The 72,089-nt window shown below is 39.9% G+C and overlaps 2 pseudogenes; both read right to left on the bottom strand.

The window, feature by feature from the left end:
* Positions 1 to 20,072: 20,072 nt before the first annotated feature.
* LOC127119267 (heat shock 70 kDa protein 16-like) lies at positions 20,073 to 22,540 on the bottom strand (annotated as a pseudogene).
* A 22,792-nt stretch (positions 22,541 to 45,332) lies between these two features.
* Positions 45,333 to 49,435, bottom strand: LOC127119266 (heat shock 70 kDa protein 16-like; annotated as a pseudogene).
* Positions 49,436 to 72,089: the final 22,654 nt, after the last annotated feature.

Below are 72,089 nucleotides of genomic sequence, written 5' to 3'. Positions count from 1 at the left end.
GCTTTGCTTGATCCTTGAGTGTGATTGTTGCATTCATGCATTCACGCATTCATCCGCATTCATGTCATCAGAAAAAAGAAAATTTTCAAGGAACTTAAAAGGGTTTATTTGCAAAATTTTCAGACATGGAAAGACCAAAAAGGCATACAAAGAAGTACAGCTTTAAACAGCCCGATGTAAAAGAGCTAAGGAATCTGACATCGTATGTATTAGATCCCTTGGGTTTCAAAGCTCGCTATGGGAAGCTCCTACCTCTGCTCACTACTCAGGTTGACGAAGGGCTGATGAGCACTCTGGTTCAGTTTTATGATCCGCTGTATCATTGCTTCTCATTTCCGGACTTCCAGCTATTGCCGACTTTGGAGGAGTATTCTCATCTCATTGGGATTCCTATTCTGGATCAAGTGTCGTTCGGTGGCCTAGAGAGTATTCCGACTGCTCGAGAGATTGCCAGTTTGTTGCACATAGATGAAGATTTGATTAGAGCTAATCTGACTACCAAAGGCGGAATTCAGGGTTTTCCTTCTGAGTTCCTCATTGCCCAAGCTACCTTTTATGGGAAGGCCATGAGTGAGGATGCCTTTGAGGCTCTCTTTGTATTACTCATCTATGGATTAGTGCTGTTTCCCAACTTCGACAATGAACGCTATTAGGATCTTCTCAGTTCTTAATCCAGTTCCGACTTTGTTGGGCGATGCTTATGTCTCTTTGCACCTGAGGAACGCAAAGGGTGGAGGAGTCATTGTCTGCTGTTTACCCCTGCTGTACAAGTGGTTTATTTCGCACTTGCCGCAGACAGTTGCTTTCAAGGAGAACAAGGGATGTCTACGGTGGTCTCAGAGACTCATGTCTCTCACCAATGATGATATCACCTGGTATGATCGCGTGTATGATACCGTCCAGATCATTGACTATTGTGGTGAATTCCCTAATGTGCCTCTTCTTGGCACACGTGGTGGGATCACCTACAATCCCATTCTTGCACGACGTCAGCTTGGGTTCCCCCTAAAGGATAAACCTAATAGCATTCTGTTAGAAGGTGTGTTCTTCCAGGAGGGTAAAGATCCCCAAGGCCTGAAAGCCAGATTTGTCCGTGCATGGCGCAGTATTCACAAGAAGGGTAGGAACGAGTTGGGTCCAAAGAACTGCATTGCTTTGGAGCCATACACCTCTTGGGTCAGACAGAGAGCTGCCACTTACCTGATGCCATATGATCATCCAAGACCTACACCGTTGGATGTGGCTGGGCCTTCAACCCTCCCTACCCAACGTGTAGAGGAGTTGAGAGAAGAAGACCTTTCGCGTGCTTGGATCCGTGAAAGAGAAGAATTGCTGCAGCAGCTCAAGGAGAAGGACGCTATGATTGAGTTCCTCGAGCATCGAGTGATCGACGACCCGAACGACACTTGGACTTCTCTGCTTCCTCAGTCATCCAAATTCTGGAAGAGGAGGTATGATCGACTTGCAAAGGAGAAAGCTGATATGGAAGCTGCCTATGAGAGAGAGATCAAGAAGTTATGCACTTCTCGTCTTCCAGCATCCCGAGCTTCTAGGGATCCGTAGGATGTCATTTGCCTTTTCTCTTTGTAATGATTTAAAAATGATGTACTTCTTTGTCTCAATATATTGAATGAAATATTTTCCATGAGCAATTAAAATGTTTAAATATTCAAAATATTGCAAATAATACCCTAAGGGTTCCTTGAAAACAAAGCATTTGCACAAGCATTTCATGCATCATTTTTGCATAAACAGGTACTCCTTTTCTGGTCTTCTTGTCCTAACTGTGCTCTTCATTTATTTTGAAGACAAGCTGACTCACCGGTATTATACGCGAGTCAATTCTGCGAGAGTCATGGAGCAACTAGAACAAGAGAACAGAGAATTGAAGGAAGAGGTCGCCAGACTTGGCGCTTTGATGGAGCAACTTCTCGCTGCTCAGAATCAGCCTGCTCAACAGCCAGCAACTCCTGCTCAGAGGACAGTCATCTCCGAAGTAGCCACTTCGATTGTGCCAGTCAGCGCCCATGCCCCAATGCTATGCCACCCAGTTTCCCTTGGGGAATGCCTCCAGGTTTTATGCCTGATCTGCCAGCTCCAACCTTTGCTCATATGCCGGCATCTAGCCCGGTCCTTGTTCCCGCTCCTCCTGTCGTGCATACCATGCCCAGGGTAGACGACACCATCTATCACTCTGAGCCATCTGAGGGCTCAGACGTTCATGAAAAGATGGATGCCATGAATGACCAGTTCCTCAAGCTGAGAAAGGAATTGAGGACCCTCCGTGGTAAAGATCTCTTCGGCAAGTCTGTTGCCGAGTTGTGCTTAGTTCCCGGTATGAAGATACCGATCAAATTCAAAGTGCCTGACTTTGAAAAGTACAAGGGGAACACCTGTCCACTTGCTCACCTGGTCATGTACGCCAGGAAGATGTCGACTCAGACAGATAATGATCAACTCCTGATTCATTATTTTCAAGACAGTCTATCCGGTGCAGCGCTCATATGGTACATGAGCTTGGACAGTGCCAACATCAGATCCTTCAATGACCTTGGCGAAGCTTTCGTCAAGCAGTATAAGTACAACGTCGATATGGCGCCTGACCGAGATCAACTCAGGTCCATGTCGCAGAAGGACAAGGAATCTTTCAAAGAGTACGCCCAGAGATGGCGAGAGCTGGCAGCTCAAATCACTCCACCGCTTGAGGAGAAGGAAATGACCAAGATCTTTCTGAAGACTCTTGGCTCATTCTATTATGAGCGGATGGTAGCAAGCGCTCCCTCTGATTTCACCGAGATGGTGAACATGGGGATGCGTCTCGAAGAAGGTGTCCGTGAAGGACGGTTGGCAAAGGATGATGGTTCTTCTTCTAAACGATATGGGGCGTTTAAGAGGAAAGAAGGGGAAGCACACGCTGTGCAGTCTCAGCCTAAGCATAGGAGACCCTCTGTTCAGAGGAAGCCTGCACGACATGCCAGTCATCAGCACCAGATGGCTCACCTAGCACCTGTCTTTAAGGACAATGCTCAGCAACATCAGCAATACCAACATCAACAGTATCAGCATCAGCAACAGTATTAGCAACCTCAATATCAACAACAGTCTCGTCCACAGCAACAGGCTTACCAGCCTCGTGGTAGCACAAGTAATCAAGCGAATGTGAGTTATGATAGGAAGAAGATCAGTTTTGATCTGATTCCCATGTCTTACGCAGAGTTATATCCCTCTCTAATAGAGCGGAAGCTGATTACTCCAAGAGATCCTCCGGCTATACCGATCAACCCTCAGTGGTGGTATAAGCCTGACTTGCACTGTGTCTATCATTCTGGCGCTCCGGGCCATGATATAGAGAACTGTTTTCAACTGAAGACCAAGGTTCAGGACCTTGTGAGATGTGGTATTCTGAGTTTTGAAGATTCAAGCCCAAACGTCACCAAGAACCCATTGCCTGCGCATGGGAAGTCTGTCAATATGATTCAGGAGTGCCTTGGGAAGTACAACGTCAGATACGTGAGCCATATCAGGCAGTCGTTGGTTGAATTACATCGGATGCTGTGTCAGTACAGCTACTTGGAGCATAACCACGACAAGTGCCGCGTCTGCTTGGTTAACCATTGGGGTTGCGATCAAGTACGCAAAGAGCTTCAACAGTTGTTGAATGAGGGTACCATTGAGATTCTGCAGAATCGCAATGTTGATAGAGCTGAACCTGAAGTAAACGTCATCTCACCAGTGTTCAAGCTGCCTGAGCCCGTTGTTATTCGTTACAATAGCAACAAGCCGAAGGCTTCCCCTTCTTTGATCATTAAACCTGCAGGCCCTGTGCCTTATTCATCTGATAAAGCTGTGCCATTCAGATACAATCCTGTTGCTGTGCAAGATGGGGTCGAAGTACCTTTGCCTTCAACTTCCGTAACCACTGTCGCTGATGTAAGTGGGTTGACTCGGAGTGATCGTGTGTTTTCTGCACCTGCCAAAGCTCTTGTTGCTTCTGATACTGTTGAGCGCCCGGTTGGGACCGCTGTGAATGTTCAGAATCCGGCACTTGATATTGCCAAACCCTCCTCCTCCGTACAAAAGACTCCAGTTTCTTCAGTTGGCCCAAGTGGTATTGTAGATGAAGAATCTGATGAGATGCTGAGGCTCATCAGAAAGAGTGAGTACAACATTGTAGACCAGCTTCTACAAACACCATCCAAGATTTCCATTCTTTCTCTGCTGCTGAATTCAGAACCCCATAGGGAGGCTCTGCAGAAAGTCTTGGATCTGGCGTATGTTGATCACGACGTCACCCTTGAGCAATTTGATAGTATTGTTGCAAACATTACCGCTTGCAACACTTTGAGCTTTTGTGACGCTGATCTCCCTGAGGAGGGAAGAGACCACAGCATGGCTTTACATATCTCCATGAATTGCAAATCTGATGCAATGTCCAATGTGCTGGTGGACACTGGATCTTCTTTAAATGTATTGCCAAAGACCACACTCTCCAGATTGTCATATCAAGGTCCTCCTATGAGGCAGAGTGGGGTTGTTGTGAAAGCATTCGATGGGTCGCGCAAGACCGTGATTGGGGAAGTTGATCTCCCAATCAAGATAGGACCAAGTGATTTCCAGGTTACTTTCCAAGTAATGGATATCCACCCATCTTATAGCTGTCTCTTAGGCAGACCATGGATTCACGAGGCTGGCGCCGTGACATCCACCCTACACCAGAAGCTGAAATTCGTCAAGAACAAGAAATTGGTTGTAGTAGGGGGAGAAAAGGCTCTCCTGGTTAGCCATCTGTCTTCTTTCTCGTACATTGACGCAGAGGATGAAGTTGGAACCCAGTTCCAAGCTTTATCTATTGATGAACCAATCGAGAAGAAGTCTCATTCATTCACTTCCTACCGAGATGCTAAGCTGGCCATTGAATGTGGTGCAGTTGCTGGATTAGGGAAGGTGCTCGAACTTGAAGACAATAGATCCCGGGCTGGCGTTAGCTACTGTTCTGGGGCATGTAACGAGCAAGGTTTGTTCACAAGTGGAGGATTCATCCATGCTGATCAACCTGAAGAGGAAGCTGCTGCTATCTTGGAAGAAGACGCAGAGGACGTGAACAATTTTGTTATTCCTGGTGGTGTCTGCCACAATTGGGTCGCTGTAGATGTTCCTACAGTCATCCATAGATCAGAGTAATGGTTCACTTTGTTTAAAACCCTTCTCCCATGCCAAAAGGAGAAGTGATGACATTGTTGGCAAAGCATATATACAATGATGTTTTCATTCAATTAATGCATTGTTAAACATTTGTTTTTCCTTTGTTTTCACTTTTTGCTTTTTGCATGAAATCAGTGATCAGAAAAAACCCATAAAAACAAGAATAAAAGCAATCTTTTTTCATCTGCATAATGGTTTGCTTGTTTAAATGCTAAAAGTTTTTCATTAACCAAAATCATTATGCAGGTTGATCCTAAAACCCATTGAACATAATGATCCAACGCCATCTCCCAATTTTGAATTCCCTGTATTTGAGGCAGAGGAAGATGATGTTGAGGGGGATTCCTGATGAGATTACCCGTCTCCTTGAGCACGAAGAGAAGATCATTCAGACGCATCTCGAAGACTTGGAAACAGTCAACTTGGGGTCTGAGGATTGTGTTCGTCTGGTGAAGATTGGGGCACTTCTTGAAGAGTCTGTCAAGGAAGATTTGATCAGCTTGCTAGGAGAATATTCAGATATCTTTGCTTGGTCCTATGAAGACATGCCGGGTTTAGATACAGATATTGTGCAACATTTCCTGCCTTTTAAAGCCTGAGTGCGTGCCTGTGAAGCAGAAGCTCAGAAGAACTCATCCAGATATGGCAGTGAAGATCATAGAGGAAGTTCAGAAGCAAATTGATGCGGGGTTTCTGGTGACTTCTACATATCCTCAATGGGTGGCCAATATTGTGCCTGTTCCTAAGAAGGATGGAAAAGTCCGTATGTGCGTCGATTATAGAGATTTGAACAAGGCTAGTCCGAAAGATGATTTTCCTCTACCACACATTGACATGTTGGTAGACAATACAGCCAAATTCAAAGTCTTTTCCTTTATGGACGGATTTTCCGGATATAATCAAATCAAGATGGCACCAGAGGATATGGAGAAGATAACATTCATCACACCTTGGGGAACATTCTGTTATCGAGTGATGCCCTTCGGTTTGAAGAACGCCGGAGCCACGTATCAACGAGCTATGACTACCTTGTTTCATGATATGATGCACAAGGAGATAGAAGTCTATGTTGATGATATGATTGCCAAGTCCCGAACGGAAGTTGAGCATATTGAGCATTTGTTGAAGCTTTTTCAGCGTTTGAGAAAGTTCAAACTTCGCCTGAATCCGAACAAATGTACATTTGGAGTCCGTTCCGGCAAGTTGTTGGGTTTTGTGGTAAGTGAAAGAGGTATTGAGGTTGATCCTGCAAAGGTCAAAGCAATACAAGAGATGCCCGCACCCAAAACTGAGAAGCAAGTCCGAGGTTTTCTTGGCCGCTTGAACTACATTTCCAGATTTATATCCCACATGACTGCCACATGTGCGCCGATATTCAAGCTCCTCCAGAAAGATCAGTCTCATGATTGGACCGAGGATTGCCAGAAAGCTTTCGACAGTATCAAAGATTATCTGTCTGAACCTCCGATCTTGTCTCCGCCTGTGGAAGGAAGACCTCTGATCATGTACTTGACAGTTCTTGAAGACTCGATGGGTTGTGTACTCGGTCAACAAGATGAATCAGGGAAGAAGGATTTTGATATATACTACCTCAGTAAGAAGTTTACCGATTGTGAGTCTCGGTACTCTATGCTTGAGAAGACGTGCTGTGCTTTGGCTTGGGCTGCTAAGCGTTTGCGCCAGTACATGATAAATCATACAACTTGGTTGATATCCAGAATGGATCCAATTAAGTATATCTTCGAGAAGCCTGCTTTAACTGGGAGGATTGCCCGTTGGCAGATGTTGTTGTCTGAGTATGATATTGAGTATCGAGCTCAGAAAGCTATCAAAGGTAGTATCTTGGCTGACCATCTAGCGCACCAGCCGATTAAAGATCATCAGTCTGTTCAGTATGACTTCCCTGACGAGGAAATTTTGTATTTGAAGATGAAAGATTGCGATGAGCCTACACTTGATGAAGGTCCAGAACCTGGTTCCAGATGGACGATGGTGTTTGATGGCGCTGTTAATCAATATGGGAATGGAATTAGGGCAGTGATCATTACTCCTCAAGGTTCACATATTCCGTTTACAGCAAGGCTAACTTTCAAATGCACGAATAATATGGCGGAGTATGAAGCCTGTATTATGGGACTTGAAGAATGCATTGACTTAAGAATCAAGTATCTTGATGTCTATGGTGATTCGGCCCTGGTTGTCAATCAGATCAAGGGTGAATGGGAGACGAATCAGCCAGGTCTCATCCCGTACAGAGATTATGCAAGGAGAATTTCAACTTTCTTCACAGAGGTTGAATTTTATCATATTCCTCAAGAGGATAATCGGATGGCAGATGCTCTTGCTACGCTTGCCTCCATGATTGTAGTCAGGTGGTGGAATGATGTCCCCAATATTACTGTGATGCGCTTGGACAGACCAGCTCACGTATTTGCAATCGAAGAAGTGAAAGATGACAAGCCTTGGTATTTTGATATCAAGAATTTCCTCCAGAACCAGGTCTACCCGCCTGGGGCATCTGTGAAAGATAGAAAACTTTGAGAAGGTTGTCAGGCAGTTTCTACCTCAGTGGTGAAGTGCTGTATAAGAGAAATTTCGATATGGTTTTGCTCAGATGCGTGGATAGACACGAAGCAAACCTATTGATGACTGAGGTCCATGAGGGTTCATTTGGTACTCATTCCAATGGACATGCCATGGCTAAGAAGATGTTGAGAGCAGGCTACTATTGGCTGACAATGGAGTCTGACTGTTGCAAGTATGTGAAGAAATGTCACAAGTGTCAAATTTATGCGGATAAGATTCATATTCCTCCGACACTTCTGAATGTGATTTCATCACCATGGCCTTTCTCTATGTGGGGAATCGACATGATCGGCATGATTGAGCCGAAGGCGTCCAACGGACATCAGTTTATTCTCGTAGCAATTGATTACTTCACCAAATGGGTTGAAGCCGCTTCGTATGCGAGTGTAACCAGGCAGGTGGTTGTGAAGTTTATCAAGAACCAGTTGATTTGCCGTTATGGTGTGCCAGAGAGGATCATTACTGATAATGGATCTAATCTGAACAACAAAATGATGGATGAGTTGTGCGCTGAATTCAAGATTGCACACCATAATTCCTCTCCCTACAGACCTAAGATGAATGGGGCTGTTGAAGCTGCTAACAAAAATATCAAGAGGATTATCCAGAAGATGACTGTCACGTACAAAGATTGGCATGAGATGCTGCCATTCGCTTTGCATGGATATCGTACGTCTGTACGCACTTCAACAGGGGCAACCCCTTTCTCTCTTGTTTACGGCATGGAAGTTGTTCTCCCAGTAGAGGTGGAGATCCCATCAATGCGAGTCTTGATGGAAGCCAAGTTGACTGATGCTGAATGGATTCAGAGTCGTTACGACCAATTGAATTTGATTGAAGAGAAGCGTTTAACTACCATGTGCCATGGTCAGTTATATCAGCAGAGAATGAAGAAAGCATTCGATAAGAAGGTCAAGCCTCGGGTGTTCCGAGAAGGTGACCTCGTGCTCAAGAAAGTTTTGTCTTTCGCGCCCGATTCCAGGGGCAAGTGGACTCCAAACTACGAGGGTCCATACGTTGTTAAGAGAGCCTTTTCAGGCGGAGCTTTGATGCTTACAACAATGGATGGGGAGGATTTCACTCGTCCTGTGAATTCAGATGCAGTCAAGAGATACTTTGCCTAAAAAAAAAAAAAATAAAAAACAAGTATATGCAAATGAAAAAACAGAATAGCTCGCTAAGTTGAAAACCCGAAAGGGCGACTTAGGCAAAAATGAGCGTCTCGGTGGAGAACCCGCAAGGGTAATTCAGGCAAAAATTAGAGACTTGAAAAAAAAAGAGAAAAAAAGAGAATATTTGCATCCCGCTAGATTGAGTACCTCACCCTGGGGCAATCTAGGCAAAAATTAGGGATTTGGCAAGTAACTGCATCCTGACAAGACTTTCTGGTTTATCAGTCGTCATTTCGTCAGAAGATTCTCGATTCATCGTCAAACCGAAGCTTCGGATACATCGAGATTCAAATTGGTAGAGAAAGGATCATTATGTTCAATGTAGCCCTCTTCCAATATATATCACTGATTTCAAATTTGTACAGATCTATGGAGTCTTGCCATTTGCAGGCTACCATTCTATCAAATCAATTTGAGCTTTTTATCCAATTATTTGCACTCTTATTTGTTTCGATTCAACAAATGTTTTGCATGTTTTAAATTGATAAAATATCATTGTTTTAAACAAATCAGATTTTTCAAAATATTGTTTTAAACGAAGTGAACATTCACAAGATTGAAAGGATACTCAAGAATATCTCAGTGCTTTCCTGAGGGTGGCATGATTTCCAACAGGTAAGACATTTGTTCATATTCCTGGTTTGGTTGTATCTTCTTTCTTCAGATCTTTGTTGGGGTTGTTCCTCAAACAAAGTTGTTGTTGGGGTTGTTCCCCAGTATAGTCGCAAGCAGAGTGTTGTTGAAGACTTCGTTTTCTCCAGCGACAGTTTTTCCCAGCATGGGTGTTTCCTTGTGAGTTTTGGCGGTTGATGGTTTGTCATCTTGGTGCCCCGTCACTTTCTCCAGTGGGTCGCCTGCCCCAGACTTTATTTGTCTCCTCAGCACAGTCACGAGTAGAGCTGTTATTGATATCCCTATCGGAGTCGCGAGCAGAGTTGTTGTCACTCTTCCCAGTGCAGTTGCCAGCGGAATTGTCTGTTTCCTCAGCACGATCGCTTTCTTTTTAAAGACTCGGTAAGTCAGCGGTTTGATACCCGGTACTTTACCTTTTCCCCGGCGAAGTCGTCTGCGGAATTGTTGTTATCTCTCCATCAGAGTTTTTCTCTTCAGCAGAGCAGGAATTATTTTCCTATTCAGTGGTTGATTTGGGTTGATATCCCAGTATTGCATCCATCTTTTCCTCAGCGTAGTCTGCAGAGCGTTTGTTGTGGCAGTTTTGCCTGTTGAATACTCCTTCAATCCCCAGTATGGTCGGATGATGGCTCTAGCATCCAGAGAACGGATTGATTTCCTGACTGCTTGTGATCCCCAGTAGAGTGGCTTATATTGCAGAATCTACTTGTTGTGATCAGTTTGCTATGTGTATTCTCCCCAAGTAGAGTGGTTCGTTGCAGAATCTACTTGTATGGTACATTCTCCCTCAGTGGGTTGTTCCCCAGCAGAGTTATGTGGAGTTTGCTTCTACAGCAGTTCGTGCTTGTGCAATGCACCTTTTGTTTCTCAGTTAACACTGGGATCCCCGACAGATACTTTGGGAGTTCTCTTGTTCCCCAACAGATTCGTCTTGGTGGCTGCTTTGCCCGTTGTGACTTTCTGTACCTGGATTTGGTTGTTTCCTGATGTCTCTGATCCTCTGCTTCTCCAGCAGTACCCGCAGATCTTTGCTTTACAGCATGTAGGTCTCCGCAGATTGGCTCTCCAGCTGATTTTTCCCCTGGAAGTATAATACCGGGCGTTTAGTTCCTGGACCTGTTTGTGTTAGAACTGTCTGTTTTGTCAGCATTCATCAAACATAAATCACGCATACTCATGCATACTCATAAACATTCAGATATTCATGTTGCATTTTTTGCCATATATCTTTTGTCTGTCTTGTCTCCTGCAACGGGTGATATAGATCTTCTCTATAGATCTCCCCTAGCAGATGTCGGGTGTTATAAATCTCTCCATATAGAGTCAGCCCCATAAGCAGAAAGTGTTGGTCTTTCCTTCTGCAGTTCCCCACCGAGATATATCCTCGTGGATGACGGTTTCTTCCGTTTCCTCCCAACACATATATTGGGATGGATTTTCCTATTTGAGTTACATCCTCATTAGGACATGTCTTGATTCAGTCCGTCTTTTCGGATTATTCCCGAACTGGCTGTTTGTCAAATGTCTTGTGCTTCCCAGTGGGTTGTTCCCCAGCGGAGTAGTTTTGGGCCTCTACCCTCATACCGGTAGTTATAAGTCCTATTTTTCCTGGCTTTCTTGACAGAATTTGTGGTTATACACCTTTTATTCCCCAACCAGAGTTGTTGGTTTTCTACCTCATACCGGTAGTTGTAAATCCTATTTTCCTGCTCTCCAGCAGTTTGTGGTTTGTTATAAACCCTATTTTGGTTTCTCGTGCGGATTTGTGATTTGTTCTATCCCCACGCGGAGTTGTTGGTCTTCTACCCCGTATTCGGTAGATGTAAACCCTAATTTTGTGGTTATCCCCACCAGAGCTTGGCCCTCTGCCTACAAACCAGCAGTCGTAAGTCCTATCTTTGCGATTTTTTCTACCTACAAATCGGTAGTTATAAACCCTGTTTTCTCCATTTGCAGAGTTAACTTTGTTGCTCATCCCAACCGATGACAGTTACTCTTCTGTGGTTTTCTATCCAATTTCTTTTGGTAGATGTAATCCCCTCTTTGTGGTTTATCTTCATCTAATGTTTGATGTTGATTTTTTTCCTTCGCTTGGATAAGTTGCTCAGATAAGCACTTATATCCCTAGCAAGTCTTTTGTGGATAATTGCCGTATGCTAGCAATTTTATCCCCAGCGGGTCCTTTCACCTTTTTTCAGTGATTGTGTTCCCCGGATCATTGATTGTCATCAATGCATCCCAGCGAGTCTTCTTTCATTTACCCCTTTGTTGGTAATGTCTGTTGCTCCCTTTGACTGGTCATCATTATATACCTAGTTTGGTATCCCGATGCCTTTCTTTTCGGTTGATTTATCCTTTATTAACCCAGTAACCGATTGTGGATAATCTTCCATGCGAGTGTATTATTCACGGTCTGCCGGTAATGAATAATATATCTCATGCACTCTTCAGTCGAAGCCTTTTGTGTTTTCTTTGATGAGTAAGATTCGTTATTTCCCTTTGCGGAATCGAATATTTCTTTGTTATCGGATAATTGCCAGATGCTTGCAATTTATCCCTTTGAGTTGTCTTTCGTTTACCCGGATGCTTGGTATCGATTGTCTCTCTTTTTGGTTAGTCACCTATTATATACTTCGGTATCTCTGGTGTCTTTTCCTTTCGAGTATATTATTCACGGTCTGCCGGTAATGAATAATATGTCTCATGCGCTCTTTGGTTGGAGTCCTTTGTTGATCTTCCCCAGTCGAGTAAGATTCGTATTCTTTGTAGAATCGAATGTCCATCCTTTAACCAGTTTGTGTTTTGGATGATGTGTGTTTTGGCATATATACCAACTCACGTTTTCGGTAGATCACCTATTATATACCTCGGTATCTCTGGTGTTTCTTACCATGCGAGTTTATTATCTACGTTCTGACGGTAATAAATAATAAATCTCATGCGAGTATTCTTATCCACGGTCTGCCGGTAATGGATATTGTATCTCATGCACTCTTTGGGTTTGTGTCCCCAGTTGAGTAAGATTCGTTTTCCCGTTGTGGATTCGAATGTCCATCCTGTAAGTCGATTTGCTTTTTCAAGCCCTCCTTTCGGATGATGTGTGTTTTGGCATATATACCAATTCACGTCTTTGGTTAGTCACCTATTATATACTTCGGTATCTCTGGTGTCTTTTCCTTTCGAGTATATTATTCACGGTCTGCCGGTAATGAACAATATGTCTCATGCGCTCTTTGGTTGGAGTCCTTTGTTGATCTTCCCCAGTCGAGTAAGATTCGCATTCCCTGTGGAATCGAATATCCGTCCTATAAACAAGTCTGCTGTTCTAGCTTTCTTCAGGATGATGAGTGTTTTGGAACACAAACCAATTCACGTCTTCGGATTTTATCCTATAAACAACCTACAACCCGGTTCAGGATAATCTTCCATGTGAGTATTCTATCCACGTTCTGACGGCAATGGATATTATATCTCGTTCACTCTTGGGTCAATCTTTTGATTGTTTTCTCCGCAGAGTAAGTTTCGTATTCCTTGTGGAATCGAACGTCCGTCCTATAAACAAGTCTGCTGTTCTAGCTTTCTTCAGGATGATGAGTGTTTTGGAACACAAACCAATTCACGATTTCGGATCTTATCCTATAAACAACCTACAACCCGGTTCAGGATAATCTTCCATGTGAGTATTCTATCCACGTTCTGACGGCAATGGATATTATATCTCGTTCACTCTTGGGTCAATCTTTTGATTGTTTTCTCCGCAGAGTAAGCTTCGTATTCCTTGTGGAATCGAACGACCATCCTATAAACAAGTCTGCTGTTCTAGCTTTCTTCAGGATGATGAGTGTTTTGGAACACAAACCAATTCACGATTTCGGATTTTATCCTATAAACAACCTACAACCCGGTTCAGGATAATTTTCCATGCGAGTACATTATCTACGTTTTGACGGCTATAGATGATATATCTCATGCACTCTCTTGTCGAACACTTTGTTTGTTTCCCCAACTGAGTAAGATTTGCATTCTTTATAGAATCAAATATCCATCCTATAAACAAGTTTGCTTTCGCTCTCTTCAGGATGATGAGTGTTTTGGAACACACACCAATTCACGTCTTTGGTCGGTCACCTGTTACATACCTACAACCCGGTATCCCTGGTGTTCCTTCCTTTCTGCTCCCTATTTTGACCTCGGCCCCCCTGCGTAGTCAGATTTTCCTGAGGTTATGTACCTTTTTCAGGTCTTTCTCAGATGCTTGGTTGATTGATATCTCTCACCCTTATACCGGTCTTAGATATTCATTCTTCCTGAGTTTGTTACCCTTATACCGGTAACACCTCATTCTTTGGTGCTTCCTCAGTGAAGTTTTCCTGTTGCTTCTCTCTAGGAGTCAGCTTGTGTCTCTCCAATGGATTTATTTTCCTTTGGAATTTTCTTTTCCCCAGTGTGAGTCCTTCACTCCCCAGTGAGGTCTCCAGTCTGATTTCTATTACCCTAATCAGAGTCGTGTCTTGTTCACGCTGTGTCAGTTTTGTTTATCCCCAACAAGAGTTTTGTTAGAGTCTCTGTTCCTGGTGAGTGTATTACTCCGATGGATCGTCTTTTCTTCTGTGTGAATTATATTCCCTACAGAATTTGTGTCTTTTGCATGCATACATTTGCATCATGAGGTCTCTTAGGGACCAAAATTTGTCTCATTACTATTATTTAAGCCCATTCTACCGCGTCGAGATGAAGAGTTCTAAACTTCACTTCTCCGGCTAGAATGACCTTAAATAGGGGCATCTGTAAGACCCCAATTTTGGCCCTAAGATCCCTCATGGCCCATATCATACCATATCATGGCCTCAAGGATCATTGCATGCCCTAGTTTCCCTCCTAGTGAGTGGGGTACCTTGTGAGTGTGGTTCTTGATCACCAAGCATGTTTTGCATTTGTATATCATTGCTTTTCATTTGTTTACTAACCAAAAGTACAAAAATATTGTCATCTAACCATGTTACTTGCAGCTGAAGCAATCTACAGTCAAACAGCCAAATCAGTCATTAAAAAGTGGATGGTGGCCATTCTTGAAGAATTTGGGCACCATGATCAATCATCAAGAGTTCATATGAGTTGAGACATCATGTTGGATCAAGATATCAAGTGGTAGGGGCTTGGAATTCATCAGAACATGGTTCAGTCAAGCAAAACCCTAGCAAAGTCAACTGAAGTCAACCTTGGTCAACTGTGCATTTAATCAGTGATTTGATGATGGGAATTGGTCTGAGAGGTCTCATTCATGTCCCTATAAGCCTCATATAACATGTCAAGCATCCACATGGAAGAATTTGAAGTCAGACAAGAAATTTCCAAAAATAGAAAGTTGACCTGTAATTGGAATTTGCCAAAAATGGAAACTTCTTGATCCTCAACTTACATCATCATACAAGCTTCAAATGAATTTTTGCCCAACATGAAAGTTGAAGATCTTGTTCTCCCATTTCCAAAAAGTCCAAGAACACTCAATTCCCATGTATGGTTGGCAAGTTATGATCAAATCATTCTCAAATATTTTTGAACTTCAAAAGGCCATATCTTCCAAACCATTTGGCCAAATTGGTTGGGGTTTTTTGCTACAAGTCACATTTGATGCCCTCTTTCCAAATATGTCATCATAATTCACCAAAGGTTCACCAAGCAAAATGGCATTTTTGAACTAGCATGAATTAATTCAAGTGAAGTAAAAAAGTGACTTTGTAAATTAAACAATTCCACCACATTCCACCAATTGAGATGGTTCAGAAAACACATTTTGGTTATGTTAGAGGCCCAATTCGCAGATTTTGGCTCATGCACATGCAACTTGAAGTGAAATGCACAAATTAGCAAAAACATCCAATTAGCAAATTCTGTTTACACTTCCATTAACCATGATTAGAAATCACTAAACAGCATATATATTCATCAGTTTCTCTCAGAAAACCCTAGCACACAATAGGCAAACAGATCAAAAAACTCTTTTCTCTCAAAAACCTCTTTTCCTCATTTTGAATTTTCTGCTGAAAACTGCAAAGGACTCGAGCTTGGCTTGGTTTTGTCATCATATTCCATCATTTTTGGAGCTGTAGCAAACACCATTTCTCCACTGTAAGCAAGGAATCCTCAGCTTCTACTCAAGAGCATTTCCATGGCAGATGTTGTTTAGAGCTGTTTTGAACCTTCTTGAGCTGAAATCCTTCGACCATTCATCATCTAAAGCATTAGTGCGCATCTGTTTCAACAGTTCGAGGCCAAAGAATCACGAAAGCATCACTGCACTTCAGATTTGGTGAGTTTTCGAATTTCTTCATTTGCAAAACCATGATATGCTTTAGCTAGATCTCCTTGCCATGAGCATTTTAAACTTTGAATCAATGAAAATGGTTGTGTACTTTGGAAGATATGCTGACATGAAGTTTGATGTTTAAACATGTTTCTGCTTTGTTCTTTCATGATTGCTCGATTCAATGAAAATGATGGTTGGATTTTTGATGCATGATGTTTGCTGGTTCTAATGATGTATTCGATTTCCAAAACTGTAACAAAAAGAATTTCACGATTTCATGGAGAAGATGAATGTCACTGTAGCTAACATAAACCCTAATCCATGCCCAGAATTTTGTCTGATTCGCGTTTGGCTTTTTGTCTTGCATGGGCGCACTGTTCTATTGCCATGAGACCAACCCCTGGCCGCCACATCACTAAGTGAAACGCAGAGTTTCACTTAGTGACCTCCAAAATTACAACAATGCCACCGGTCCCTTATTAATTCAATTAAATCATTTTATGTTTCAATATTTATTTCATTTTGATGCTCAATCTTTGAAAATTCATAAGTCATCCAATTTTAATCCAAAATTAATGAGACTTTTTGCATAATGTTCATCTCAATCTCTAGTTTTTAATCATGATTTTTCCAGATTTTTTGAATGACTGGATTTTTAATTGTGCTAGGGTTTTGTTCATGTACTCATTTTATGTACACTTTTCCAAATCAATTGTGAAATGATGATGCATTATCCAATGACTCTCAAATTTTTTGTGCTCAAACTAGACACATTCATGGTGATTTTGGTGTAGAGTTTGTGAATTTATCATTGCTGGTTTGTGAGTTATGATTTTTTGAATTAGGGTGTGACAATTTGTGTAACACCATTGATGTGCAACTTCATGATTTTCATTACCATGCTTCTTGAACTCAAATTGGCTTGAATGTTTGCATGAATGTACTCTTGGATGTCTAGTTTACATGTGATTTGTTGTGGAATTATTGATGACATTTCCTAATTGTTTGAGATTTTCTCCCCTGTTTGGTCATATGTTGACTTTTTGTGATACATGTTCTCATTTGATTTGTGAAATTCTCATACATTATTGGATGAACTTGAAATTTGACATGTGATTAGTAGACATCTTAAGGTTTCTCATGGTTTTGATCCCATTCATATCTCATATGTCATCACTGATTTATGATTTATTGAAGTAGGTACATGTTTGGTTGACTTCTTTGAGCATGCTTGAACTTGCCTTGCCTTTCTGATTTTCATTGACCAACTTCCCTTGATCCAAATGAGCTGAAATTTGATATGCTTATCATGATATGGATTATGTTTGATCATGAATTATTTGATGATTTATTGAATTTTTTATGGTTGGTTTTGAGCTAAGTCTTGCTGTTGACTTCTATGAGCTTCCATATGCCATTCTTTGACCTAATTTGTTCATGAAATGATGATGATGATTGATATGAATGTGGAACCAATTGAGTTTGTTTCTTAATTGTTTAAACTTGATTTTGGTTGAATTTCATTTGCTGTTTTGACTTTCTCATCCCTTTTTGACCCTAGGCTTGTCCTAGTGGTCTTGTTGCTCATGTTTGAGTTCATGTTTTCAGGTTAAGCAACAAATTACCCAAAAAGACCAATACAAATTGATTGAGTTGATTTGTTTATCATGACTAACTTGTTTGTTTTGTAGGTTTCTTAGCTCACATGCTTTGAGCCTTGTGCATTGCACACTTAACTGATTGTGTTGACTATTGATCTTTATCTCATTTTGATTTAAACTTTGAGTTGTGTACTGATTCTGTTTGACTGGTTTCAGGTACCTTTAGTTGCTTAGTTCTTTAAGAACTTGCTTTGCTTTGCTTTAATAGCAATTTGCATTGAGGTATAATTCCTTATCTTCATGTAGTCTGGAAGACCTGGCCTGTTATTTGGCCAGGCAACTGTCTGAAGTCCTCCTTAAGAGGCAATGCTTGTGTGTGTTTACATTTGTCCCAAGCAGGAAAAGTCCTTTAAATAAGGCAATTGGTAGAATCAAAGAGATATGTAACCTATCTCCTACTATTCTGTGAGTCTTCTCCTTGCTCCCATTACATGGTTGTAGCATAGAGATCCAAACCCAAGATCTATCGCGTCAATAATCTGTGGAGAGAGTTCCTACTTTCTGAACTCCCACACCTTCTGATATTCAAATGCTCTCCCTGACCAGGGATAAGAGCAATGAGGCACACCCCTCATATCCTCTCATCTGCTTCACCTTAGCCCCTCAATGGCAAGGTTAAGAGCACCATTAACCCTATTCCAGTTGGCTTCAATGCCTAACCCTTTGTGTGAGCCTGACTGTTTGGTTATAGTGTGTGCTGAATGACTTCATTGATTGATTGCTTATTTCATATGCACATGTTTGCTTGTATGATTTATGCATTTATCATCATTAATTGCTCATTAGTGCATGATCATTTCATTTGTCTCTGTGACATATCTTTGTTGTTTGCCCATTGAGGACAATTGTAAGACCATCCATTGGCCATTGTTCCTGTGATATGGAAGTGAGTATAAGACCATCTCATTGGCCACTCATCTTCTCTTTGCTTGATGCATTTGTTTGTTGTATGTGAGGATGCAACTGTAAGTCCCTGCAAGTTGGCATTTGCTTTCCTATGACCATAATGATGGATTTGTTTGTTGTATGTGAGGATGCAATTGTAAGTCCCTGCAAGTTGGCATTTGCTTCCCTATGATCATATGTTGGAGATTAGTATAAGTCCATTGAGTGGCCTCTGATATCCAGTTCTGTTTTAGGATATTGGTGTAAATCCATCTATTGGTATCCGGTATCCGCTTTTGTTCGTGAGATTGGAGTAAGACCATTGAGTGGCATCCGGTATCATTTGCTTGCTTACATTATTATTGCTCATTGCCTATTCCAAAGGACACACTTGAATCATCTCCTATATGATCTCAAGAGGTGAACCTTCTAAGAAGTTTTACAATCCATCTCCATCATTCATCCCCATTGTGTCCTAAACCTTTTCACACCTTGATTACAAACTTGACATTGATATTGTGCAAACATCTTCATGCTTTTAAATTAAAAAACCTGGACCCAAGTCCTTGACTTTTTTTCAAACCCCATTTCATAACACTTCTTTTGAATCAATCTTAATCATACTTTGACTCCACTTTCATAATCACAATCAATTAACTTCACCCATTCAATTGTTTTGGCTTTGTCCATTGTTAATCTTTTCATGCATTAGCCATAGGTTTCAATTATCTTTGTGGTTGATGTAAACCTCACCTTATCCTTAGTGAGTCGACTATAAGACTTCCGTACTGAAAACAGGGTTAACCCCTCTAGTACGTCGAAGCTATCCTCGCATGGTGGATGTTGGTCTTGGTCGAGTTTTCTCCCATTGATAATGAAGAGCCTCAGTGCTATTGTTTAAAATTGAATCCACAAACTTTTTTTGGAAATCTTTTAGCCGAACTACGGCGTTTTGATCCTTACCTTTGATGGAAGGTACGTAGGCAACGGGTTCATCCGTTCGAACACAAAAATAATAAAATTGTACATTCTTTTCTCATCATCCCATTCATGTTTGCACAATAAATATTTCATAACAAATAACATTTTATACAACAAGTGTGAAAAGGGCTCCCTAGGAGTACCTAGGACGTGATGGGTGCCTAACACCTTCCCATTGCGTAATTTACACCTTACCCAGACTCTCTGATCTTTTTATTAGTTTTCTACGTGTAAAACTTCTTAGGCTTTTGTTCGCTTTTTAGCCAGTCCTTTGGATAAATAAAAGTGCGGTGGCGACTCAAATTCATTGTATGCTTTGCTTATGGTTTAATCAATAAATCATATAGCGACGAATACACCGCTACAGGATGGTAACAGGAATCCTTTGGTCTTCAGGAAAAAGTCCCATATCCATGAAGTACTCCTTCTGATTGATATCCTCCAATATATCCAAGCACTTCTCAAAAGGCTGCTGACAAAGTGATCCAGGGATGACCTGAAGCACCAGCGGCGAACCCTTACAACCTTTCACTATCTCGCGAACAAGATTTTTATCAGGCATGTATGAGCTGTCGTGATTCAATTGCGCGAAATGATGGAAAAGGGCCATTGTAGGATCATGATCGAGCGGATCCAACTGGAATGCTGTTTGAGGTCTAGGAATTTTTCCTCATGCAAATCTGATGTCTTCACATATTTTATACTATCCCGGATTTTTCACTAGATCTTGTACAGAATTTAGCAAATCATTTGCAATGCTGCTTAAAGTTCTGGCAATGCAACTTCCCACCAACAACTGACCATTGAAGATAAGTGGATTTCTTGCAGAGAGTAATGATCTGAGATTTCCAAGAGAAACTTCGCTGAGTGCACGATTACAAGTAATAGAAAGCAGCCTGCCGTTGAAATTCCAATCAGAAAGGCAAGCAGATACAGTATGGCTGATAGCAGAGGCAGAATCAGAGCATGGTTCCATCACAACGTTGAGAATTCTCTTCTGCAACTTCCAATCACTATCAACAAAATTTCCGGTGTCAGACAGAAACGTCCTGGTACTAGGGCCGCACAATAATCCTTCCATATGTTAACCGAAGGGTCGGAACCAGAACTGCTTATGCTATTGTATCCATTCAGAAACGTTGAATTTGTGTTATGAGACAGGCAATCATCCATTGTGAGTCTCTTAGAATTCTGCGAAGAGCTCCTTAAAGCTTTGAGTTTAGCCTTAGTTGATTCTGTCAGACTCATGTAGCTTGGTACATCTTTTTCCTCTCTTGCTTCCGCCATAACAGTAGTATTGCTGAATGGCATAATAGATGGAGATCCAGATGTACATGAAGATGATATCACGCTATCGTTATTCATGTATTCGGAGTTTATAGTGGAAGAGGATGGAGTTTGCTGACAAATTTTAAAAGATGAAATCCTAGTTGTCATGCCACTCCGTTTTGTTTGAAAAATAGGAACAAGCTCTTCACTCTTCCTGTTTGACATTGGAATCTCCCACGGCTTGTTCGCCATCCAGCGTTCTAACAAACCATTTCCTAAGCTCTTGTTGTCGCGATTGTGATGATGCTTGAGAGGAGTAGCTGATTTTGAGTTCGGACCAACACTCATTCTCGAATGTGCGAAAGAGAGTATGCCATTGCTCTATCCTGTTGGGCTAACTGGAGTTCTTTTTCATGGGCTTCACAAATCTCTGCCATTGTCATTCCACCATAGATACTCTCATTCACCGGAATAGGAAGCTTTCTGTTAGCTTTATCTTTTTTTGAACAATCAGCAGAACTTTATGGAGAATCGGACTGATTGTTACTATCTTCAGCGCCATTGGCAACAAAATTGGTACTATCTGATGTTTCAGACTCGGGATCAACATCCATTGCATCATAATTTGAATGATCATCATTCGCGTGATCTGTGATCAATGTGGCTGATTCAATACTGAAAATGCCGTGCAGATTTAGTTGAACTCGAACTTTAACTCTTGTCTTACTGCCATGAGATTCTGGCAAAGGAACAATCATGAAGGAACTAATTTTGGGACTTATTCCAGGTGGTAGTTCATTATGATTCGGATAGAAAGCTTCCAAATGGAAAAAACTAGTCCGTTGGAGTTGTAGAACTGCAGTACTTGGAATCAATTGGCCTTTTGGGAAAATTACACCATTTGATCCTACAGAAATTGGACCTTCATCGGATGAAAGTCCATATGAAAAAGAACTAATATCCTGGACCTCATAGTCTCTCACACGGTATACGAGACTGAGCATAGCATACTGTAGAGCACAACCACGAGCTACACACTCACTTGCATTCAGCTTTCGACGAGGCTCTCTTTTGAATAGAGAGGTTAATAATGTACTTACAGCTGGAATCCTAGAACCTGAACCAACTAGTTCTACAGAAACAATCTTCTCTGCATTCAAGCCTGCTTCAAGTAATGCTTGGCTGCAAGGTTTAGAAATTCTCTCCAATAATCCCGATGCGAGACTCTCAAATTCTTCCCGTGTGATAAAGCCCTTAACATCTTTCTCATCCATCAAACACTCAATATTTAGCGGTGCCTCTGGATTTGCACTCAAAACTTTCTTCAATTTCTCACATGCTGCACGCAGCCTAATGCATGCCTTGGCATTAGAATACACATCAATGTTGTATTGTTCCTTGAATTTTTCCGCAAAAATGAGTAAATAGAACCTCGTTAAAGACCCTCCCACCTAAACTCCTGTCAAAAGTATGGGAAAGTATCTTCATTTGCCCGAACTGAAACGCTGCAATGCAGACCTGAGTATCACATTGACCAATGTCGATAAATGCAACATATGTTGAACCCTCGCTTTGAAAATTCGTTTTGTAAATTCCATAACTAAGGGCAGTTGCAGTACAATCATGGATCAATCTCAAAGGCTTTAAACCAGCAATTTTTGCCGTATCAAGATAAGCTCGTCTCTGCAAGTCGGTGAAGTATGACGGGATACCAATAACACAATCCCAAACAGGTGCCTCCAAATCTTTTTCTGTCATAGCAAGTGTTCTTGTGTTGCAGGTTTGAGGTCTGTTTAGATGCCGGCTATCAAAGGGTGAAGGTCCTTTATCTAAAGAGATGCAAGTAACAATAACAAGCTGAATCATCCATGGCTTATCTTTTGGAAATGGAAGGTTAGAAGGATCCTATCGAGTGCTTCAGTGAGAGGTGAAAAGTCATAATGAGCATTGACTTTAAGCATCCATTGAATAGTTTCACGACGAGGTTGAGAGAGAGAGAAGCGAAATCCACGGCCTTTTCTCAAATCCTCGTAGTCACCAAGTTCCTCTATTATAGCCCTCATGTGCTGTCATAGAAGAAACTCTTTTTGAGAATTTTGACAATTGACCTTCAACCTTCTGTGTAATTTTCTCAGTTGCACGTATTGACTATAAATGCCTATCAACTAACTCAGTTGCTTTTGAAAGCCTTAATTTAGGGCCAACTGAATCCAGCATAGATAGTTGTTCTTCAAAACTCATCTTAAAACTTGCAACCAATATATCAGCTAACTTGTGAACAGGAACGTTGTCCAAAAGGACTTTGGTTCTTCCACCGGTTTTTTGTTTCAGCTCCAGAACAGAAATAAGCTTCGTTGCCGTTGCTTTGAATTGGAGAGACAACATTATGTAATATGGGGAATTGATCTTTGAGAAGAATCTGCATGCAACCTGTTATGCTGTTCCTGTGCAGTATCAACACTTGGCTGATGAAATCCAGGAAGACCGTAATAGTTTACAGTGGAATTAGGCCTGCTAAGTTCATCTTGACGAGTTATAGGCCTTGAGTTTATATGGGGGACTGACTGCAAATTATCATCAGGCCAAACTGATTGTTGTTTGCTGCTATCATTGGGTAAAGGTCCTTCGTTTGGCAATGAACGTTCAGTATTCCGGGAACTTAGACCACTTCATTCCTCTTGAATACCAACTTCACTACTAGAAGTTTCAGCCACAGCAGACTGCATAAGTGCACTCCGGCTCCCACTTTGAAGAGATGGAAATCCACTAAAACTATCTGAACCATCTAGCATATTGAGACCAGAATTCCTCGCATGAAAATCTTCCATTGGTACATCTCTTTACTCAGAATTCATTTGCTGCAAGTTCTCCATATTTAGTCCACTATTAATACCAGGAACAATTGAACCAAACATATTTTCCTTGAATATCTTGTCTAGAAACTGAATTTGCATCATTTAGGTTAGTTTGATCTAACATTGCAGCATAGTGATGAGCTGGAAATGCATTAACGTTGGTTGATATGGATGATAATGATTGTTTGAATGAACGAAGGAATCGAACTATGAATGAGTATGTGGAAATTATTGAATATGAATGAATTTTTTTTTCAATGTGAATGAAGACAATATGAATGTAAATTTGGAATGTGAAAAACGTAAAAAAAATATGAAATAGTAAACATGAACATGAATGAATGATATGAAGGTGAATGAAGAAAGAATGCAAACGAGTGATTGATGGGGAAAAATTTTCAGGGCCAAAATTGGGGTATGACAGTTGCCCCTATTTAAACATCCCCCACTAGAGGAAAATGAAATAGCATTTTTCATCGGATCGCAGTAGGGGATGGTTAAATACCATGGAGACCCAGATTTTGAACCTGAAAAATGAAAATTGTATGATATGATATGCATGGATGCAGGACTCTTTATTTTTTTGAATTTATCTGTTAGGGACACAGTGAATCCTTTAACAGGAGATGCTACTAGACAGACCCATCTGTGGGGAATACTGATGATCCACAGGGAGACAGACAAATAGGGTAAAACCAAACTCGCTGGGGATAACAATCCTGGTGGAGAATCAGACACACACTAGAGAGTACTCAAAGTGAAATTCGATGAGCGACACTTAGAATACAAGAGATTTCGCCAATAAGTTCACACATGACTCACTAAACCCGAATAAGAAAAATTTCTACAACATGTTCATACATGACCTGATAACACTGAAACAATCATAGAGAAAGATTCTTCAAAACAGGTTCATACATGACCTGGTAATACTAGAATAAAGGCTCAACAACAACGGGTTCATACATGACCTGACAATTCTGGGGAATACCACGAAGTTCTGACAGCAAGTTCAAACATGACTTGACAACAAATAGAAAACTCAAAAAGAGTGTATCAACAAGTTCATACATGACCTGATGACAAACTGGAACATTTAGAGAAAATTTCCACAACAAGTTCATACATGACTTGACAACATTGGAACAAAAAGTTCAGCAACAGGTTCATACATGACCTGACAACACTGAAATAAAGGCTCAACAGCAACGGGTTCATACATGACCTAACAATGCTGGAGAATATCAAGAAGTTCTGACAGCAGGTTCAGACATGACCTAACAAACTCAGAAAAATTCCAAAAGAGTATATTAACAGGTTCATACATGACCTGATGACAAACTTGAACATTTTGAGAAAATTTCCACAACAAGTTCATACATGACTTGACAACATTGGAACAAAAGGTTCAGCAACAGGTTCATACATGACCTGATAATACTGGAATAAAGGCTCAACATCAACGGGTTCATACATGACCTGACAATGCTGGAGAATATCAAGAAGTTCTGACAGCAAGTTCAAACATGACTTGACAAACTCAGAAAAATTCAAAAAGAGTATATCAACAGGTTCATACATGACTTGATGACCAACTTGAACATTTTGAGAAAATTTCCACAACAAGTTCATACATGACTTGACAACAGTGGAACAAAAGGTTCAGCAACAGGTTCATACATGACCTGATAACACTTGACTATTCAAAGAATTTTCAACAGTAGGTTCATACATGACCTGACAACACTTGACTATTCAAAGAGTGCTCAATTAACAGGTTCATACATGACCTGCCATCGCTTGGGAAAAACCAAAGGGAGTTTTATCAATAGGTTCATACATGACCTGAGAATATTGAAAAACATAGAAAGCAAGTTTCATCAATAGGTTCATACATGACCTGACATCCCTTGGGAAAAACTCAAAGGGAGTTTTACCAATAGGTTCATACATGACCTGAGAATATTGGAAAACACACAAAGCAAGTTTCAACAATAGGTTCATACATGACCTGACACTTTAGAATACATCTGATGGTTCTGGAGATTTCTCACAAGAAATTCATCCAATCACAGATTTCGGAGATTCCTAACAGGGAATTTATGCTGAAATTCTGGTATAGTCAGAGTTCAGATGTTCTACACGAAGTCATGACATTTGATCCAACAATGCTACTAATACAAAAAGACAGTTAAAAAATAAATAAAACCCAGTACTCATATGCACCTAGTCACAGATGTCACGACATTTGCTACTATACCACCATGGAAAGAAGAACATCCAGTTCTTTCCATCTAGTGCAAAGACACAGTAGAGATCAAACATAGCCCTTATGTTTATTGATCCTGCCCAGTTATCAGCATGATGTCTCAATATTGATTTGAACATCACCTGTCTCAACATTACAGATGGGTGAACTGTAACAGACCAATCAGTATCAGCAGTCAATGATGAATGTCATAATATTCTGTTTTGTATTCAGACTGCAGGCTATGTGTCAGGTCTGTTATTCCCTTCATAAACAGACTAGAAACAGACTTAGTTATCACAGACAAAATATAGTGTGCAGAAGGTAAAAACACCAATCATTGTTAACCCAGTTCGGTACAACATTACCTACTCTGGGGGCATACAAAGCCAGGAAGAAGATCCACTATTAGCAGTATTAATTCAGAGTTAAACTCCCCCGTTTACAACTCTTCACTTAATCCCTACCCAATGCAATCTATACCTAGGCACTCCTAGATAGAAACCTCCAGTTTCCATTCCTATCACTACAATTACAATGTAATGTTTAAAAACTTGAACATGCTTCACAACTTCGTTCAAGAACATAACAACTCTTGCCTACAGGATTTGAGTTACAAATAATCTCCTGCTTTCAAGCACTGAGAAACACCTGGTAACCTTCCCACAGGTTGGGAGGTTTACCTCACACACACCTCTAATTTTTACATTATTTGAGGCTTACAAAACCTAGGTTACAATCTGCTATTTATAACCTAACCACCCAACTGGATTTGGGCCTTCAGAAATTGCAGCAAGCTTCTCCTTTGCTGTTACAAAGCTGGCAGAATTCTTCTGCTACAATCAAGGTCTTCAATCTTTTATTTCCTAAAAGATCTCCATATATATCTCCATATTTAGAAACTGTATATTCACCAAATATTCTGATTGAGTCTTCAAGACCTCCACAAATAAAATCACATAGGATTCTAACTAATCCCAGACTATTAAATCAGTCCAATTTAATCATCAATGGATGACTTGAATGACCTACAAGTCTTACGACTAGACATAAGCCCTAAATCTATTTTCCAATCAAATATTTTTATAACAGCTGTATAGATCTCCTTGGAAAATAAGTGAATCTGGTTGTAATCCATGATTGGATGCGCCAGCTAGCCATATCTTCAATCATCCAAAGATTTCCGTTAATTGTGCAATCACAAAACACCAGACATTCATACTGAATGTTTTGTGTACAGGATGTCATGACATCGGGTCTGACATCCTAGAAAAGTCCTGCATAATCCAATTTCCTTTTATAGCAGGTACAGCCATATCAGATACCATGACATTGTGTATGTCATCTGAAACAATCCTGCATGAACATGTCTTCCATTTAAGCTCCAGCAGGTACAACCAATATCAGAAGCCTTGTCATTGTATGTGGCATTCTGAAGCAATCCTGCTTGCATATGTTCTTTAACTCCAGCAGGTACATAGGATATCTTATGTTAAGACATCACACAAGACATCTTGTGAACACTCTTTGTTTTACCAAAATTGTTGCCAACACTTAGAATCAACAAACTCCCCCTTTGGCAAATTTTAGCTAAAACATATATCTGTCCTTTTTGTTCACAAGACAAACTATCAGCAGTTTAAACCACATAACAGTAGTTTAATCAGCAGCAGAAGCAAAATAATTACTAGTTATGGCTACTAGTAATACACATATGCACAAGGGTACTTCTCCTCCCCCTAACTCTGTGCAACAATCAGAATTACTAGTTATGGATGCAACTAGTAAGACACACAAATACACAATGCACAAGGGTTCTCCCCCTAAATCTGTGCATACAACAATCATAACAGCTACTGAACTCCAGTACATGTACCAGCCAGAATTTCATATTGACATCTGCTTCAACATCAACACCTGTGCACCATATCAGACATCCTCTTTGACATCTACAAACAGAACAACATTCTGTTTTAACACCTGTGCACTTTCTTTCAATAATAGCTGTCCTTCTGTCCAGCCACATACAACTTCCACATCAGCACTTCTCCCCCTTTTTAGTTAAAATTGGCCAAAGGTGACCAATTAGACAAAATAAATGTCTATTAGCCTAGCAGAGAACACAAAATATTCAGGAAGTACACACCACATCCATATTTCCTTATGACTGTAAGTTTCATAAGAAAATACCAATATTGTCCAAGGCAATGTCATGACATCCGGTCAGACATTCTTCTGCTCACTCAGCCTTGACACACACCACAACATCCCACTAACTAACAAGGTTCCATACCTTGTTATCTGAGAACACATAGACCACAAGCTTGATGATTACTTGCAGTGCAAAGACAGAACTCCCCTTGTCATGAACAACCAACTCTCCTCTTGAAATATGGAGATCACACATGAACATATCCAACACCCCAAGGTTGGACCTTCACTAACTTCCTGATTCAAAGAGAACCCAGACCACTTGATGAATGGAAAACATAAGACGCATCTTCATGTCTTCAAGAGCACACCCTCTGTTCAACCCTCTTGGCTGAACACATCCACACTCTATGTCAATCTCTCTTCCAACCAGAACAGAAAACCACTTCACAAAATGTTCTAACATGAGTTAGAACATCCTTCACAACATAACACCATCTGATAATCTTCAGCTATCACTGAGTCATTAGCTTAACCCACAAGAAACTAGACACACATTGGGACATAAACATTCTCATCCCATTACAAGAGATAGTCTTCCATATATAGCTCAAAACTCCTTCCACAAGCTCCAAGAGAAGACTAGAAAACACCTCCTTTTGTCTTCAACTTACTACTTTTCTGCTCAAAAGTAACTTGTCTCAGACTATCTTCAAGAATAATCAGTTGCCATATGTAGATTATCTTGATTCTTCGAACTCACTTCTGAGATAGACCAAGTGCCACTAGTTGATTACCTCCTTCATGAATCCTCATATGAAAAAGTCAAATGCCATTCTTTTGACCTCTCCACGTTTATCAGACTTCTTCCAAAGATATTCTGACCTTCCAAGTGAGACTTGAACTTCAAGCTACATATTGAACAAAACTTAGATTTTCTAAGACATGAACATGTAACATCCTCTCTATCCAGCAACTCCAAAGAACTGCAACGAAAACGACCTTTTTGAAGTATCCAATCTACAACCCTGTAGACCCTTCTATCTCAAGTTGATGTGCCACTTCACCAACTGATGTTGAACCAAATGTCATAACATTGTGTTTTGACATCTAGCTGTTGAATTCAGCTCCTTCTTCTGCCACTTGAAAGAACTTCCTCCCTTCACAGAACAAGAGTTCAATGTTCTCATAGACTTGATTGTGGAACCAAGTTTGAGTAAACATCCTCCATCCTGCAGGTCTGCAGTTAAGTCATCCAAGCTCACACATTGATGAATCCCTACTTCTTCTCCAAAGACATCAGACGCTCTGATGCATGAGTCTTCAGAAGGACCAGTTAGAAACTCTCCCTACAGCTATACCAAGGATTCCACTTCCTAAGGCAAGGTTGTTTCCATGATGTTAAGAATGCTGCCACTTGTTCTTAACTCCACAGTGTGCATTAGCCAATGCACTTCCTTACCTAGATCAGAAGTAAACTGATCCAAGTAACCACCATCAAGACTATGATGTTTTCTTCTTCTTGTACACACCAAGGCTGAACATGTTTCTTGCCAGGAAACCTTTTCAGAGATCATATGCTTTTGCTGCCACCAACGTGATAGATCATAAACCAATGTACTAACCTTCCTGTGATTCTGCACAGGGTCTAGAAGACGAGATGTTCCATCATCTTTTAAAAACATCAGTTATCTTGAGCTCCAAGGATAATCAATTAAGTACTTGTACTTGGCACAAGTAGACATTGATCTTAAATCCTTTCCCAACTTTCCTTTCAGATACTTCCACCATAAGAATACTTTGAGAATACTCTTCTTGTGTCACCATCTTCTGCTTGCAAGCACCTCAACAGTTTTGAGAATCTTCCCAGATTAGATTCACCCTTAGGAATGAGAGAGATGAATCCTTCCTTGCAAATGTGTCACACAACAACCAGAACCCATGTGACACAGGTCAACAGCCAACCAGACCCTAGGCTAACCAAACGTGAGGAGGTTAACCAAAACTCCCCCTCAAATTAACAATCATGGAAACTCCACACCAATATCCATGCATTTTACACAAATGTCTCAACATGACATACACCATCCCTACCAGTGGCAACTAACTCTATGAGTTATACCTATACATACTCCAATCACACCAATCAGACTCCAGCTGACCATAAGTACTAGTGAAAAAAAACAACACCGGTCAATAGTAGATATGCATTGCCAGAGCATACTACCTCAACCAACCTCTGAATCTTCATATTCTCACTCCTTGAAAGAACTGCCACTTCTGAGCGTGGTGTTTGAATAACAAGATTCATGGTCCCAATCCTCTTAAATGAAATAGCAATCAGGTTACCCCATTATTGACTTCTAACATCCAGGGGACTTGTCTTCCAACACAACATAGTACTTCAGGGAACAACTATCCAACCCTGATCAATCTACAGGAATAAGACAAACAGCAGGAAATTGCATAATGTCACATATCCACCAGCTCCACTTCTAGAGATCAGACTTCTAAAAGTGACCTTCTTGAGCACACACACAGTTGACCCTACCCTTGTCAACTTAGCACACACAGATGTCTCCTCTTCCAGGTCAGGAGTAGGTTCCAAACAAAAGTATCCCTTTGTTTGACACCTAAAAACATCTGCTCTTCAACCAGTAGCTGCATACTTGTTGAACAACATGTTCTAACATCACATAGAACATTAGTTCCACCTCCTTGGAACAAACCCTCCTTGAAAGTCTTCAAGGTCTTCATATACACTACCCAAGAGAGTAAAAGAATCAGTGATCATGTGATTCTTATCATCCTGAAGCGAGAACGTCATGATGAGTGAACTTGAGGAGATTCAAGTATCTTTGACATCTTCAGTAGATTATGATGAAATCTTGAATACAACAGCCTTTCATCCACATGAGGAGAAACTACATCAGAGTTTGAGTTTTTCCAGGTATTATGCAGCGGAAATCATAATACAACTCAACCTATGAACACCCACTTCACCAGATCAGCCTCCAAGATCATACCAAGATTGAATATGATTCAATACTAGCAGAGTTGTCCCACACAAAGGCCAATTGCCAACCTCTAGAGACAGGTACACACCATTCCTGTCATGAATAGTCCATCCACCTACTTCAAGGGACCATTCAGGGAAATCACAGAACCTTCCACAGGTTCCAGCATCAGTACTAACATAACTCCTTGCAAGATACCAGAAAGTATCACCCATGGATCTCATCCAGAAACAGAACAGGATGCCTGCTCTGATACCAATTGAAATTCTGGTATAGTCAGAGTTCAGATGTTCTACACGAAGTCATGACATCTGATCCAACAATGTTACTAATACAGCAAGACAGTTAAAAAAAATTAAAACCCAGTACTCATATCCACCCAGTCACAGATGTCACGACATCTGCTACTATACCACCATGGAAAGAAGAACATCCAGTTCTTTCCATCTAGTGCAAAGATACAGTAGAGATCAAACATAGCCCTTATGTTTATTGATCCTGCTCAGTTATCAGCATGATGTCTCAACATTGATTTGAACATCACTTGTCTCAACATTACAGATGGGTGAACTGTAACAGACCAATCAGTATCAGCAGTCAATGATGAATGTCATAACATTCTGTTTTGTATTCAGACTGCAGGCTATGTGTCAGGTCTGTTATTCCCTTCATAAACAGACTAGAAACATACTGAGTTATCACAGATAAAATATAGTGTGCAGAAGGTAAAAACACCAGTAATTATTAACCCAGTTCGGTACAACACTACCTACTCTGGGGGCATACCAAGCCAGGAAGAAGATCCACTATTAGCAGTATTAATTCAGATTTAAACTCCCCCTTTACAACTCTTCACTTAATCCCTACCCAATGCAATCTATACCTAGGCACTCCTAGATAGAAACCCCCAGTTTCCATTCCTATCACTACAATTACAATGTAATGTTTAAACAACTTGAACATGCTTCACAGCTTCGTTCAAGAACATAACAACTCTTGCCTACAGGCTTTGAGTTACAAATAATCTCCTGCTTTCAAGCACTGAGAAACACCTGGTAACCTTCCCACAGGTTGGGAGGTTTACCTCACACACACCTCTAATTTTTACATTGTTTGAGGCTTACAAAACCTAGGTTACAATCTGCTATTTATAACCTAACCACCCAACTGGGTTTGGGCCTTCAGAAATCGCAGCAAGCTTCTCCTTTGCTGTTACAAAGTTGGCAGAATTCTTCTGCTACAATCAAGGTCTTCAATCTTTTATTTCCTAAAAGATCTCCATATATATCTCCATATTTAGAAACTGTATATTCACCAAATATTCTGATTGAGTCTTCAAGACCTCCACAAATAACATCACATAGGATTCTAACTAATCCCAGACTATTAAATCAGTCCAATTCAATCATCAATGGATGACTTGAATGACCTACAAGTCTTACGACTAGACATAAGCCCTAAATCTATTTTCCAATCAAATATTTTTATAACAGCTGTATAGATCTCCTTGGAAACTAAGTGAATCTGGTTGTAATCCATGATTGAATACGCCAGCTAGCCATATCTTCAATCATCCAAAGATTGCCATTAATTGTGCAATCACAAAACACCAGACATTCATACTGAATGTTCTCTGTACAGGATGTCATGACATCGGGTCTGACATCCTGGAAAAATCCTGCATAATCCAATTTCCTTTTATAGCAGGTACAACCATATCAGATACCATGACATTGTGTATGTCATCTGAAACAATCCTGCATGAACATGTCTTCCATTTAAGCTCCAGCAGGTACAACCAATATCAGAAGCCTTGTCGTTGTATGTGGCATTCTGAAGCAATCCTGCTTGCATATGTTCTTTAACTCTAGCAGGTACATAGGATATCTTATGTTAAGACATCACACAAGACATCTTATGAACACTCTTTGTTTTACCAAAATTGCTGCCAACACTTAGAATCAACATATGCAAAACAAAGATAAGCGGGAGTCTTCTTATAAGTAGACCATCCACGTGAAAGGCTACGATGATTCTTTACAGAGAAATCAAACAAAACCTCCAAGCTTCTAGGAACTCCTCAAGATGGTGAGTCATACATGACTTTCACGGAACCATCAGGAAAGACAAGGTATTCAAACTCTCTGTACGTGCCAACAACAATTGGACTTTGACCGTAAGCAATGGATTACAACCAGATTCTTTAACGGATTTTGCCAACAACAATTGGACTTGATGAAAGTCAATAGTAAACAATTACCGGCTACAACGGAGTTTGCCACCAACAACTGGACTTGAAATGATGTTGGCGACAACCAAAGTTCAGATATCGATCACAAATGTATTTACAAACAGACAGATAGTGATGCCAACGACAATTGGGTTTAAAATAAATGTTGGTTACAACCCGACCTTAAAGGATACCAGTTACAACTGGATTTGGTCAAAGACACTGGTGACAACTAGACTTAACAGACGATGCCAGTAACAACTGGTCTCAGAGGTCAAGGGATACAATCAACAACGAGACCTGAGATTATGCAAATGAGCGCGAAGCACTTCGGGCTATGCATGGTTTCGATTTTGCTTATATGCATGATGTATGAATGATCATGAAATGCATATGCTGACAATATACAAACTGGAAATTAGGGAAAGCTTTATGGAGGTACTGAATCCTCAACACCAATAACTCAACCGAAGGAGTGAGTAAATGCATCAAAGGAGAATCTATCAAGCTGAGCAGTTACAACTGGCCCAGTAATCCTTCCAGAGAATGATAAATTTGTTCTCTCTAGAGATAGATGTTGATCATCCAAGGGGAGTCTTGTAACTTGAGACTTACGGGGAAAGACGAAAGATTTCCTTTTAATATTTCCACATGTCAAAGCAAAATTGTGTTTCTCAATATGTTAAAAAATTCTTTTTGAGTTCAAAATTCATTATTAACAAATAAATGACATTTTGTATAACAAAGAAAACCAGAGAAAAATAGCAAATGATAGAATTTGATAGGCAAACTTGTATTTATTCAAGAATGGTAGCACACAAATGGCGTAGCTCCATGGAATGTTACAAATTTGAAAATGGCAATAGGGAAAGGTTTACATTGAATCGCAATTACCACTACTATCCCTAATAACAATGACTCCACGAGACCTCGCTTCTAAAGGGAGTAACTAGATTGATCTTCCATTTTTAGCTCTTATGTGCTGATCAGTGACGAACCGATGCAGTCTACGCCTTTTGTCCCTAATTTTTGCTTGGATCGCCCTTTCGGGTTTTCAATCCACCGAGAAGCTCCTTTTTTCCTAAGTCGCCCTTTCAGGTTTTCAACTTAGCGAGCTACCATTTTTTTTATCATCCCTAACTTTTGCCTGGACTGCTCTTTCGGGTTTTCAGTCCACCAGGATTTGTTAGGCATAGTATCTTTTGACTGCATCAGAGTTCACAGGGTGACTGAGCTCTTCGCCATCCATAGTTGTGAGAAATAGAGCACCTCCAGAGTATGCTCTCTTTACAACGTATGGGCCTTCATAGTTGGGAGTCCACTTCCCACGTGAATCTTTGTGTACTGGCAAGATCTTCTTGAGCACGAGATCTCCTTCCTTGAACTCTCGAGGACAAACCTTTTTGTCAAATGTCTTTTTGATTCGTTGCTGGTACAATTGTCCATGGCATAGAGCGGCCATACGCTTCTCATCAATGAGGTTAAGTTGATCATAGTTGTTCTGGATCCATTCAGCTTCGTCTAGCTTGGCCTCCATCAATATTCTTGTGGAAGGTATCTCTACTTCGACTGGGAGAACTGCGTCCATCCCATACACTAAGGAGAATGGGGTTGCCCCTGTTGAAGTGCGGACTGAGGTCCGGTATCCATGCAAAGCGAAGGGCAGCATCTCGTTCCAATCCTTATAAGTTTTCACCATCTTTTGCAGGATCTTCTTGATATTTTTGTTGGCAGCTTCAACAGCACCATTCATCTTGGGACGGTATGGAGAGGAATTATGGTGGTCAATCTTGAAACTCTCACATAATTCTGTCATTGTCTTATTGTTCAAGTTTGAACCGTTGTCAGTGATGATCTTGCTTGGGATTCCATAGCGGCAAATAGTCTCCTTCTTGATAAAGCGAGCAACCACATGTCTCGTCACATTGGTGTAGGAAGCAGCCTCTACCCATTTAGTAAAGTAATCGATGGCAACAATGATGAAGCGGTGACCATTGAAAGCCTTCGGCTCTATAGCACCAATCATGTCGATGCCCCACATTGAGAAAGGCCAAGGTGATGTCAAAACATTCAACAATGTTGGCGGTACATGCACCTTATCAGCATAAATTTGGCATTTATGGCATTTTCTTGCATAGCTGAAACAATCGGACTCCATGGTCAACCAGTAATAGCCAGCCCTCAAAATCTTCTTGGCCATGGCATGTCCATTAGCATGGATTCCAAAGGATCCTTCATGAATCTCCTTGATCAACATGTCTGCTTCGTGTCTATCCACGCATCTGAGCAGAACCATGTCATGGTTTCTCTTGTAAAGCACATCATTGCTCAAAAAGAATTTGGACGATAACCTCCTCAGAGTTTTCTTATCCAACAATGTAGCATCTTCTGGATACTCTTGACTTAAAAGATATCGCTTGATGTCATGAAACCATGGTTTACCATCAGTTTCTCCTTCAATCAATTGACAGTAGGCAGGCTCATCTCTTCGCTCAATTCGAATAAGTGGAGCTTCATTATGGAATCTGACTTGGTACATGGATGCTAATGTTTCCAAAGCGTCAGCCACTTGATTTTCTACTCTCGGGATATGATGGAAAGTGATATCATCAAAGTATTCTATCATCTACACAACATGAGCGTGATACGGGATCAGCTTCGCATCGCGAGTTTCCCATTCTCCTTTGACTTGATAGATCACTAAGGCTGAATCTCCATACACCTCAAGGATCTTGATTCGGAGATCAATTGCAGCTTCAAGACCAAGGATACAAGCTTCATATTCAGCGACATTATTCGTACAATTAAAGCACAACCTTGTTGTGAAAGGGGTAAAGCCACCATTTGGATTCATCAAAACAGCTCCCACACCATGACCACTGTAATTGGAAGAACCATCGAACGCGAGCTTCCATTGAGATCCTGGTTCTGGTCCTTCATCTAGGCCTGGGGTCTCACAATCCTTTATCACCATTATATCCTCATCGGGGAAATCAAACTTCAATGGCTGATAGTCTTCAACTGGTTGATGAGCAAGATACTCTGCTAACACACTTCCCTTGATTGCCTTCTGGGTTACGTACTGGATGTCGTATTCTGACAAGAGCATCTGCCAACGGGCGAGTCTCCCAGTCAAGGCAGGTTTCTCAAAGATATACTTTATTGAATCCATCTTCGAGATCAACAAAGTAGTATGGCAAATCATGTACTGCCTCAAACGACGAACGACCCATGCTAGTGTGCAACAAGTCTTTTCCAAAAGTGAATATCGACTTTCACAATCAGTAAACTTTTTACTCAGGTAGTAAATAGCATGTTCTTTCCGACCAGTTTCGTCATGTTGCCCCAGCACGCATCCCATTGATCCTTCAAGAACAGTCATATACATGATTAATGGCTTTCCCGGGACAGGAGGAATCAAAATAGGAGGCTCTTGTAAGTATTGACGAATCTTCTCAAAAGCATTTTGACAATCAGAGTTCCATTCAACAGCTTGATCTTTTCGAAGCAATTTGAAGATAGGCTCACATGTGGCCGTCATATGTGGGATAAACCTTGAGATATAATTCAAACGTCCCAGGAAGCCTCTAACCTCTCGCTCGGTGCGTGGAGCAGGCATTTCTTGTATAGCTCGGACCTTATCAGGGTCCACCTCAATTCCTCGTTGACTAACGATGAAACCAAGGAACTTTCTTGAACGGACACCAAATGTGCATTTTGCAGGGTTTAATCGTAATCTAAACTTTCTGAGGCGTTCAAACAGCTTCTTCAGATGGCTCATATGATCTTCTTCATTCTGAGATTTAGCGATCATGTCGTCAATATAGACCTCTATCTCCTTGTGCATCATATCATGGAAAAGAGTGACCATAGCTCTTTGGTAAGTTGCCCCAGCATTCTTGAGACCGAAAGGCATTACCATGTAGCAAAAAGTGCCACAAGGGGTAATAAAAGTGGTCTTCTCCATGTCATCTGGAGCCATCTTGATTTGATTGTATCCCGAAAAACCATCCATAAAGGAGAAGACAGCAAATCTTCCTATAGTCAACACACATCCCTATAGAGGGAAATCGTCCTTTGGGCTAGCTCTGTTCAGATCCCTATAGTCAACACACATCCTCACCTTGCCATCCTTTTTAGGCACAGGTACAATGTTAGCTACCCATTGTGGGTACTTCGCCACTACGAGAAAACCAGCATCAAATTGTCTTTTGACTTCTTCACGAATCTTCAGAGCCATATCTGGTCTCGTTCTTCGGAGTTTCTGTTTTACTGGCGAGCATTCTGGCTGAAGTGGCAGCTTGTGCTCAACGATGTCGGTGTCTAGACCTGGCATATCCTGGTATGACCATGCAAATACATCCACATATTCTTGTAGCAGCTTAACCAATCTCTCTTTGATGCTTGCTTCAAGTGTGGTGCCGATTTTGACTTCTTTCTTTTCTTCCTCTGTGCCAAGGTTGATTGTTTCCACCGGTTCTTCATGCGGCTGAAGGGCTTTGGACTCGTGCTCGGGCAGCCTTGCCAATTCGTCAGGGATGTAACAATCTTCTTCACCCTCTTCTTCCGCTTGGTAGATAGGGGAATCAAAGTTATGAGAGGTAGTAAAGTCATTGGATTCGACGGGGTTATCATTTATTCTGCATGTTTGAATGATTGTTTTCTTTTAGAAAAGTAAAAATAAAAGATACATAAATGAAATGTTTTTTTTGTTTTTGAAAAGATTGCCATTTTCTTAAGAGAAAGCAAAATAAATGAATAAGAAGAATTTAACAAAATGCCTTTCATTCATTGATAATGATTATTTGAAAAATGAAAAGGGGCCCTACAACATGATCCATTAGCCTTGGGCAGAGCTAAAGATTTGAAAGGAAAAAGACAAAAATTATTACTTTGACAAAGGAAAAATTTCGGGGATCTCAACCGCCTTCCAGTTGTTCAAAGCTGTCTCACACCGGTAAACCAAACATGGCTCATCTTCACTTTTGGTGCTATCTTCAATGGCATTGACCTGATCTCCATGGATGAATCCTGTGCTAAGGAATACTTCCTGGATGCTTCGGGTGTTGTTCTTTGCAGGGACTCGGGTTCCTTTCACAGCGGAAGGTACATATCCCAGACCAAAGCGATCATGCTTCTCACGAATATTAATAAGGTGACCCCAACCTTCAGGGTTTCCTCCTTCAATGCTAGACCTTGCGCTCTTCAGAGAAGCGAAAGATGAACAAGCTTTCCCAACAGGGTCCTTCATCTCCACAAAAGTGGCATTGGCTATTTCAAGAGCTTGGAAAGAAGTTTCCAAAGCGTCCTCATCAGTCTCAATATATCTGAAGGATGAAAGGTGGCTAACCACAAAGTCCTCTTCTCCAGAAATGATGATTAATTGATTGTCCACTACAAACTTCATTTTCTGATGTAGGGTGGAGGTAACTGCCCCTGCAGCATGAATCCAGGGACGCCCCAATAAGAAGCTATATGTTGGATTGATATCCATGACTTGGAAATTAATTGGGAATACATGAGGGTCAATCAATATGGGCAGTTCCACCTCTCCAATCACGGTTCTCCTGGAAACATCAAAAGCTTTCACTACCAAGGCACTAGGCTTCATAGCTGGTCCTTGATAAGATAACTTGGCGAGTGTTCTCTTTGGCATAACATTCAGAGAAGATCCGGTATCAACCAACACTCTTGCCAAAGCATCATCTTTGCATTTTATTGAGATATGGAAAGCATGATTGTGATTTTGTCCATCCTCGGGTAATTCCTCTCCACTGAAGCTCAGAGTGTTGCAAGTTGTGATGTTTGCAACCACTCCATTAAATTGGTCTACTGTTATGCTTTGTGTTACATGAGCTTGTGCAAGCACCTTCAACAAAGCCTCCCTATGGGCTTGGGAGTTCAATAGCAGAGATAAAATAGAGATTTTAGATGGTGTCTGATGCAACTGGTCCACAACCTTGTAGTCACTTCTCTTGATTAACTTCAAGAATTCAACAGCATCTTCGGATTGAACCACTTCAGGTTCTTTAGTGGGAGCCACAACTGTTGATTCCTTGTTTGGCCCTTGAGGAGTCACATTGAATTCGGGCGCATAGACTCGACCACTACGGGTTATTCTGCTCACCCCTGCAATATTGGTGACGTCTTCACTTACAGTTTCTGTCACTTCAGCGTCTGTACTTCCTTCAACAACCTTATGCACAACAGTAATCTCATATTTCCAAGGCACGGCCTTGGTGCTCTCGTAGGGAAAAGGCATGGGCATACATATTTCCACATGCAATGGCTTACTATTCACTGGAACCACTCCACCACTATAATATGGGATTTCAACTGGTTCAGGTAAATTGAAACAAGGTTCAATTACCAACATGTCTTCGTTCTTCACAGCACTGGATATTTGAAGCACTCCTTTATCCATCAAATTTTGAATGTTTTCTCGTACCACCTGACATCCCTTTGGGTATGTGGCACACTCTTCACAATTTTCATGATTAACATTAATCATGCCAGCTTCCACCAATCGGGCATGGAATGCTGCCAAAGAAGTCTTTACATCATCCACCTTATCAACCGTAACACCAACAGAAGCGTCCTCAATGGCATTTACCGCAGGATCTCCATGGGGAGGAAGAGGATTGTTCTTCACATTCGGTCCCATGTCCTTAAACGACAAGATCTTGCTCTCAATCAGTTCACGAACCCTATGCTTTAGAGCGTAACAACCCTCTAGGTCATGCCCGGGGGCACCTTCATGAAAAGGACAGTGTGCATTAGAGTTATACCATGGAGGAAGCCGGTCAGGTGGAGGTCCCATAGGTCTGGGAACCACCAACCCCTTTTGCAATAGGGAGGGATACAACTCAGTGTACGACATTGGGATTGGATTGAAGGTCGCCCTCTCCCCTTGCCTCATATTCTGGTTTTGAGCATTTTGCCTTGGCGCTTGAGCTCTCGGCTGTTGATAAACAGGAGCTGCTGGTGCTTGTTGATAAGCTGGAGGAGCCGCAGCACGTTGTTGAACTGGAGCTGGTCGGTAAGCTGGAGGCGCTTGATAAGCCTGAGCAGGCTGTTGATTAAATGCAGGCGTCACAGCAGCCACGTACGGTTGCGGAGCATACTGGATGGGATACATGGGTTGCTGATAGGGAATTGGTTGTTGAACATACTGTTGAGGTGAGTATTGTTGTGGTCTCCTTCTTGGAGGAGCTCTTCCCTGTCCAACAATCACAACATTTGTTTCCCCTTCCTTCTTCCTGGGAAACCCTCCAGAGAACTTCTTTTGATTAGCGTTTGAAGTTCCAGCTACAGCCGCCAGTTTTCCATTTCTCACACCATATTCAACGCGAGCTCCTATAGCAACAAGCTCGGAGAATCCCAAAGAAGCACTTCCAACCATCTTCTCGTAAAATTGGGGTTGGATAGTGTTGATGAACAGTTCAGCCAATTCCTTTTCAGCAAGAGGTGGTTCGACTTGAGAAGCCAGCTCCCTCCATCTTTGAGCGTATTCCTTGAAGGACTCCTTGTCATGCTGGAACATACTCTGCAACTGTCTTCTGTCAGGCGCCATGTCCATATTATATTTGTAATGTTTTATGAACGCGTCCGACAGGTCTTGGAAACACCTGATCCTATTCTGATCCAGACTTAGGTACCATTTGGAAGGAGCCCCACCTAAGATGTCCTGAAAACAGTGGATCATCAGCTTGTCATCCTCCACGTGTGCAGCCATTTTGCGATAATACATGATGAGATGGCTTTTTGGACAAGTATGCCCCTTGTATTTGTCGAAGTATGGAGTTTTGAATTTGGCTGGAATCACCAACCCGGATACCAGACACATTTCTTTGGCAGCAGATCCAAAGACGTGGTCTCCCTCTAAATCTCGGAACTTCTTCTCAAGGAGCTGCATGTTCTCCTTTACTTCTCTGAAATCCTCAAACCTTACCTCGTCACCAGCAACGGTTGAGTCGACAGTTTGGTACATGTGGTTTTGATCTTCATAATGAGGAATATGCCTAGCATAGGCAGCTGGTGGAACCACAGTATGGATGACTGGACGTGCGTCAGTGTAAACCGGTAATGGCACGGCTTGCTGGACAGATTGCCCCATGTCGTGCACCACCTCCGCTCGGGGAACGAAGTCATAGGGTAGCCCATATGGAGGAATGGTTGAGGGTAACGTCCTCTGAGGTGGGACTTCCACTGCTGGGCCCGTGGTCTCTTAAATCACGGTCGCTTGCGGAATCTCAAACCTAAAGGTTAAAGCTTGCAGCATCTCTCGCATCTGAGACATTCCTTCTTTGATTTCGTCTAGTTCAACTCTAACTCGGGCGCTCTCTTGTTCTTGTTCAGCCATTCTCTGTCTTGCTCTGGCGCGAGTATTATACTGGTGTTGAAAATTCAGCATGAAATTGGAGGAAGAAAGGGCGGAGTGAGACTCTTTTTTTTTAGAATGTATGAATGCATGTATGGATGCATCTTGTTTGCAAAACTCTTGGTTCAAACTAAAAGTTTTGCTTTTTATGCGTATGCAATGAATGGATGGATGCAATGTTTTTTTTGATAGGTTTAAAGGTCTGAGGTATGGATAAATTTGATTGTTTTCCAAAACAGGGGTTCTCACCGGGTATGATCTAGGGCTTTGTTACAAAGGATCCCCAGAGTCATTGATTCGCAAGAATGTTTGACGCTTACGGGAAATACTTTCCGGTCGTCAACTCCATCAAGGGAATCTATCCTGGGTGAGGTTCTCGTACCGACTCTTACGAAGTATTCACCTCGGGAGTCCGCACTACGCAACCATCGACTCGGTTCTAGACAGGGCACTCAGAGTCATGGATTCAAAAGACTGTTTGACGCTTACGGAAAATACTTTCCGATCGTCAACTCCATCTAGAGAATCTATTCTGAGCGAGGTTCTCGTATCTATTCTTACGAAGTATTCACCTCGGGAATCCATACTACGCAACCATCATTTCTAGTTGGCCAAAGGTTCAATGTTCTAAAGGTTCTTAGAGTCATGGACCCCTTTGAAACATTGAAGCTTACGAGGTATACACCTCGGGCGACAACATTTGCAAAAGAATCTACTCTAAGTGAGGTTCTCGTACCGACTCTTACAAAGTATCCACCTCGGGAGTCCGTACTACTCAACCATCGTCCTATCTTATGTTTTTTCACTCTAGACTCGGGTGTAGAGTCTTTCCCACATGGTTTGCAATCAAATATCCAAGTACCCAACACAGTGGAACCAATATTCAACAAATATATCAATATAATAATAAAGATAATGAAAAGCAATAAATAAGGAAAAGCCACACAATTAAACAAACAAAGGCACACAAACGTCCTAACTAGGCTTGACTCGCTTAGGGATTGGGTATGTTCCCAGCAAAGTCTCCATATGTCGTACCTCGTATGAAAAAATGAGATACGACTTTAAGCGAAGCGCGATCGCACGCTCGCAATGATGGACTGAACAGAGTCGCCACCAAACTTTATTTATTCCTAAAAAGGAAAGGGGAAATATCGATAAAACCCAAGAAAAAAAACGACAATGATTATTGGTCGTCGCAACCAAATCAGGGTTCGGGAGTCGATTACGCGAGGGGAAGGTATTAGCACCCCTCACGTCTGTTGTACTCAACGGGAACCATTAGGATAGTTGTGTGCGTTAATGTTAGTTTGAAATGTTAGGCTTTTCAAATTATTAAGTGGGAAAGAAAGAAAGGATGAGAGGAGAATATTTTTTGGGATTTTTTGACGAAGGACTAAACCTAAGTTTTTTATTAGTGGGCCTGACAAGATTTACAAATCCTGCTCCTACGTATCTCAACAGAGAAATCAAGGCTTACGTAGTTCTGGGTAGAAAAATGTTTGTTTGTTGGTCGATTTTAGCGAAAGCTATTTTGTGTCAAATCGACGAAAACATTGTTGGACTACCCAAAACAGGTGGAAAAACATTGCCTTGCATTGTTTTGAAACAAAGTACCTTTCGTTTGAGAAAAGGTTTGAAGGGTTAATCGCACGGTGGCGAGAAAAAGAAATTGATTGGTTTGATGTGTTTTGAGTAATGGCGAGAACTTGGATGAGCGAGATATCCATCTCGAATCCTAGTCTCAGGAGTGCGTGGTATACACCACGTTCCATTTCCATCTTATTTGCGAAAATGTTTAATAAGCATTAAGTGTTTTTGAGGTTTGATTGAGAAAGGGTTTGAAGAAACCGCATTGACAATTTTAAATGATGGCGAGAGTTAAGATAGGTGAGGCATCCGCCTCGAATCTTAATCTCAGGAGTGCATGGTATACACCATGTTCCATTTCTATCTTTATTGAAAGGTGTTTAGATAGGAATTAAGTATTTTGAGTTTTATTGTAAAAATGACTTGACATTAGATCAAGCATTTGATGAGCGATTGAGAAAGATTTGAATGAAGGTTTGAGAGAAAACAAAGTGGATAAATTTGGATGATGGCGAGAACTTGGATGAGCGAGATATCCATCTCGAATCCTAGTCTCAGGAGTGCGCGGTATACACCACGTTCCATTTCCATCTTTATTGAAAAGGTCTTGAATATGAATTAATATTTTTTGAGTTTTTGATTATGAGAAATGGCTTGACGTTGGATCAAGCGTTTGATGAAAGTTTGAGAGAAATGGATTAGAATGGGAAGAAGAAATGGATTGATTTGTTTATTGAGAAAATACTCGACACTGGATCGAGTCTTTATTTTTTGATCTTTTGGAAATGGTTGATTTTATTCTTGTGTTAGTAGCTAACTAAACAGTCAAACAAATAAAGAAATAAAACAGTAAAATTATTACACATCGGGGGAGTGGGGTACATTTTGTCAAATGGGGATTCAAAGTACTAAAATAATTAAATCGGGCCCAAACAACAAATAATGCAATGTATGAGTGTAAGTGCAAGAGAACTGTCTCATTGTAAGAAGGCCCAAGAGTAAGCCATGTGAAGAAAATAACACAACAAGTTATATTTACAATACACTTAAAAATTAAATATAAAAAAGGTAAAATCGGGATTTGCACGGATGGAAATTGAGGGACACACAAAACCTAAATAATGTGCTCAAAGCCGGTTTGCACACATTGACAACAATTGAAATGTCATATGTGATTAGTCAAAATGCGGCGAAATACTATCACTATATCGATAAAAATAATCATGGATAAATAACATGGAAACCGTTGAATCCATAAATTAAAATCGATATTTAAAAAAAATAAAAATAAAAGGTTTAAAATAACATTAAAAAATGGTAATAATAAAAACTAGTAGGAAATGGAAAGTATATTAAAAATAGGAAAGGCTAGAACCCAGAATCTAGGATTTAACAACCAACGTTTCTACCACTGGGCTAGAACTATTTTGTTATTCATATATTGCCTGCATTACTATAAATATAATAAACATGCGCTGAATATAATTAAATAACAAAAATAACAGTAGCAGTAGCATGAATGATTTCCATCTCTTTACTGTAACTCAGAAAAAACTCAAGACTTGAATGAAGATTAAACACACAAAAAACAATCAAATGATGCACATGGAAACACACACGGAAGAGAAAGGAATCGAACATTGTAGTTACCGAAATACCAAGGTTGCTACCGCTTTGCGTTGTTGTTGCTGGAAGAACGTCGAGTCGTGATGTGACGGTTCCGGTTGTAGCCTTTGTGGTTGCAACTAGGGTGGCGGAGGAGAGCTTAAGGGATTAGTGGTTTTTACAGCTGAAGCGTGGAGTATGGAGGGTTATTTTTCTGTGTGAACAGTGTTGCAGAGAGAGAGATTTCGAAAATGTCTTCCTCCTCTCCTTTTTTCTCTTTTTGAATGGTAGCCGCCCTCAATGAGGAGAAAGTTCTCCCCTTTTATTCATCCTGTTAGGGTTTGGAATAGGTTACTGATATCAAAAGAGTATTGGAATTGGGAGTGCTTTCTTGTGCTGCTCTGTTGTCTACCCCATTTTGGTGCTTGCTCTGAAAAAGGTAATTTGTACCTTGTACCTTCTTCTGAAAATATTTTGATTCCCTTTTGTTTCTTGTGAATTTTTACCGCCGGTAAAAAGCTATTCACGGTTGCGAATTCACTTGAATATGAAATGTATCGTTTGATGCTTGCAGGGAGGAGGTGTGAATTGAGGTGCTGGTGACGATAAGTCGTGCTGACCAGATGGAAATGAAAGGTATTGAGCATTCCTAGGACAATCTTCAGATGAATTTTGTTGGAACTGATTCTGCATCTCAGCCATATGGAACTGTTCAGGAACATGAGAATTGAGCACTTCTTTATGGTGCTCAATTCCAGGCTCTATCTTCACTTGGTTTTCTAGATTGGAAGACAACTGAGACTGATTGAATCCATCGTCATTGACCGAATGCTGAGGCTGCTGATTATGTAGTTTCAACTAAAATTGTTGTTGTGATTGTGAATACTGTTCTAGCTGTTGCCATTGCTGGGGCCTTTGTTGATACTGTTGTTGAGAATGCAGAAAGGCATCTCTTGAACCCGATGAAGACCGAAACTTTTCCAATTGATTGACTTCTTGAGATTTCATATGAGTAGCCGGCTGCATACCATGCAAATTTGAGTGACTGCTAATCAACGAATTAGTCTTGGGTATCAATGGCAGTTTGTGATACTGAGCTTCTTCAATATGGTAATGTTACAAAATCCATCAGGAAATTTAACCAAATCATTGCAATAGTCAATGCTCAACTCCACTAGATTTGGCATAGCATCTGAAACTTGAATAGAACAACTTTCAATGGCATTCTTTGTATTGCACATATGAATGGATAATTTCCGCAGATTCTTCAGTCTGCATAGACAAGGGACTGAAACCTTCTCCAACCTTATTTCATTTTCTCTGTGAAATCTGGTAATGAGTACTCGTCAGGTTGAAGATTTAAAACCAGAATCTCAGCTTCATCAGGTTGCATGTCACACCAATCCGAAGAAAATGCTTCATCAGTTGATATAGACAACACACGCGCATCAACTTTTAGCTGTTTCAGTTTTTTACAAACATTCCGGAGATGAACGAGTACGCACGACTAATGATTCCTTGCTGATTCTGTCCTACCCACCAATCAGGACGACTATCTCCATTTAAGTCGATGATCAGTTTTTTTCTCTTTTCAATTGGTTCCCCTTTGCTTTGATGAATTGCCAATTCTCTGCATCATGACAGAGTGGATATTGTAGTACTTGTCTGTTTCTGTTGCAAGTTTCCTTGTAGCTATGAGATTAATCAAATTCCTGGTGATTAAATCATGGACAATGGTCATTGCTTTTGTACCATCTTTGTCTAAGTCATGCAGTTCTGCCTACATATCGACGAGGATGGTAACAGGAATCCTTTGGTCTTCAGGAAAAAGTCCCATATCCATGAAGCACTCCTTCTGATTGATATCCTCTAATATATCCAAGCACTTCTCAAAAGGCTGCTGACAAAGTGATCCAGCGATGACCTGAAGCACCAGCGGCGAACCCTTACAACCTCTCACTATCTCGCGAACAAGATTTTTATCAGGCATGTATGAGCTGTCGTGATTCAATTGCGCGAAATGATGGAAAAGGGCCACTGCAGGACCATGATCGAGCGGATCCAACTGGCATGCTGTTTGAGGTCTAGGAAGGTTTCCTCATGCAAATCTGATGTCTTCACATATTTTACACTATCCCGGATTTTACACTAGATCTTGTACAGAATTCAGCAAATCATTTGCAATGCTGCTTAAAGTTCTGGCAATGCAACTTCCCACCAACAACTAACCATTGGAGATAAGTGGATTTCTTGCAGAGAGTAATGATCTGAGATTTCAAAGAGAAACTTCGCTGAGTGCACGATTACAAGTAATAGAAAGCAGCCTGCCGTCGAAATTCCAATCAGAAAGGCAAGTAAATACAGTATGGCTGATAGCAGAGGCAGAATCAGGGTATGGTTCCATCACAATGTTGAGAATTCTCTTCTACAACTTCCAATCACTATCAACAAAATTTCCGGTGTCAGACAGAAACGTCCTGGTACTAGGGCCGCACAATAATCCTTCCATATGTTAACCGAAGGGTCGGAACCAGAACTGCTTATGCTATTATATCCATTCAGAAACGTTGAATTTGTGTTATGAGATAGACAATCATCCATTGTGAGTCTCTTAGAATTCTGCGAAGAGCTCCTTAAAGCTTTGAGTTTAGCCTTAGTTGATTCTGTCAGACTCATGTAGCTTGGGTACATCTTTTTCCTCTCTTGCTTTCGCCATAACAGTAGTATTGTTGAATGGCATAATATATGGAGATCTAGATGTACATGAAGATGATATCACGCTATCGTCATTCATGTATTCAGAGTTTACGGTGGAAGAGGATGGAGTTTGCTGACAGATTTTAAAAGATGAAATCCTAGTTGTCATGCCACTCCGTTTTGTTTGAAAAATAGGAACAAGCTCTTCACTCTTCCTGTTTGACATTGGACTCTCCCACGGCTTGTTCGCCATCCAGCGTTCTAACAAACCATTTCCTAAGCTCTTGTTGTCGCGATTGTGATGATGCTTGAGAGGAGTAGCTGATTTTGAGTTCGGACCAACACTCATTCTCGAATGTGCAAAAGAGAGTATGCCATTGCTCTATCCTGTTGGGCTAACTGGAGTTCTTTTTCATGGGCTTCACAAATCTCTGCCATTGTCATTCCACCATAGATACTCTCATTCACCGGAATAAGAAGCTTTCTGTTAGCTTTATCTTTTTTTGAACAATCAGCAGAACTTTGTGGAGAATCGGACTGATTGTTACTATCTTCAGCGCCATTGGCAACAAAATTGGTACTATCTGATGTTTCAGACTCGGGATCAACATCCATTGCATCATAATTTGAGTGATCATCATTCGCGTGATCTGTGATCAATGTGGCCGATTCAATACTGAAAATTCCGTGCAGATTTAGTTGAACTCGAACTTTAACTCTTGTCTTACTGCCATGAGATTCAGGCAAAGGAACAATCATGAAGGAACTAATTTTGGGACTTATTCCAGGTGGTAGTTCATTATGATTCGGATAGAAAGCTTCCAAATGGAAAAAACTAGTCCGCTGGAGTTGTAGAACTGCAGTACTTGGAATCAATTGGCCTTTTGGGAAAATTACACCATTTAATCCTACAGAAATTGGACCTTCATCAGATGAAAGTCCATATGAAAAAGAACTGATATCCTGGACCTCATAGTCTCTCACACGGTATACGGGACTGAGCATAGCACACTGTAGAGCACAACCACGAGCTACACACTCACTTGCATTCAGTTTTCGACTAGGTTCTCTTTTGAATAGAGAGGTTAATAATGTACTTACAGCTGGAATCCTAGAACCTGAACCAACTAGTTCTACAGAAACAATCTTCTCTGCATTCAAGCCTGCTTCAAGTAATGCTTGGCTGCAAGGTTTAGAAATTCTCTCCAATAATCCCGATGCGAGACTCTCAAATTCTTCCCGTGTGATAAAGCCCTTAACATCTTTCTCATCCATCAAACACTCAATATTTAGCGGTGCCTCTGGATTTGCACTCAAAACTTTCTTCAATTTCTCACATGCTGCACGCAGCCTAATCCATGCCTTGGCATTAGAATACACATCAATGTTGTATTGTTCCTTGAATTTTTCCGTAAAAATGAGTAAATAGAACCTCGACAAAGTCCCTCCCACCTAAACTCCTGTCAAAAGTATGGGAAAGTATCTTCATTTTCCCGAACTGAAACGCTGCAATGCAGACCTGAGTATCGCATTGACCAATGTCGATAAATGCAACATATGTTGAACCCTCGCTTTGAAAATTCATTTTGTAAATTCCATAACTAAGGGCAGTTGCAGTACAATCATGGATCAATCTCAAAGGCTTTAACCCAACAATTTTTGCCGTATCAAGATAAGCTCGTCTCTGCAAGTCGGTGAAGTATGACGGGATACCAATAACACAATCCCAAACAGGTGCCTCCAAATCTTTTTCTGTCATAGCAATTGTTCTTGTGATGCAGGTTTGAGGTCTGTTTAGATGCCGACAATCAACGGGTGAAGGTCCTTTATCTAAAGAGATGCAAGTAACAGCAACAAGCTGAATCATCCATGGCTTATCTTTTGGAAATGGAAGGTTAGAAGGATCCTATCGAGTGCTGCAGTGAGAGGTGAAAAGTCATAATGAGCATTGACTTTAAGCATCCATTGAATAGTTTCATGACGAGGTTGAGAGAGAGAAGCGAAATCCACGGCCTTTTCTCAAATCCTCGTAGTCACGAAGTTCCTCTTTTATAGCCCTCATCTGTTGTCATAGAAGAAACTCTTTTTGAGAATTTTGACAATTGACCTTCAACCTTCTATGTAATTTTCTCAGCTGCACGTATTGACTGTAAATGCCTATCAACTAACTCAATTGCTTTTGAAAGCCTTAATTTAGGGCCAACTGAATCCAGCATAGATAGTTGTTCTTCAAAACTCATCTCAAAACTTGCAACCAATATATCAGCTAACTTGTGAATAGGAACGTTGTCCAAAAGGACTTTGGTTCTTCCACCGGTTTTTTGTTTCAGCTCCAGAACAGAAATAAGCTTCGTTGCCGTTGCTTTGAATTGGCGAGACAACATTATGTAATCTGGGGAATTGATCTTTGAGAAGAATCTGCATGCAAGCTGTTATGTTGTTCCTGTGCAGTATCAGCACTTGGCTGATGAAATCCAGGAAGACCATAATAGTTTACAGTGGAATTAGGCCTGCTAAGTTCATCTTGACGAGTTATAGGCTTTGAGTTTATATGGGGGACTGACTGCAAATTATCATCAGGCCAAACTGATTGTTGTTTGCTGCTATCACTGGGTAAAGGCCCTTCGTTTGGCAATGAACGTTCAGTATTCCGGGAACTTAGACCACTTCATTCCTCTTGAATACCAACTTCACTACTAGAAGTTTCAGCCACAGCAGACTGCATAAGTGCACTCCGGCTCCCACTTTGAAGAGATGGAAATCCACTAAAACTATCTGAACCATCTAGCATATTGAAACCAGAATTCCTCGCATGAAAATCTTCCATTGGTACATCTCTTTGCTCAGAATTCATTTGCTGCAAGTTCTCCATATTTAGTCCACTATTAATACCAGGAACAACTGAACCAAACATATTTTCCTTGAATATCTTGTCTAGAAACTGAATTTGCATCATTTAGGTTAGTTTGATCTAACATTACGGCATAGTGATGAGCTGGAAATGCATTAACGTTGGTTGATATGGATGATAATGATTGTTTGAATGAACGAAGGAATCGAACTATGAATGAGTATGTGGAAATTCTTGAATATGAATGGAATTTTTTTTCAATGTGAATGAAGACAATATGAATGTAAATTTGGAATGTGAAAAACGTAAAAAAATATGAAATAGTAAACATGAACATGAATGAATGATATGAAGGTGAATGAAGAAAGAATGCAAAGGAGTGATTGATGGGGAAAATTTTCCAGGGCCAGAATCGGGGTATGACACACACCCAATAGGAAGATAGCATTTCCGACAGCAGTAGGGGCGACAAGAGCTTGATGAGGGATAAAGGCACTCCCATTAGCAAACTGAGCATCAAAGTTCTAAGGCATCCCCAGGGATATGCAACAACAATCCTATTCAAAGCAGAAGGAACCAACTGTTGGTTCACGGTAGTTAGTGCCACAGTCTCCACCGGAGTTTCGACGGCAGCAATAACATCAGCAGTAGCATTGGTCAGCTCAGTAGCATGGGTGACGTTGGCAGCAACAGGGTTAGCAGAGGTAGAAGCCCTCTGAGTTTGGAGAATCTCCAAAATGGTCTCCATGTTGCCCCTGAAGAGGTTCATCTCACCTTGAACATGAGCAAGATATTCTCTGACAGCAATGTTATCAGATTCGTAATCAGACATAATCCTTGATTTTTTTGCACGGGTATAGTAGCGATGACGAGTCGCCATTTTTGATGTGGAAAGATGGAGAGGGTAAGCATTTTGTTTTTCGGAGGCTTAAACAAATAAATGTATGGATGTATGAATGTATGTAAAAAGTTTTGACATATGCATATTTGTTTATTTTGACATTTATTTTTGTAAGGAAAAATTTCCAAGGAATCCTTGAGTTTGTTCATCAACATAAGCAAACATAAATCATAAAGAGAGAGATAGTATATGCAGTCAATAACCAAGAAACTCTTTTATTCAATATCAGGAAATGAAGTACAAATATATATTAATAATCTGCCCGATGGGATATGATAATCTCAACTTCAAGCCTATCGAATACCATCCTACAAACAAGAATGAAATGGAAATAAATCCCAAAGGACACTATGCAGAAACACTTCGAGAAAAACTTCTTGCAACAAATATGGGAAGTCTTTTATGGCATGTTCAACGAATGGGGTCAGGTGTGCACTCCTTTCCCTCCAATATTGTGCGTCCTTCGAGGAAGTTTTATGGTAGAGTGTGATCATATCCATCTAGGATACTTCTCAAAAATGTCTCCTTTTGATCTAGGAGCCCTTGAAGATGCCCATTGTGCTTTTCTAGGCGATTATTCTCTTGTATGAGCAGGTTGGTGTTTTCCAGATATTTGCGTGCTTGATCTTTTAGCTCACGAATCTCTTCAAACCTCTGGCTTAGCTCACTCTGGTTCTGACGAAGAGTGACCTCTAGCTTCTTGGCGCGACTTTGTTCATCCTTCAACCCTTTCTTGTAAGCTTCCAACTGGTCTTGAAGTTTCTTGATCTGTTCTTTGTAATTAAGCTCCACTTTATAAGCCTAATATTGAGCTTTTGCTAGCTATTTCTTCTTTGCTGACAGGCTAGCATAAGTCCCTTTTAGTGCTTCACCCACTTTCATTCTTTTGTGCAATTCAGCTTGCAGCTCATCGTCTTTCTGACGTGCTATATCCCTCTTCTGATTCAGGTTGAACTTCAAAGTCTCTTTCTCCAGGGATATCTTCCTAAGTCTAGATTTGAGATTCACATTCTCTTTCTCTAGGGTCTTGATAGTTCTTTTCAGCTCATCGACTTCAAAATTTTGATTGATCACGGGTTCAGGATGATTGATGCTCATGAATGGTTCGGATGGAAATGGCAGCAATATCTCTTTGACTTTGTCCTTCACCCATTTGGTGTAAGCTTCCCTGGCTATGCAGTTCTTCTTACCCATTTATGCTCTTCCTTGAGGACAAATTTCTCCCCAAGCCTTGATAATCTTCTTGAGTAGCTCTGGATGATCAACCCCTTCATGTAAAACAAAACCTTCTACACCCTTGGGATCAGGCTTATCTACCATGGGGTATCCCAATAATCGCAATACCAACCTTGGATTGTAGTTGATTCCCCCTTTTGTACCAAGAAGAGGCACATTAGGTAAGTCACCACAACTCAGGATGAGTTTGACATTGTCATAGACTCGAGAGTACCAGGAAATATCTTCAGCGTTCAAGGACATGATCCTCTGGGACCACTTCAAATTGTCTTTGTTTTCAACAAAAGGACCTTTGTTGGGTAGATGCGAAATAAAGCATTTATACAGCAAAGGGGTACAGCAGACGATAACTCCCTTCTTCTTATGAGTTCTTACATGGATGGAGTAGTAAGTATCAGCAAGAATAGTAGGAACATGATTCTGAGTTAAAAAGATATGAATAGCAGCCAAATCCATAAATTCTTCCATGTCCAGAAACAATATGATCCCATAGATAAGTAGAGCTAGAATGGTGTTGAAAGTCGTCCAACTCTCAGCATCAGCGAAGGTAGTGGCTTTATCCACGAGAAACTTTGAGGTAAAACCCTAGGTTCCTCCCTTAGGTTTTAGGTTCAACTCACTTCCTTCTTCCCTATGTGGAGGGCTTCAGCAAGGACTTGGTACTTGGGGAGTTCCTTAGTGCAGACATAAGGAACTCGGTTCTTGATCCCAATACTCAGAATGTGTGAATACTATTCCAACGTGGGTGCCAACTGATAATCTTGGAAAGTAAAGCATCTCAACAGAGGGTCCTATAATTGCACCAGAGTGTGCACAATAGTGGTATTGACTTCAGTGTTCAAGATTCCTAGGAGGTTTCAATAAGACTTCTTAAATTCATCTCTGTTCCCAAGAACTAGATGTGCCCCTAATCCTCTCAAAACAATCAACTGAGGCACTACAAACTTGTAACTGTGAGTGCTCTTTCTCTCGGAAGCCATGCTTCGTCTCGGATGCTTAGTCAACAAACTGGGCTCTTGGATTCCTGGAAAAGAAATGCATATGCAAAAAGATTTTTCATGATGAATGATAATGCATGATGGAATGATATAGATCATGCAGATTCAAAACTCTGATACATTCTGAATAATATGTATATGCATGTTGCTATAAGTTCAAAGGTTCGACGCAATATGAGAATTAAGGTAGATAGAGTCTATGGTTTCCTGCAAGAAAAATCCATATCCCCCTCACAAGTATGGACTGTGCTCCAAGGTGGTCCATAGAAGGTCTCCCAAAGTCATCGACTCGAAATGAAAATACCATGACGTAGTGAGTGCTCATAGGAAAAAAGTACTTCCAAGTGAATCTAGTCTGGGTGTGGTTCTCGTGACAACCCAACGAGTGAAACGCGAGTGTACACGACTATCCACTAATCTATCTTTTGTGTGTACTAAGCTCGGGTATAGAGCTTTACTCATATAGTATCAACCCCAACCCAGCAATAGCATATATAGATATCCATTGTAACAAAAAATGCAGAAATGTAAAGCACTAAAGTAAATGATGAATAATATAAAGCGAGTAATGTATACAGGAAAACACCTAAAACTAACGAGAGAAAACCAAAACTAGGCTCGACTATTTTTAGCGACTAGGAAGTACTTCAAGTAACGAAGCATCCCCAGCAGAGTCGCCAGCTGAAGCTAGGAATGCTCAATAAGAGACCCTTAACTACAAGCAAACTCCCCAGTAGAGCCGCCAGCTGAAGCTAGCAGAAATATACTCAAAAAGTATTGCACGCTCGAACATACAACAGAATCACCATCGAACTTTATTTAGGAAAGGGGAGACATCAATAAAACTCGGGGGAAAGAGATATGCTGGGTAAGGAAGTAAGTTATGCAAGGGGAATGTATTAGCACCCCACACATCCATGGTACTCCATGGGAACCGTTTTGATTGGTCTTGCTCGAATGGGTGTTATATCTAATGATTACTCGCAAAAGAATGAGGGAAAGGAAAGGAAATAAATAAAGTGATCGGTGAGGATTGGGGCCCTCATGCCTACGTATCCTCATAGTGCAATGAGGAATTCAGAGCTCTGTAGTTCAAAGAACTAGTGGTGGGAGATGAGAGGAAATTATGATCAAAGTATGGTCTAAACCAAAGGATAGTGTTGTTTGAACTCCAACAAGGGGTGAAATATGAACCCAAGAGTAAAACTGGCTTTTACCGATACCTGGGCTAGCATGGTTGCCGCTATAGGGTAATTCCCAAACAAGGTGAATTAAGTGTTTGAGGACGATCCAAACAGCTCTTGGTTCACAAGGTGACGCAAGATGGATCACAAAGGGGTAGTGTATTTAGCTCAAAGGTAACTGGTATATCACATGGAATGAATGAAGGTAGAGTCTGAATGTATCATAGAGATGAACAGAATGAGGTGACCAAAGTCACAAAATTGAAGGATTCTGGTTACAAGTGACTGAAGAGGTGTAATTTGACACCAAAGGTAAAGGTGTATTGGAATCCATGGGAGAAATGGGATATGTACCATAGAGGGAAACAACGTCAACCAATATGTGGACTAGCATGGCTTCCACTATCTGATATTTAGCCAAAAAATAAGGAATTATATGTATGGGTATGAGCCAAACAACTCTAGGGACAAATGCGGACTGCCGCTATATCATCCTAAAAGGGTGTATATGGAATTCCAAAGGAAAAAGGTGTTTCAGTGTCAAAGAAATAGTATGTCATTGGGTGAACGATTTATGATCGAAGATAGGTGACGGATCATGAAAGATATGAATGGTGCCCTAAGGAGAAAGGAGGAATAATTAGAAGTATGCTCTCCAAGGATTCACATCCTTGTGCCCACGTATTCTCATTATGCAATGAGAAAGTCATAGCAATCGTAGTTTATGGAACCACGAGAACAAAGAGAGAGGTGAGTGATGAAAAGTATAACTTATACCAATAGAATGGTATCAAGGGAACCCACAAATAGATAGAACTTGGAATCAAAGAGAAAACAAGCGTTTACCAGTACGTGGGCTAGCATGGTTGTCACTATAGGGTTGTAAGACCCTAATTTTGCACCTAAGATCCCTCATGGCATCATGTTATTGCACAAGTGCATTGCCTCAAGGATCATAGCATGTTTGGCTCCTTAGCCCTAGGGTTAGGACTTGTTTGAGTGTTTTGAGATCACCAAGCATGCTTTTATTGTATATTATTGCTTTTCTTATTAGATTACTAACCAAAAGCACAAAAATATGTCACTAACTCTTTTTGTTTTGAAGCTCAAGTGATCATGTGCTCCACAATGCTCCTAGGAGGCTCCTAAGCCCAATGCAATGGCTAGATGAAGATGAGAAAAAGCATGACAATGGTCCACAAAGTTTCTAATCATCATATATGTCTCCCAATTATCTCAATTTGCCAATTTGATCAAAATAACCCAAAGGGCTTGAAGATTGTTTCCCAAGGAAACCCTAATTTCACTATGCTTTGACTGTGCCTTGCCCATGAAGCAATCTCAACCTCTGATCAAATTTAATCAAGGGAAGTTATTTAGTTTATCATTTTATTCATATATGATCCTATTTGAGGCCCCTCAATCATTTATTCATCAAGACTAGAAGTTTGGCCTTGAAAAGTTGACCAGTTAAGTCATATGACTAAGCTGAGGATCAATGAGATATACTTTTTGATGTGTTTATCAAATGAAGATGACCCCCAAAGAAAACATGTTCCTAAGAACCATATGAACAACTTTAATGTTCATAGAAAATCCATTTGAAGCATGTAAGGTCATCATTCATTTCAAAACATTATAGGTCATTTTGACTGAAACCCTAATTTTAGGTCAACTTACCAAGGGCATAACTTCCTTAATTTTTATGATTTTGAGGTGAGACCAAAGGCATTGGAAAGCTTTATAAATACATGTGATATTGCAAAACATTATAGGTCATCTTGGACCCAATTCATTGAATTTGAAAAAGTACCCAACTTCAAATGCCCATAACTTTGTCATAGAAAATCCAAATGATGCAAACTTTGAGTCTAGATTGATCATCTTGAAAAGATCTATAACTTTGATGTTGAATATGTTTTGATTAGAAGCTTGTATCATGAATACATAGGGGTTTGATCAAGCTTACTTTTGGTGAACTTTTTCAAAGTGATTTGAATATGTTTTGTACTTGAATTTTCCCAACAAATTTTGATTAATTTGCATATGCCAAATGATTTTTTGCCCAACATGACTTTTGTTCCTTATTTCAAGAGCTTTCCAACCATTACTCACAATAGTCCTTGGGGTCTACCATTTGGAAGATTCCGATTTATTTTCATTAAGGTGCATTTTTGATATTTTATGTTGAAACTTGGTATGCAAGCATTTCCCATTTCACGTGCACGTCCAAATGCCTTTCATGTGAATTCAGCAAGCTCCATCAACCATCCATGGGCCTTTCACACGTCCACAAAGGCCCATGCACTCAATTTTCAAATTCTCATGCACATGAGCAAAGTGTGTGATCAGCCACATTCAGCTATAAATAAACACCTCATGAGCTTCATTTCACAACCTTTTGGAGATCCTAATTGCTATTGCATTAAAACCATAACCCTCACTAAAGGAATCACTCATAATTTTTCAGATTTTCGAGCTTGAAATTAAGTATCATTAGCTGAGTTTTAAATCTAGATTCCTTAGCCAATCATCTTCCATACACTCAAGGATCAAAGAGGAGCAAAGATCTTGGAGAATTCATGGCCAGAAGTTCATCAATTCAAAGGTATAATCTCAAACTTTTTGGATCTGAAACTCCTAATTCAATGTAGATTTTATTGCGTTTTGGTGGTTCTCTGAAGTCCTCGTACTTGAGGCAAGCTTTTGATGCATTTAATTTGCAATTTCATGAACAATCCGTGTGGACACCATGATTTTCTCCCTCATCTTCCTCTCAATATAGGAAGAGTGAGGGAAATCCAATGGTACAATGATGATCTACATCACAAGAGCTTTATTTCCATGGCCTTATTTTTCATTTTCATTGAGATTTATTTTCTGCAACTTTTGGCCGGAATCTGTTGCTTCGCCGGAGAAGACGGTGGTTTCCATCGCCACCACAGCGTGTGTTACTCCCTGGCCCTTGGATCTTGCTTCCATGATCTAATCGTGTGCATCTGTTTTAATTACTTCATTTAATTCTTTGTGTGGCGCGTTTAACTTATGTGTAGTGTGTGCCATCAGATCTAAGCCATCCACAAGTGCCACGTTAATTAATGAATTGCATCATGTGGCTCAGACTTTTTCGCTTATTTCATTTTTCTTTTTATTTTCTGTTAATTCATTTCATTTTCATTAATTCATTAAAAATTCATTTGAAGTCAGAAAAATATGAGACCAATTCCAAAAAAAAATCTTGAAAAATCTAGTTTCATATTATGATTTTTAATTATTTTTGTGACTTCATTTGATATTTTTTACGAATTACTTGGTTTTTAATGTTTTTAATTCATTTTAAAATACTTGTTGACTTTTAAAAAATACAAAAATATTTTCATAGCATCTATGGATCATGATAAGTCAATGAAAAATAGTCTCAACAATTTCTTGTTTGTTTTGAGATTATTTGAGATTTTAATTCATATTATGCTATTTTTGGTTGTTTTTAATTGATTTTAATTACTTTCTGATTTCAAAAATTTGTGAGAAAATTAGTCAAAGTTTGTTTGACTATGTTGAACCTATGAGAATTTAATTGGACTTTTTGAAGTTGATTTGAATTGAATTTGAGGTTCAACTTTGTTTGTTTATTTTTTATTTGTATTTTCTTTTAATTTAAAAAATACAAAAAAAATATTATGGACTTTTGACTTGTTATATTGATTCTTCTTCTGTTTGGTATTGATTGAGGTTGAATTGATTCAACTTTGATCAAATTCATTGGATCTTGTGGTTTGAAAATCCTTAAGGATCATCACCTAGAAAGATGAATGAATTTGATCAAGGATGAGTTATCCCTTGATCAATTGGGTTTTGTTGTTGACTTCTTACCCCCTCCCTTTCATCTTCATCCCTTTCTTTCCCTCAATGGTCAATGAGTTAAAGTCTTGAGGTTGGTCTTGACAAATGAGAAGTTTAACCTTCTTTGATCCAAACCAAACTCAACTTGATCCATGATCAAGTGAGTTATTTTGTGTCAAAGATAGGTTGCTTCTTGGTCAAGAAAATAACCAAAAGTCAATACAAGGCCCTTCCCCTTTTGTTTGGAATGGCAAGTTTATGGAGCTTGGCTTACTAGTCATGACCTCTAACTTGTGTTATTTGCCTATATTCTTATTGATCGACCTCAGATAGGTGTGACTACTATATTAGTCCACTTACGATTGCTTAACATAGCGCTATATTGTCTCATGACAAGCTAACATAACCTTACTAACTACTAACTTTAATTTGAGCTTTTAAATTCTTGTCATTTACTTTTAATGTCATTTATTTCTTGCTCATTATTCATCTTGATTTTTATTTTGCTCACTTGAGCACATATTTTATGTTGATGTCATTTTTCTTTTTCTCATTTGAGCCCATTATTGTATATAAATATATTGCTATTTTGTGTTGTTTGTGTTTGTTTTGATGTGAACCAAAATGCAAAAGGAGAAAGGACTTAGAATTAGGATTTACCCATGCTTAAAGGAGTTCAAGAGCAACTAGGCCTCATGCCTTTAAAATGCAAAATTTGTTGAAGAGCAACTAGGCCTCATGCCTTTAGAATGCTAAAATTAAAAGTTGACCTAAAAGGACTTCTCCTCAAACTTATTCTTTGTCCATTCCCTTTATTATGTTGTGAGATTTTTGATGTTTGCTTTTGTGTGATAGGGATCCCATCTTAAGATTGTGAAAAGAGGACCATTGTCATGAGTAGCCAAGTTAAGAGCCAAGCCAAATGGAGATCCTAGGAGCTTGAATTCAAACTATTGATTGCTTGTTTGTGTGCTAAATCCAAAGGAAAGGAGCATCTTGAGTCATCTTTATGACTCCAAGAAAAAGAACTCCAAGGGTTATCTTTCCCCTCTTATCTTTATATGCTTTAGGAATAGCCCTTCTCTCTTCTCCCCACTCTAACCAAGCCAAAAATCATTTTCAAAACTTTGACTTTATTTCAAATTAGAAACCTAGGCCTTAAGCCTTTGACTTTTCAAAACCATTTTCATAAATACTCATTGAAAATAAACTTTAATCCAACTTTTACCTCATTTTTGTAAATAAACCTAACTTGTAAATATAACCCATTTCAAGTTGTTTTGTGGTTCCAATGGCTACCTGTTAAAATCTTTTCAAAAAACATTAGTCATAGGTTTGAGTTATCATAGTGGTTGATGTAAATCTCACCTCATCCTTAGTGTTGGATTATAAGCCTTCCATGCTTATTATAGGGTTAACCCCTCACTAGCATGTTGAAGCCTTCCTCACATGGTGGATTATTGGTTTAGGTTGAGTTTTCTCCCTTTGATAACAAAAGACCTTAAGGCTTTTGATCAAAATCAATTCACCAATCTTTGAGATTTTTACCCCGAACTACGAGGTTTTGATCCTCCTTTGTGATGGTACGTAGGCAATGGGTTCATCAATTCAAACAACAAAATTTGTAAATATAATCTATTCTCTTCTCATCCCTCCAATATTTTGTACAAATCTTTTCACAAATACCAACCTACAACACATATTTGCAAAAAGGGTTCCCTTAGAGTACTAAGGATATTTTGGGTACGTAAAACCTTCCCATTTCATAACCAACCCCCTTACCCAGATCTCTGACATTTTTATTAGTTTTTGATTTGAAAAACTTCTTACTTGGCTTTTGTTCGCTTTTTAGCATTTCCTTTAGACAAATAAAAGTGCGATGGAGACTCGAATTGTATGTTGACTTTTGGTTTAGTCAATAAACCTAAAGGTAACGAAAACCCCGCTACAAGGATAAAGCCAAAAACAAAGACGGGATTAAATGTCTGGGTACAAGCCAAACAAATCTCAATCCACAAGATGGATTGCCGCTATATTATCCTAAAAGGGTATATGCGGGGCCCAAGAGACAATATTATTGTGTACAAGACACAATATATCACTGGCTGGGGAGCAAACAGTTCAAGATCAAAGAAGAATAGTATTTTGGATCCATGAAGGAGATAGACTCTGAATCGAAGAGCAAATCAATGTTTAAACCCAAAAAGAATGAATTAAATGTTTGGGGATGATCCAAACAACTCTTGATTGATGAGATGGATTGCCGCTATATCGTCCTAAAATGATGTACAAGGAATCCAAGGAGAAGTATACTTGATCTCAAAAAGATGGTATTGATTGAATGAATGAAGAATGAAGTGTTGATAAATAAGGTATACATAAATAAGGTAGCTCACGGAGAATCTGAATTCTCCTGCCTATGTATCCTTATAGTGCAATAAGGAAATCAGAGCTTTCGTAGTTCAGCCCACTAGGGCTGAAAGCAAGGTGATTGAGGAGGCAAGAGGAGTGATTGATTTAGAGAGTGGAATAGACTTGATAGTTATTGGATAAGAACTACACTAAAGTCTATGAGTAAAGGTGGATACGATAAGCAATGGGCCAAATGTCCTGCACCCAAAGATATCTAGAATGAGTGTAGGAAATCTCCAGTCTCATTCCTTCTTTACTACTTAAGGCTCGTGGCATATAATTCTCATCTTAACTTTCAAGTTGATAGAGGATAATCTTTGTTGTTATTCCTTGTAGTGATGATGAACACCTTATCAATCGTTCGATTTGAATTGCACTAAAGTCTATGAATAGAGGGGAGTACAATGAGCAACTGGGTCAAGCGTCCCGTACCCAAAGATATTCAGAATGGGGATAGGAATTCCCCAGTCTCATTCCTTCTCCATTTCTTAAGGCTTGTGTCGTAAAACTTGAATCATAATTGATAAGTTATTGATATAGTCCTTTGCTTATTGCATTGCTTTGTGAATGGAGAGAGGCTTATCAATCGTATGATTTGAATTGTGTTAAAGTCTACGAATAGAGGTGAATACGATGAACACTGGGTCGTTTGTCCCATACCCAAAGATATTCAGAATGGGGATAGAAATTCTCCAGTCTCATTCCTTCTCTATTACTTAAGGCTCATACCACACAATTCTAACTTTGATTTGACAAGCTCTTGAAGATGTCACCTTTGAAGTGCCTTGTATTATCCACTGCTTGGTATGACTAAGGATGCTTTTACTGAAAGTCTGACTTGAGGCTTCAAGCTCCATATCTTACAGGAAAAGTCTTATTAAGTGACCAAAGATCTTTTGGTCACTCAAATTAGACTATGGGATTGTACAATATCAAAGGATTTAATTGATCAAAATTACTTTTGATCAAGCTGGATCAGAGGGTTTGATTTTATTTAAGGAACCTGGGTTAGAATTAATCAAAGATTATACCTAAGGGAACATGCAATTGGTCATGGCTTGATTAAAAAATCTATGTCAAAGATTCCTAAGGGATCATGCAATTATATGGTTAAAATACCAAAATAAATCCTTAAGGGGTAAAAATGTCATTTCATAATATGTCTAATTAATTTGAGAATTAAACTAGGAATAAATATAATTAAAGGGCTAAATCATCCTAATTATTTCTAATCAAGATAAAATGATCTAATGAATCAATTTTTTGTCCTAATGTTTAATCATGTTAAAATGACAATTAATTTCTATTTGTTTCTAAATTCTAATTAAAAATTAATCTAATCATAAAAAAATCCTAATTAGCCTAATTAAATAATTAACCTAATTAAAATGCTAAAAAACAATTAACAAAAATAACAAAACAATATTAAAAATGAAATCAATGGTAATTAAGAGAAATGGGCCAATGGGGTGCAGTTGAAAATGGCGTGCAAAGCTGAACGCTGGCGTAATGACCCTTCTGCCAAGCCCATACCAAAGTTTGTTTTGGCCATATGGTTGCAATAAGAAAACTGGAGTGAGAGAGCAATTTCATTGGGCTTGGAATGACCAAATCCCAATCACAAACAAATCCAATACCAGGGGCGTTTACTGGCCTAGTCAACCAGATTTGTAAGTTGAATATGCATGCTCCACTCATGGCCATTTTAGACCAACTCTCCTGAACCTAACCATAGGCCACCGTTCCGGAAATCTCTTCCGGCGGAGGTGGCCACCAGAAATGGAAAAGGGACCCATATTCATCTCTGTCTCCACCTCCTGATCACGAATCCAACATCCAATTCCCCTAATTTTTTTTCCTAAGTCCATAACTGAAACCAAATCCTCAAGAACCCTAAAAGTTCAATCCCTAATTACGCGTCCACAAACGAAATTCGAATCTCATGGTGTTAGGGCTTTGCATTAGCTTGATGTAAGGGGCAATATGGCAATCAAAACACCAAGAAATAATGAAGATGGACCTACCTCCGAAGCTAAGACTTTCTCCGACGAGTGTTGATCGGAGAAGATGAAGACGGAAAATCACTTGTTCAACAGGTACGGTATTGTCTTTCTCTTCTTCTGATTTTCTCTTCTTCTACTTCTTCTTCTTCCAAAATTATGTAGTGTGATGAATTCAGATTGATGAGGTTGAGCTCTCTCTTCTTGAAGCTTCAATGGAGTTTAGAAATTAAACTTTGAGTGTGAGACGAAGAGGATTCAAAGAGAATTTAGGAGCTTGAGGGTAATGATTCTAAAGGTGCTAAAATGATGATGATGATGATGATGATGATGATGATGATGATAATTAAATAGGTATTAGGTTTGGATTAGAGTAGGCTTAGATTTAGGTCTGGAGTTAGTTAGGATCAGGTTTTGAGTTGGTTCTAATGAACTCACCAAGTTAACTCCAAACTCAGTTAGTTAGGTAGTTAGTTAATGAATTCGAATTAGTTGGTTAGCTTAGTGAGTGTTAAGTGATTGCTAATTTTTGACAGGCTATGGCAGGTTGTATTTGAATTGGGATTAAGTGGAAGTGGGTTAACATGAGTGATGACCTGTTGAGCAGGTTTATCTCTCAATGCCAACTTGATTAATGAAGTGGTTTAGGAAGTGTTATATTTATTGGTTAATGTTAACTGTTATGCATTTCAGGGCTTATCTGGTTGAATGGTGCAGCAGGTGGATCAATGGCTTGGGCTTTGCATTGGTATGTGTTCAATTGATGCAGGCAGGGTCATGTATGTAGGCTGTAACATGAGGGAACCATACGGTGAGTGTTGTGCATAATTTTTGTTGATTCCTAGTATATTGTGGAAGGTGGCAGGGTTAACAGGTTCCGTCTTGGTCATTGCAGGGTTTGCTAAAATATGCAATATGTTCATGTAAAATTATGTGCTAATGTGTGATGAATGCTTTGGATTTTGTCTTGGAGTAAGTTCTCAAATTGAATAGCATTGACTCCCATGTTCGTTTGTATTATGTGATGGTGTTCATTGAACTGTATTGCATTGCTATTTGGTGAATTATTTTGCTTCTACTGCATATGATTAATGCAGGTTTTCATCTACCAAGTGAGGCTTTTGGTTGCAATCTCATGGTGTTGTTCTGGTTGCTTGCACAGTTTGAATTGTTTTTGGTGATGATGATATGTTGATGATACTATGTGATGACTCATTGTTTTCATGACTGAGTTTCTTGAATGCCTTGTTCTGCAGGATTGGGTATGCATGGTTTTGCTACTTGATATGTTGTAGGATTCTTCCTTGGACCATGCTTGTGGAGATGAACTATTGGTTGCTAGTATGTTTTACAGCAGGTAGGCATTATATTGGTCATGTATGTATGGATTCAGGTGGTCTTGGTTCTAGTTGGTGTGCATATTGACTTGCATGTGTTGTAGTAAAAGATGGTGGTATGTACTTGTAAACCCCCAATTTTGGCCCTAAGATCCCTCATGGCATCATATCATATCATATCATTGCCTCAAGGATCATTGTGTACCTTGCCTCCTTCCCAGTGGGTGGGTCATCTTTTGAGAGTGGTTCTTGATCACCAAGCATGTTTTGCATTTTTATATCATTGCTTTTCATTTGTTTACTAACCCAAAAGTACAAAAATATTGTCATCTAACCTTGTTACTTGCAGATGAAGCAATTACAGGTCAAGGCAGTCATTGAGCTATAGATGGTGGCCATTCTGAAGAATTTGGGCACCATGATCATTCACAAGAGTTCAAATGAACCATGACATCATTTTGAATCAAGATCTCAAGTGGTAGAGGCTTGAATTTCATCTGATCCCAGCTAGGTCAACTGAAACCCTAGAAAAGTCAACACAAGTAAATTGTGCATTCAATCATGGATTTGAAGGTGGGAGATGGTTAGAGAGGCCTCATTCATGTTCATACAAGTCTCATTTGACATTTCAAACATCAACAATGGAGAATTTGAGGTCAGATGAAAAGTTTCCAAAAATAGTAAGTGACCTGTAATTTCAAATTGCCAAAAATGGAAAGGTCTTCTCCTCAAGTTTACATCACCAAGAAAGCTTCAAATGAAATATTTCCCAACATGAAAGTTGAAGATCTTGCTCTCACCTTTCCAAAAAGTCCAAGAACTTGAATTTCTCATTTGTGGTTGAGAAGATATGGATCAATCTTTGTCAATGGAATTTGAACTTCAAGCTTGCATAACTTTTGAACCAAAAGGCCAATTGAAGTGGTTCTTTTTGGAACATTTCTCTCTTGATGTGCTCTATCCAAATCATGCATTACATTTCATCAATTCTCATCATAAAAATATTGGATTTTTCACTTGAATTTCATTTGAATTTTGGAGGGAAATGTCGAATTTAAAAATTATGCATTGCATTCACCTTTTACCAATTGCATTTGCCTCCAAATCACATTTGAAGTGCATTTCCAAGCTAACACGAGTACTGTTCCATTTCCATGCACATGTGAGGGTGTTTTGGCCAAATTGCATAACACTTCCATTTCCTTAATCCATTTGCATTTGGCTTAATTGTGATTAGTGAACTTCATTAACGGATGGTATATAACCCTAATCCTAACAGAAAATCACAAGAACAACTTCATAATTTCAGATCTGAAAAATTCTCTCTCAACTTTCTCTCAACTTTTCATCGAATTTCTTCATAAGCATTGCTTGGTTCTTGATTTGTTCATCATCCACAAGCATCATTGAAGGTTTTGGAAGCAAGATCCATTAGTTTTCAAGCTGAATTGTGGACTGTTGAAGCTTATGTTCATCAATGGCAATTGGAATTTCTGGCCAAATCGTGCAAGGATAAACATCTAGCATTCATCTACTCCATCATATAGGAGCTGAGGAACATCTGTTTATGCATTTCAGGACCTGATTCCATCGATTCCACTTCTGTTTCTCCAGCAAGGTTAGAATTCGATGCTCATGATTCATAAAATTGATGTATGCATCTTGTAGATCTTTCATTGGTGGTTATGCTGAGCTTTAGATCTCTTAATTTCATGCGGTATCGAGGTAGTTGTGATGATTATAAGTTTGACATGTTGAACTTCATTTGCTCGATTCTTTGAACATGTGTAGATTTAGGTTAAAATAGTTATGGATCTATGATGTGTGATGTGAGACGAGTCCAATGATATGCGTATTGTGAATTTCTGTGAACTTTTGTTCTTGAGCTCAAGAACACGATGAATGTGCTAGGGTTTTAGTTCCAGAATCCTGTTTGATCTTTCCCCGCGCTGTTTGCATGTGTTTTGGTGTTATTGTTCATGTATTGGTCCAAGTGTCGGCTTCTGATTGGCCAGCGTTTCAATTAAATGAAACGCGGCGTTTAACCTGGCGCCACTTTCAAATTTCAACGTGGTTCGATCCTCGGTGGAGCCATTTCCAAATTATACCTTAGCATTTTATTTCATTACTTCATGTATCCATGCCATGCCTTGTTCATATGATTTTTAATTTTTCCTTTCACTTAAAAAATCATAACTCCATAAATACTCATCCAAATCACATGAGATTTTTTGTACATTGCTCCTTATGATGTCTACTATTTTTTGATGATTTTTCCAGAAATTTTGCACGCATGGATTTTAATTTTGGCTAGGGAATGTGTATACATATGCTATCTTGCACCTTGCTTGCCATTTTCTTTGTGAAATGATGATGATTGATCCAATGAATATAAAAATTGACATGCTTAAGCTAGACACCTTGTTGTTCATTTTGGTATAGAGTTTGCATTTTTAGCATTTCTGGTTGATGAGATATGATATGATTAATGAAGGTGTGACAATGTGTGTCACACCATTTCTTGTCCAATTTGGTGATTTTATTTACCATGCCAAATAATTGCCAAATGATCTGAATTTTTGCATGATGCTAATTATAGATGTTAGGATTGATCATGAATTTTTGTGGAATTGTTGGATCCATTTCTGATTTGTTTGAGATTTTCCTTGCTGGTGGGTCATGTTTGGACTTTTGATGAGTGTTGAACTTAGATGATTTGTGAAATGCTTATGCCTTATCATATGAGCTTGAAATTTTGAACATGTTTTCTAGACACATTGAAGTTTATTGTGGCTTTGGTTTGAATCATTTATCATTTGTCCTCTCTGTTTTAGGATTGCCTTAAGTTGAGGTATCAATTTGTGCCTCATTTGAGCTTGTTAATGCTTACCTTGACTTAATGAATTTGATTGCCATGCTTGTACTTGTCCAAATTCCATGATTTTTGGTGTGATGATCATTTGATGTGTGCTGTTTAGCCATGATTTTTCTTGAGATTTATTGAGCCATTCCGGAATTAATATGCATTGGTTCATTCTGTTTGCTTCAATGAGCTTTCAACTTGCATGCTTTACCTTATGTGCTTGGTGAAATGAACTTGGTTGATGCCATTGACATGAGACCTTTTGGATGATGTTCTTATTTGATTAAGCTTGATTCTTGTCAGTTTTCATGTTCTGTTTTGGCTTATTTCTCCCCCTTTGACCCTAGGCCTTGTCCTAGTGGTTTGCCTCTCATGTTTGAAGCTTTGTTTCAGGTTGCACATACAAGTTATACAATTGATGATGCCTCATCTTGAGAGCATTTGATATTTGCTTTTGATTACTAATGTGTGTTTTGTAGGTTGATGTTGATTCAATTGAGATTGACTTGTGGCTTATGCCTTTGCCTATATTGGTTGACTATTGCTTTGACTGTTGGTTGTTTATCTGAGTTGTATACTGATTTGTTTGATGTTTCCACAGGTACATTAGTTGCTTAAGTTCATTTTGAACTTGCTTTTGCTTGGTTGCTTAACCACTTTAGGTATAATTTCTCTTCTTCATGTAGTCTGGAAGACCTGGCTTGTTATGTGGCCAGGCACCTGTCTGAAGTCCTCCTTAAGAGGCAATGCTTGTGATTGTTTATCTTTGTCCCCAAGCAGGAAAAGTCCTTTTGATAAGGCAATTGGTAGATAAAAGAGAGGTGTAGTCCATCTCCTACTATTCTGTGTGTCATCCCTTTGCTCACATTACATGTTGATGCATTGTGGATCTTAACCCAAGATCTATAGAGTCATTAACTTGTGGAGAGAGTTCCAACTTTCTGAACTCCCACACCTTCTATCATTTGAAGCTCTCCCTGACCAGGGATAAGAGCAATGAGGCACACCCCTCATATCCTTTCATCTGCTTCACCTTAACTCTCAATGTTAAGGTTAAGAGCACCACTTACCCCATTCCAGTTGACTGTAAAGTCTAACCCTTGCTTGAGCCAAATTGCTTGTATATAGTGAGTGCTAATTGACTTTGTTTGATTGATTGCTTGATTCATCTGTACATGTTTGCTTGTTTGCCTTTGTGCATTTATCATCATTAATTGCTCATTATTGCATGATCATCATTTCATATCTCTGTGACATCTTTGTTTGTCCATTGAGGAATCAACTGTAAGTCCATTCATTGGCCATTGTTCCTATGATTTGGAAGGGATTGAGTGTAAGACCATTTCATTGGCCACTTATGTCCTCTTTGCTTAGTGCTTCTGTTTGTTTGTTGTATGTGAGGATTCAATTGTAAGTCCATGTTGTTGGCATTTGTATTCCTATGATCATCCTTTGGAGATTGGTATAAGTCCAGATAGATTGGCATCTGACATCCATGTTTTGTCTTGTTTTAGGAGATTGGAATAAGTCCATTTATTGGCATCTGATATCCTTGTTTGTTTAAGGAGATTGGTGTAAATCCATTGATTGGTATCCGGTATCCGTGTTTGTTTTGTGAGATTGGTATAAGTCCATTTATTGGCATCCGGTATCATTGTTTTGTTTTAGGAGATTGGTGTAAATCCATTGATTGGTCTCCGGTATCCACCTTTGTTTGTGAGATTGGTATAAGTCCATTGATTGGCATCCGGTATCACCTTGCTTTGTTCATTTGCTTACTTGCATTGTTGCTTCATTCCAAAGGACACACTTGAATCATCTTCTATATGATTTCAAGAGGTGAACTTCTAGGAAGTTTTACACTCCTTCATCCGCATCCTTTTTGTTTCAAAACCCCTTTTCACTTGTTGACTTTTGAAACTTGTAAATACATAGTGTGCAAACATTTTCATGTCTTTTCAAATTAGAAACCTGGACCTTAAGTCCTTGACTTTTCAAACTTCATTTTCATAACACTTCTTTCTGAATTGAATACTAATCATACTTTGACCATCCTTTTGTGAATACTCATAATCAATTAACTTCACCCATTCAATTGTTTTGGTGGCTTTGTCCATTGTTGATATGTTTTCATACATTAGCCATAGGTTTCAATTCTCATAGTGGTTGATGTAAATCTCACCGCATCCTTAGTGAGTTGATTGTAAGTCTTCCATACTTATTATAGGGTTAACCCCTCACTAGTATGTTGAAGCCATCCTCGCATGGTGGATTATTGGTTTTGGTTGAGTTTTCTTCCGTTGATAATGAAAAGCCTTAGTGCTCTTGTTTTAAAATGAACCCACTCATATTTTTGGAAATCTTTTAGCCGAACTACGGCGTTTTGATCCTTACCTTTCATGGAAGGTACGTAGGCAACGGGTTCATCCGTTCAAACACAAAAATAATAAATTGTATATTCTTTTCTCATCTTCCCAATCATCTTTGCACAATATGTCATAAACAAATAAACTTTTTTATACAACAAGTGTGAAAAGGGCTCCCTAGGAGTACCTAGGACGTTTTGGGTGCCTAACACCTTCCCATTGCGTAATTAACCCCTTACCCAGATTCTCTGATCTTTTCATTAGTTTTTTATGTGTAAAACTTCTTAGGCTTTTGTTCGCTTTTTAGCCAATCCTTTGGATAAATAAAAGTGCGGTGGTGACTCGATTTCTTTGTATGCTTTGCTTTTGATTTAATCAATAAATCATAAAGTGACGAATACACCGCTACAGAAAAGTGGCGACTCTGCTGGGGATAACATTAGACCTTCCCTGGTGGTTTTGCCTACTTTTCACCCTTGTTGTATGATATTTGTTTATGTGTTATTTGACATATTTTTGTACAATTTGGGATAACTGTATTGATTGTAATGTTTGAATTGCTTGATATACAATTGCTGTTTGCTTTGGTGATCTCTGTGAGATGAGTTCTATACTCTAACTCGAGTGCACCTTAGGATAGGAGAATGGCATAGTCTTGTTGACTGGTGTGGAGTATTCCTTAGCCAGTTGACTTGCGAGTCCATTCACTTGGTGGAGGTCATGTTGGATTAATAATGTCACACAAGTTATTTGTGGTTAGGCATTATTCTTTCAATCATGTGCCTTAGAAGCCAAGGACCGTAGTTTACCAAGCCCATCTTGGCCTATTTTTAGGACGTAGTGCGGAGGTCGTTCAGATGTCAGATCTGATGCGATTGTTACGCGATACTACACTCATAAGAGTCTCTCTTGAGAATATTTTTGGAATACGAGTATTCGTTCCTCCGATAATATCCGAAAGATGGGTAAATGATTATGGGAACCTCTGGTAGAACATGTCTGGAAGGTTTAAACCCTAGTACACTCCCTTTGGGTGGTTCTTAACCAGGACTCCATGCTCGTGACCATCAACAAACCCGTGATTCATGGTTGAGTTGTTCAGACACCCTTAATATCAATGGAACTTGGGCGTCGATAAGGTGTAAACCATAATCCGCCAAAATGGATGGTTGATATTAAGGATGATTGAGTCGGTTCATGTATTGTTAATATCAATGGAACTTGGGTGTTGATAAGGTGAAAACCATAATCCACCAAAATTGATGATTGATATTAGGGATACAATGAGCTCTCCCATGACCTTTGTCTGGTGTGACTTGCTTGATCCTTGAGTGTGATTGTTGCATTCATGCATTCATGCATTCATCTGCATTCATGTCATCAGAAAAATGAGAAAATTTTCAAGGAACTTAAAGGGTTTATTTGCAAAATTTTCAGACATGGAAAGACCAAAAAGGCATACAAAGAAGTACAGCTTTAGACAACCCGATGTGAAAGAGTTAAGGAATCTGACATCTTATGTATTAGATCCCTTGGGTTTTAAAGCTCGCTATGGGAAGCTCTTGCCTCTGTTGACTACTCAGGTTGATGAGGGTTTGATGAGTACTTTGGCTCAGTTCTATGATCCTCTGTATCACTGCTTCTCATTTCCGGACTTCCAGTTGTTGCCTGCGCTCGAGGAGTATTCTCATCTTATTGGGATTCCGATTCTGGATCAAGTGCCGTTCAGTGGCTTGGAGAGTATTCCGACCGCTCGAGAGATTGCAGACTTGTTGCACATAGATGAAGCCTTGATTAAAGCTAATCTGACTACCAAAGGTGGAATTCAGGGTCTTCCTTCCGAGTTCCTCATTGCTCAAGCTACCGTTTATGGGAAGGCCGGGAGTGAAGATGCCTTTGACGCTTTATTTGTGTTGCTCATCTATGGTTTGGTATTATTCCCCAACATCGACAAATCTGAAGAATGCAAAGGGTGGAGGAGTTATTGTGTGCTGTCTGCCTTTGCTGTACAAGTGGTTTATTTCTCACTTACCGCAGACGGTTGCTTTCAAGGAGAACAAGGGATGTCTACGGTGGTCTCAGAGACTTATGTCTCTCACTAATGATGATATCTCTTGGTATGATCGCGTGTATGATACTGTGCAAATCATTGATTATTGTGGTGAATTTCCTAATGTGCCTCTTCTTGGTACATGTGGTGGGATCAGCTACAATCCTATTCTAGCACGTCGTCAGCTTGGGTTCCCCATAAAGGATAAACCTCATAACATTCTGTTAGAAGGTGTGTTCTTTCAGGAGGGTAAAGATCCCCAAGGCCTGAAAGCCAGATTTGTCCGCGCTTGGCGCAAGATCTGCGAGAAGGGCAGGAATGAGTTGGGTCTGACGAACTGCATTGCTTTGGAGCCATATACCTCTTGGGTCAGACAGAGAGCTTCTGAATACCTGATGCCGTATGATCATCCGAGACCTACACCGTTGGTTGTGGCTGGGCCTTCTACCCTCCCCACCCAAGATGTAGAGGAGTTGAGAGAGGAAGACCTTTCACGTGCTTGGATCCGTGAAAGAGAAGAGTTGCTTCATCAGCTGAAGGAGAAGGACGCTCTGATTGAGTTTCTAGAGCATCAAGTGA

Source organism: Lathyrus oleraceus, chromosome 2 (genome assembly GCF_024323335.1).
Source record: "Lathyrus oleraceus cultivar Zhongwan6 chromosome 2, CAAS_Psat_ZW6_1.0, whole genome shotgun sequence".
NCBI lineage: Eukaryota > Viridiplantae > Streptophyta > Magnoliopsida > Fabales > Fabaceae > Lathyrus > Lathyrus oleraceus.
Note: the sequence above shows the minus strand (reverse complement) of the source record. Positions and strands in the feature narration are given on the sequence as shown.